The sequence below is a fragment of the Monodelphis domestica genome, chromosome 1, assembly GCF_027887165.1.
Source record: "Monodelphis domestica isolate mMonDom1 chromosome 1, mMonDom1.pri, whole genome shotgun sequence".
In the NCBI taxonomy this organism is placed as follows: domain Eukaryota; kingdom Metazoa; phylum Chordata; class Mammalia; order Didelphimorphia; family Didelphidae; genus Monodelphis; species Monodelphis domestica.
In genome coordinates, this window is record NC_077227.1 from 594,705,801 (window position 1) to 594,777,889 (window position 72,089).

General features: G+C 38.5%; 1 protein-coding gene across 2 annotated transcripts; it reads left to right on the forward strand.

Moving 5' to 3' along the window:
- Positions 1-30,680: 30,680 nt before the first annotated feature.
- Positions 30,681-45,666, forward strand: CHMP7 (charged multivesicular body protein 7). 2 transcript variants are annotated; one of them, XM_001373457.5, is made up of 10 exons: positions 30,681-31,580; positions 35,262-35,433; positions 38,289-38,474; positions 38,575-38,708; positions 40,515-40,563; positions 41,461-41,580; positions 42,790-42,888; positions 43,169-43,229; positions 43,771-43,953; positions 44,211-45,666. In XM_001373457.5, exons 1-10 carry the CDS (start codon positions 31,282-31,284, stop codon positions 44,261-44,263), a joined length of 1,356 nt encoding a protein of 451 aa, XP_001373494.1. In that variant the 5' UTR covers positions 30,681-31,281; the 3' UTR covers positions 44,264-45,666. The 2 variants fall into 2 exon arrangements, with proteins under 2 accessions (XP_001373494.1, XP_016278465.1); XM_016422979.2 differs by having other exon boundaries at positions 30,739-30,910.
- The last annotated feature ends 26,423 nt before the right edge of the window (positions 45,667-72,089 follow it).

The window sequence follows — 72,089 nt, forward strand, 5'->3', positions numbered from 1 at the left end:
AAATGAGACCCCAGATTCCTTCCTGCCCCTCAGCACTCTTTCTCCTCAATCATGTCCATGCTATGTAGGGTTTCTAATCTCTAAATCTCTAATCTAATCTTCTAAACTTTAATCTGTGATTATGCGATTGATATTCTGTGCCTCTCCTCCACTTACCCACACTACCTGCCTCCTTCTACAACCCCATCTCTTATCTCCACAATATCTGCCTTTAGATCCTCCACCTTTCCCAGACTTGTCTCTGTACCTTCTGTGCCATTTACCCTCATGTCCTTTGTAGTTAGTAAAGCATGGTTGCAACTCCATTTTCTGCTGCCAATCATGGCCTTTCCCTGGGTGTAGTTCATGAAAAAGACATTCTTTTTTTTTAATTTAAAAAAAAACACCTTTATTTATTTATTTGTTTATTTATACCAATAACAATGTAATAAATTTCCACATAAGTTTTCCTAAGCTATATGATCAAACTTGTCTCCTTCCCTCCCTTCTCTTCCTCCTCCCAGGGCTGGCCGGTGATGTGATCTGGGTTATACATGTGTTATCATGCACAATATTTCTATGTTGTTCATTTTTAGGTGAATAATCATAAAACCAGAACTCAAAGACATAAACTCAAATAAATGAAAAATATGTTTTCATCTGCATACTGATTCCAATAATTCTTTCTCTGGAGGTGGATAGCATTTTTTGTCATGAGTCCTCCACTTCCTGACTACTTAGAGTATTCTTTATTTGCCATTGTGGTTTTGAAGTACATTCAGTTATGTTATGTCTGGGTTAATTGAACTTTGGATTTTTCCTTACTTGTAGCCAGTGAATTTTGTTTTTCTAAAATTTGAATTTAATTGCATTTGAAATCTGGTTTTAGTACTCCTAGGACTTTTTCTAGTAGATGTAAGGAACATAGAATCACAGAATTTGAGAGTTGGAAGGGACATCAGTAGTCATCAGTTCAATCTATATTTAAAAAGAAGTTCTAATATAACATAACTGACAAATGACTCCTCAGTCTGAGCTTTGAAGAGAGGAATATTACTGTTATTTGATGTAGCCCATTTTACTTTTGAGTAACTTTGATGATCACAGTGATCATAAATGCTTGAGAAATGTTTGCTATTTTACTTTGCCTGATTAATAGGAAGTTTTCTTTTCCTCTGACATCAAGCCTGAATTTACTTTTTTTTTGCTACTTCCAACCATTGTTCTTTTTTTCTGCCTACTAAAACCAAATCAGACAAGTATAATTTCTTTTTCATATAAGAATCTTTTATATAATTAAAGAAAGCTATAAAGCCTTCTCTGAATCTTTTCTTCAGGCTAAATTTACCCAGTTCCAGATCCTTTGACTAATCCTTATAAAACTTGAAATAAAGGTTTCTCACTGTCTTGATAGCCTGCATGTAGAACAACTCCTATCCAACCATGACTCTTCCCAAATTGGACTTGTGATATTGATTTATTAGTACTCAAGTATAAAACTATATTTATCCTTACTGAATTTTATTTTACTAGATTCAATTTAGTGTTCTAGTCTGTCAAGATCCTTCTTGATAATTTATGACCAAATGAGAGATAAAGAGCATTGAAGTATATAAAATTTATCATTTTGATTATATTAAATTAATGTTTTTTGCACAGACAAAATCAATGCAGTCAAGATTAGAAGGAAAGCAGAAAATAAGGGGAAACTGAATAGCAAGTTTCTCTGATAAAGGCTTCATTTCTCATATATGTAGAGAACTGAGTCAAGTATATAAGAATGTCATTCCTTAACTGATACATGGACAAAGGATATGAACACAGTTTTCAGAAGAAAAAAAATCAAAGTAATCTATAGTCATGTTAAAATCACTATTGAATGGAGAAATAGAAATTAAAACATTTCTGAGGTACTGCCTTATACCTAGAAGACTGGTTAACATGACAGAAAAGGAAATTGAAAAATGTTGGAGATGTGGAAAAATTGGACTCTGCTGGGGGAGTTGTGAACTGATTCTGGAGAACAATTTCAAACCTACCCCCAAAGGATTATAAAACTGTGCATATACTTTGATCCAAAATACCACCTTAAGAAATGTATCCCAAGGAGTTAAAAAAAAAAGGATGTCTTTGTACCAAAATATTTATAGTGGCTCTTTTTATGGTGGCAATGTAGCCTCTCACCAGCTAGAAGCCACAAGATAAGAAAGAGAGAAAAAGGGTAGTAGTTTAGGATTCCACAAGGGCAGTGATGGAGCCAAGTTCAAGATGTCAGAAATGAGTCAGAAACCAGGCTGTATTGATTCCCATGGAGCCACAGCCATACTCCAACCACTGAACTTCTAAAAAGGCTAAAACTGTCCAGTGATTCAGATTTAACACTACACCTGTCAGAGGATGATATAGCTTAGCTGAGAGAATAAACAGAGTATAATAGGATGAATTAGAGAGTGCTAGGTATTAGCAGTGGAAAAGAGAGAAACCTGGCCAAAAGCCAGGTTTCAGGTGAGAGATAGAGAGGAGAGAAAAAAAAAAGAGAGAAGAGATAGGGTTAGGCAATCCTGTGAGATCTCAGAGATCGAGATGGCTTCGAGCTCTCCTTTTAATCTCTTTGATATGCAAATGTACCCAATACATATTGATAAGTTACTTAGTGTATTGCTATTGGTTAATTGCAAATCATGACAAGGTGAAGGTGGGATTTTATCCCAGGTGGGTAGGACAAAGGGAAGTAAGCTTTCGTGCCCTAACCCTAGTCATGCTGGGAACAGAGTTCATTGCCATGTGCCGGAATGGCCATGTGTCCACACACAATCCTTGCATCTTAATTATACATGTGGCCTGGACTGCTACATCTCCCCCTTTTTGTTTGACATACAAATAAGTAGTACAATATCAAAATGTAACAAAACACACCTTAACAAATACAAACACACTGGTGCATAATCATAACATGATTCAAAGGTGAAAAACCAAACCAGATTATAAAACCTAAATATAAAAATCAAGTGTGATCCTCAGCATAAACTGATTCAGTGATAAATCTAACAAATTTAAAATTGAACTTCCTTTCTACCTATCTGCTTATTAAAATAAATGTAACAGTCTTAGTAAATATAAAAATGTTAAGAAAATAATTTCCATGCTACTGATCCTGGTTTAATGAGGTAGAAGTTCTATGGCTCACAGGATAGGTGCCTCAATTAATCATGTCACCCTTCACCAGTCAGGACCATGAGAAGCTGTCAGATCTCATTATCATTAGCAAAACTGACCATCTCTGGACACGAAGGATAAATGCTTTCCTTCTCTTGTACTGATTCTGCATCTTCGGGATCTATTCGTGCTCACTGCCAGATGCCTGCCACATAGGAAACTGGTTGGTAGTTCAATGCCAGGACATCCAGTGACTGAGGGCGTCAGTGCACCATGTCCCTGCATCCCCAACCTTAAATATCCATTTCATATGGAATATGCATCGGTGGGTGGCTAAGGCTGTCTGGTCCATAATGAAAGATTCATTATGATTCCCTTTTCATGCAATCAGACATCACTCTCCAGAATAGTCATCTGAAAATTAACAAATGCTGTCATGTTCTCATGGTTGCAGACTTTTGGGTGGCTGTAACCGCAAAATACTTGCACCTTTGTAATTCTGGATCAGAGCATCAACAGTACTTTCCCTGTACTTAAAATTCTGGCAATAATTGTACAAAAGAAAAATCAAGATTCATTAATCAAAAGTGACTCAAAAAGTGTTCTATAAAATAGAAATACTGATATTTATGTAAAAATACTGATCTCTTTAAGATTTTTCTTCCTTTTTTTTTTTGTTGGGAGATATCCCTCTAAAGTGAAAACTTCCTCTCTGAACAATTCAGGAGGGTCAAGCATGTGACACACCAACTATATATTAACCATCTCAGTATATAGTAAAGATTTCAATGAAAAATATCATTATACTCAGGTATTTCACATATTGGTTGTGTTCATCTCAAAATTCTCCCGTAACAATTGTCGTGAATGGTGAGACTGTGCCAATTCTGGCTGTATGCCTCGAATGTAAGCTATGTTTTTGCAGCTTCTACTGCAAAGTATAATCAAACCAATAGCCAATAGTATGAATAAAATAATAGTACCAATGCTGGTTAAGTTAGTTCTGCCAAACCAGTTCTTAGGATCCAGGGAAGATAAAGTTGCTTCCCAATTTGAAGCTATGTTTGCAGCTTCATTCTCATATACAATTTGCTCTAATTTATTGATCTGCTGTTGCAGTTTAATAATATCTAATGTGCTGTTATGACTTCCTCAAGCACCCTTGATGTGCTGAACGACCAGTTGCCATTCATATGACACATTATCATATGGCAACGGCGTAATACAATAACCCTTTTGATTGTAATGACAGGGATAAGTAATTCTCGTGTTTAAAGCTTCAACCTCTTTACCTAACCAAAATACAGCATCTTTTAAGCTGTCCAGTTCATCTCTATAAGCTAAGTCAATACTCTGCTGAGTGTGCCATAATTTAGAATTAGATACCACTTCCTGTATGAACTCATGATTCTGGATAGAAGAAGTCAATTGCATTGTTGCTGTGGTTAATGACGTAAATCTTCGGAGTTGCAAATGGCTCTTTTGTGTCATTCCCTTTAGAATTGTAGCCCGGAGCCTCTGGGGGCTCCCTAGACAATGCACAGCACTCCTCCTCCACCTCTACCTCAGCATTCATCTCAGGAGAACTAGGTTTGAAAGCCTGCCATTTTAATTCCTGAGTCTGCAAAATTTCCTTCTCCCCAGCACTAGCAGTTTGAAAAGATAAATCATCCAGGATTATTCTTACGATTGACCAGGTGTTAAATATTGTTTGCCTGACTCGGTTTCCCTCATTCTGATATTCTTTCAATCTTTGTCCAATCAGGTCCCACTGCTTAACCTCTAAAACTCCCATGGGCGGGAATTCTGGAAAAGCCTTTGGAATCACTTTTAACAAAGCTTTGAGTTTAGCTTTAGAGACCTTCTGTCCTCCCTTTTCAATCAACATCATTAAGAATCGAATGTAACAGGTTTGAGAGGAAATAGATTGCCCTATCTCTGGCAGAGAGAGTCTTTCCTTCACGGGCCAAGCGACAGGTAAACGCTCTCAGACTCCGTTGACGACCAGCCTTTTCTTTTGTTGTTTCCCTTGCGTGATGAATTGCATCTTGCCCCTGCTGTGTGAAATAAAGGGTTAAGAGCCATGTGGAGGTGCCAGGCACGTGGGTGCCAGGTGTAGCCTCTTGCCAGTGAGAAGCCACAAGATAAGAAAGAGAGAGAAAGAATAGTAGTTTAGGATTCCACAAGGGCAGTGATGGAGCCAAGTTCGAGATGTCAGAAATGAGTCAGAAACCAGGCTGTATTGATTCCCATGGAGCCACAGCCATACTCCAACCACTGAACTTCTAAAAAGGCTAAAACCGTCCAGTGATCCAGATTTAACACTACACCTGTCAGAGGATGATATAGCTTAGCTGAGAGAATAAATAGAGTATAATAGGATGAATTAGAGAGTGCTAGGTATTAGCAGTGGAAAAGAGAGAAACCTGGCCAAAAGCCAGGTTTCAGGTGAGAGATAGAGAGGAGAGAAAAAAAAAAGAGAAGAGATAGGGTTAGGCAATCCTGTGAGGTCTCAGAGATGGCTGCGAGCTCTCCTTTTAATCTCTTTGATATGCAAATGTACCCAATACATATTGATGAGTTACTTAGTGTATTGCCATTGGTTAATTGCAAATCATGACAAGGTGAAGGTGGGGTTTTATCCCAGGTGGGTAGGACAAAGGGAAGTAAGCTTTCGTGCCCTAACCCTAGCCATGCTGGGAACAGAGTTCATTGCCATGTGCCGGAATGGCCGTGTGTCCACACACAATCCTTGCATCTTAATTATACATGTGGCCTGGACTGCTACATGCAAAGAATTGGAAATTGAGGGGATGTCTCAAGTAGGGAATGGCTATACAAATTGTGTTATAAGTTGGTGATGGAATACTCTTGTGCTATAAAAAATGAGGAACTGATACAAAGTGAAGTGAGCAGAACCAGAATAAATTACTGTCACCCAAACTATTTAATGTATCTCCCAGCCTGGTGTTATATAAAATTTGATGAATACACTATCTATGACTATCCAAATCATTGATAAAAATGTTAAAGAAGGAAGGTACAGAAGGGATCTGTGAGGTACTCTACAGGAGACCTCCTGCCATGTTGCCATTGAACTCTTAACTAATCTTTGAGCCCAGTCGTCAAAACTACTCTGATCTTCTCCCCAAGGAAAAGATACAAAATTATCCAAAAAATTTATAAAAAATTTTGCTAACATCTAGGTAATTAGTATCCAAGATAAAGGGAGCACTAGTGCCTCTGGTGCAAGGCCTTATGGAACCCTTTTAGGCTGCTCATTCAGCCTTCTCTAAACTCTCAACTGTGGCTCCAAGAAGCTTTATTATGCACTGGGGCCACAAAGGCTAAATTAGATTGTGGGTAACTGATAGACGTCAAACACTTTGGTGAGTTAGTGGGGATGCCTACTCAAAGAATATGAGGACTTTCCCTGGCAGGATGGGCAAGTGAGAACAAGTTCAGCTGCCATGAAAGCAGTTAAATCAGGTGCTTTGGAGCACCCAGAGTTTCAGCAGATATTGAAGAAGTCAAGACCATCCACTATATACCAAGCCAGCACCAGTCATATTGACTTTTGTCTTGCCACTGGACTTTTAAAAAGTGAGGTCAATGACTTTATAAACATCATTTCAGTCATGTCTGTCTGTTAGTGATCTTATTTGGAGTTTTCTTAGCATAAATACTGGAATGTTCTCCCATTTCTTTCTTCAGCTCATTTTACAGATGAGGAAATGGAAACAAACAGGGTTAAGGCACTTTCCTAGGATCAAACAGCTAGGAAGTGACTGAGGCCAGAATTAAATTTAAGAAGATGAGTTTTCCTGACTTCAGACCCAGGCTCTATTCACTTTACCACTGAGGAAGCCTTGAGTTCAAATGCAGCTTCAGATACTTTCCAGCTCTGTGACCTTGGACAAGTCACTTAACACTGTTGAAGAAGAAGGAAGGAGGAGGGAAAGAAAAAAGGGAAGGGGAAGGGAAAGTGGAAGGAGAAGGACAAAAAGGGGAAGGAGAAGGAGAAGGAGGAGAAGGAGAAGAAGAAGAAGAATCATCTTTATTGCATGTTGGATCCCCCTTTCCTCTTGGGTTCCTTACCTTCCTACGAAGCGTACATCAGGAGGTCTCTTCTGGACCATCTGGTTGTTCATGCTTTTTATCTTTTGTTTAATTATTTTTTATAGATGTAGCAGAGGCCAACATCTTCCTCCCTGCCCCCTGCAGGACATGATCAGTTACCATTCCTGGTTCAGGACAACCAAACAGAAGCTTTGGCGGATCTGCTGACAGCTCAAAAGCTTGCACTATGAGGTGACAGAGTTCCCTTATTGACTGTGGAACCAGAGGAGCCTGTGACTCATTACTAAGTGCCTGTATAGAACAGGGAGTGGCTCAGCACCTCCAGTCCCTCGGGTGATCCAGCAATTGTACTTTAAGGTTAGATATACTTTGTATTTACATGTCATGTCATGTTATTTGTTATTTTACTCCAGGAGAATATACATTCTCCAGGGCAGAGACTTTTTCTTTATATTTTCCTAGTAAAGAACAATACAAAACAGGTGCTTAACATTTGAATTGTTGATTGGAATTAAATAATCAAGTATACTTGGCATGAATGTAGTTGAATGATGATAGTCTGATTTGGAGTACTGCTGTTTGCTGCCTCATTCAAACCCTTCTTTCTGCCCCAAAGGTCATCTTCTCTAAAGCCTGAACACACCTTTTCTGGCAGAGTTGAGTACAAATATCTAAGATACTAAGCATTGGTTCTAAGATTTGCCTGTGGTCACACAGCTAAAGAAGTGTCAGAGGACAGATTTGAATCTAGATATCCTTGACTGCAGACCTGGCTCTCTACCCCTGTGCTTCCTGACTGCCTTGCAAGGGCTAGCTTTGTGCCTTTCTTTGTATCTTCAAGTACTTAGTACCATGCCTGGTACTTTTGATTATTTTGATTAACAAAATCATTCCTTGACTGATTGATTTATCCTGAGAAAATCCCATAGTGCCTGAATTCTCTCAGGCAACTTCCTAAAACTATTATTTATAGCTGAATTCCTGTTCTACATTAGTAGATGATATATCCATGGTAGGAATTCCATACTGGTGATATCAGAGGTCTGTAAAAATTTTTTTATTAGTTCTTCTTGCTTTTTATTGATGTGTAACATTCCTGACTAATTTTGTGGGTCAATCTTAAAACCTGTTACTTGACAAATATCAGTTATTATCTCAATTAATTTTTGGCTGCCTGTCTTGTGTGTGTGTGTGTGTGTGTGTGTTTGTTTTTTTTTTTTTTTGCACATACATGCCTAAAGAGATATGTCAAATCCCATTTACCCAGTCTTATTTTTAGGAGGATGATTTGCAAATATGGTTCAGGTTCATAGTGAAATCTGCATGCGGAAGTATAGTTAGAATTGGCTGGTGCTTAAACCCCATTTTAGAAAATACTACTCCCTAACAATGATCTAGAGCAGTGATGGCGAACCTTTTAGAGGGGTGGGTGATGTGAGAAATGTCCTTTGGTGCCTGTGGAGAGGGGAAATGGAGCAGCCTGGCCTCGTGTCCCTCTAATTTTCTAGTAACAAATTCTGATGAACTCTGTGCTGGGCAATGGATCACAGGCCCACAGAAAGGGCTCTGAGTGTCCCTTCTGGCACATGTGCCTTAGGTTTGCCACCATAGCTCTAGGACTTGAGTTTCCTACAGGGCACAAAGAACAGTTCTTTCTTCTTATTGTGGCTACCATTGGTAGCCTCATGTCCTTATGTTGCAAAGAAAAAGACTCTAGGCATTAAAAGGATGGGATCAGCTACAGATATTTATTATATGTAATATAAAATATGGGAAATATATTCTATAAGAGAAAAAACAATTAAACAGAATTAAACATACATAAGCAAAAGTATGGCAAGGGTAGAATAGGGATGGTGATAAAGAACACAGTCATATGTTGCTGGCATGAGAATTACTGTCACTTTCCCCTTCTTTAGTTTTCTTTTTTTTTTTTTTTGGTTTCTGATACCATTTGGAATTTCTTAACAAAGCTCCTAGTGCTTTGCCGTTTCCTTCTCTAGTTCATGTTACACATGAGAAAACTGAGGCAAACAGTGTTAAGTGACTTACTTAGGGTCACAAGTATCTGAGCCTAGATTTAAACTCATGTCTTTCTGACTCCAGAGTAGGAGCTCTATCTACCATACCAACCTAGCTAGAGTCCTCTCTTCTACAATCTTCCAAAACTCCAACCATAGGATGAAGGTAAAAACCTTTGTCTTTCTGTCCAAAGGATGAGCTCTTATTTTTCTCTTTGCTTTCCAAACTTAGAAGAATCTCAGGGTTTTTGTAGCCAGACAGCCCTCAAGGGAGGTTTAGAGAAACCAGCATTCCCTATCTTGTCCCTGCATTTTTTTCTGCTTAATTTTAAAGATTCTAATAAAGAATATATTTGTCAGACTATTATTTTTCAAAAACATCTGTGGTCAAGCCTGTCCTCTTATTGCTAAGGCTCTTTTGTTTGTGGCAAAGTGTACAATGGGAGCCACAAAGGAGAGAGGAACCTTTATTAGTGCAGTGCTGGGACCTTAACCCCCAGCCCATCTCTGGAGATTTCACTCTTCTGTAATTGGAAATTACAATTCCAGGTAGAGAATTACTATGAATATGGGCCATATTTCATAACTCTGTCCACTAGACTCATGCCAGTGTTACAGATAAATAGATCAATACTTAATTTCTTCACTGCCAATTCTTATCCCATTGATTTAGTTATCATACCTTATTGTTAGAGCTACTTTTTCAGATGGAAGTGATAACAAGTGTCTGTAGTGGGAATGCCTTTAACATTTCCCAATCATATATGATATTACTCAATTATAAAAAACATATTTTTGTCATGTTAAGGAGGCTACTATTTATACTTTTAATTATTTGTTTAACATATTAATGCTGTTTTGTTTTTCTGTATCTCTTCTTAATATCATCAGCATAGTTGATTAAATAAAACATTATAAAAAACAAAAACAAATTTTAAAGATGATAATCATAGAAATACCACTCATCGCCCCACCCCCCACCCCATTTATAGCATGTAAGCTGAATACCTATATTAGGAGGAAAGCAAAAAAAAAAAAGAACTTAATGAATTAATCTGAATTTTAAAAAAATATAAAAGGAACCAAGCACTATACCAAAAGAAAAAGAAAAAGAGAAATATCCAAGATCAGAGTCTACACTTATAAAACCATGAATAAGGATACAACTGAAATAATAAAGAAATCGAAGAGTTTGTTTCTTAGAAAAAAGTAGCAAAATTGCATAGGACAATTAATAAAATATATATTTAAAACAGAGAATAAAACCACATTAACAAAATTAAAACTAAGAAAGGGAGAAAATAACAAATATAAGCAAAATCAAGACCATAATTTCCAGATAAGGGGCTGCTGTGTTTTCCACATTAATGAAATAATAAGTCTGGATAAAAAGAAAAAAAATTGAGGAAAATGGCATCAATTCACAGCCCTAGCAACAATAGAAACTGTGCTTGTGATCTACAATTCTACTAAAACTTAATATTATTTTTTTAATTATATTTTTAGTGACTAGATCACTTGATTTCTGGATACATTTTATTTGGATACAATAGACTTTTTCAGTTAACATTCAAGCAGTCTCCTACAAAGTAATAAACCAGAAAAAAGTTCAACAAAACTTCTTAATAACATAATTGCTAAGAGTGTTACTTTGGAATTTATTATTAGCAAAGAAGAAGGAAGTGTTCTCTAAGCTTGATAGTATTATGCTAACATTGTATTTGATTCTGTTTTTTTTGTCTTCTGTATTCTATTTACATCTTTGTAATCATTGAGTATAACATCCTTCTGTCTCTGCTTTCTTTACTTTCCATCTCATATATCTTCATGTGTTTCTCTGAATTGCTTATATTTGCCATTCCCCAATCTTCAGGCACTTATTTTGTTTTTATCTTTTTGTTGTCACAAATAAATGCTGCTATGAATATATAACAATTACTACTCTGGCCTCTACTCCTACAAGCTAGTTGTATTACATTTCCACTCTTTTCCCATGGTTCTCTGCTACCCTTAAGAGGCTAAAGAGTGTCAATTCTTGTGTTGGTGAACCTATGGCATACATGCCAGAGCATGCTGGAGGGGGCTGCTCCCCTCCCTCTTTACACACATACCTGAGGGCATTTCTCATAAGGACTGCCCCTCTGCCCAGCAGCCCAATGGGAGCTCTTCCTCCCTCCCCTGTCTGGGGTAAGGTGTGTGTGTGTGTGTGTGGGGGGGGTTACATGACACGTGAGGGTTGTAATTTGGGCAGTCGGTCTCTAAAAGGTTCACCATCTTAACATTTTAACAGCAGTTAACATTAACTTTATAGAACTATATTTACTAATAGTTATATATGTTATGTAACTATAACATTTACTTTTATAGAACTATACTTACTTCAACAGTATAGGAAGAAAAAAACATGTAAACATTTTCCCCTAAAACCTGGGGAGCATAATCTTTCTTTAAATCTTCTCAGCCTCTGGGAAGGGTAGAAGGATTAAGTTCAGTTCCTATATAATATAGTCCCAACAAGTTTCTGAGTACAAAGGTCCTCTGAGTTTGTTGAACTGTGTAAATCTTGAAATCTCTCAGACTTGTGAATGTTAAAATTTCCCCATCAGGGAATTCTTAATTGGAACAAATTCCCTACTGAGAAACATTCCCCATTTTGATGTGAGAACTCGCCAGGATCAGAAATGGGAGGACCTCTCCTCCAACCATACTTAAGACTGCTTTAGGGGAGAAAACTCCTTTCTATGGGAGGACCCCTACTCTACCTGTACTTAAGACTGCTTTAGGAGAGAAAACTCCTTGCTAAACAATGAAAGTACTTGGACCCATGCTTATAATAAGGCAAGGAGTTCTTTGAGCCAGGCCTGTTTTTAGATTTGATACAATGGGATGCTAGGTACCTAAAAGGGTCGGGCAAGTTTTCTCTTGATGAGATTAGTTGACTCAGCTATGTTTTCTCTAGTTCAGACTTACTGAGGAGATTGGTCGACACAGCAGCATTTTTTCTGATTCAGACTTACTGAGGAGATTGGTCGACTTAGCAGGAATTTAGATGGGCAGTCCTTTGGAAAGCATCTACAGTGATTGGTAGATGTAGGGACTTAGGGGAGGTGACATGGGAGAAAAACCCCTATATAAGAAAAAGCAGAATCTCTTGAGGAGATATCCTTTTGGAGAAATCCTTTTGGAGGATCTCTGATGAGGATCGCTTGGGAAGAATCTCTTGAGAGAGGCTCTGGAGAAGGGAAGCTCTTGGAGGACAATCTCTAAGGAGGTTTCGCTGGAGCTCTCTCTGGTGAAGTCAGCTGAGATGGAGCTGGCTTGGTGTCACTAGAATCCTTGTTTAGGCAGACCTTGTGGTGAGTGTTAAAAGACTGACTGACTGATCTCTCTCTCTTAAGACTCAGGTCTAGGCCATATTGGCTTGAGGCCCTTCATAATTATTCCTTTCCTACTCTTTCTCTCTTTCTCTAATTCCTCATTATATTATTAATTAAAAATCTCTATAAAACCCAGTTAACTTGGGTATTTGAATAATTGGGAATATTTCCCTGGTGACCACCTTATATTTGATTTAAAAACCAAGACACTGTAGTGAAACATATTTTCTGCGGTCAAATTTACTCACCCTCTTTTATATCTATCACAATTTATATCTTCCACTATTTTAATCACTACAGTTTAAGACCTCAACCATTTTAAATATCACAACTGACAGCAACATTAGACCTAGAATCTTGGCATTAAGGACTTGATTTTGCAGATCCAGGGACTCTACCATATACTAGAAAAAGATCATTCAAATAGACCAAAACCTCAAATTAGTTTTTGGACCTTCTCCTAACCCAGCTTAGTGCATAGTACCCATGCTGTGAGTGAATAACCCTTTCACACTTAGATACCACCAGAAAGAGAGAATGGCTACATATTTTTTATATAGATTTAAAGTGGCAGCACAATTTCAGCTACCCATGCAATAGAAAGAGACTATGCCCATTCATAAGATAGAGGAACACAGGATATCTTCTTCCAGAAGCAGGTTCTTGGAGTTTCTCTTGTGGGTTCCTCTATCTTGGCTAATCTAGACATTCATCAAGGCCCCTTATATCTAAGTCTTTTTATACACTCAATATAATGAGTTCTCTTGGTCAAAAAGTATGAAAATTTTAGTAACTTCTTTTGTATAATTCCAAAATGATTTCCAAAATGGTTGAAACAATTTATAGTTCTACCACTATTTGGTTAGCTGCCTGTCTTTCCATAGCCTTCCTTTTTCTCTTTCTTTTTTGTTTCTTTGTTTCTTCTTGCCCTCTGTCTTAGGATCAATACTACATATTGGTTCCAAGGCAGAAGAGCAGTAAGGGGTAGGCAAAAGGGGTTAAGTGATTTGTCCAGGGTCACACAGTTAGGAAGTGTCAGAGGTCAATTTTGAATCCAGGTCCTCTTGACACTGTCTCTCTATCCACTAAGCCACCTAACTATCCTTCTTCTCCCCAATCTTTCTTTTCTTTTCTTTAAGTTAATAACATTAGTGGCAGCTGTGTGGCTCAGTGGATAGAAAGCCAGGCTTGGAGGCAAGAGGAACTGGGTTCAAATTTTACCTCTCACACTTCCTATCTGTGTGATCCTGGTCAAGTCACTTAATCCCAATTGCCTAGCCCTTACTGTTCTTTTCTTTTGGAATCAATATTTATATTCTAGGTCTGAAGGTAAAGGTTGTTTTTTTTAAATTAATATTTATTTTTTGTTAACTGTACCATTAGATTATAAATTCCTTGAAGCTAGGGACAGTTTTTTGCCTCTTTTTGTATTCCTCAGCACTTAGCATAATGCATAGCACAAAGTAGGCACTTCATTGTTTTTTCAATGATTGACTGTCAGACACTTTATTAAGTTCTGGTAATACAAATAAAATCAGAAACAGTGAGTCTCTGCCCTCAAGGAATTTTTTTTTCAATTTTTTCCCCAGATTACATGTTGATACAATTTTTAATCATCATTTTCTAATCTTTTGAAATCTATGTTCTTTCTCTCCCTCCCCTTCTTTAAATAGTAGAGGGTTCTAAAGATTCTAATCAAACTGTAACTGAATTAACTGAAGCACGTGAGCAAACAACAGAATGGTCCAATGGAGAGGAAAATGCAATAACAGAGAACATTCAAATTAGCAGACCTCTTGGAGACAATGACACTGAAAGAAGGGATAGTATTATTAAAGAACATACCAATGACATAATAGAAAAGTCAATCTTAAATCCTTATGTCAAAGAATTCCAACCAAGAGCAACTGCACAAGAAAAAGCAAACACAAACATTATTACACCATCCTTAAGTCTCCATGATAATGCAATTCCGTTGCAAACTGATTATGGATTGTAAAATGAATGTTCAAAGCAACAAGAGAAGTCTGTAGCTGAAGAACAAAACTGGGATATGACAGCAGATCCACAAGAAAGAACAAACATACAAGAACCAAAATTTATCAACACATAACACAGAATTACAGCATACTACTGGGCAAGAGCTAGAAAAAGACTTGGGGAATATAGAAATCACCAAGCAAGAGTCAGAGCAAGACACAAATCACACAGAACCACTATATACAATGATATTTGACTCAGAAAGTAAGGAAGACCAAGAACCTTATGAATATATCAAACTTTACAGTCAAGATCACAAAGCTTTACAAGAGTGGGAGACATGATTACATTAACTCAAATCAAGAACAAATGATCCTGTCAGAAGAGTTAGTTCAGGGCATAGAATACACAAACTCATTAGAAAAAATGCTGGTGGCATTGGGAGTCAAGAATTATCAAGAACTTTATGAAAAGTTTGAGGTTGAGGAAGACACTGAATTAGGAGTAGAACAAAATATATACCTGATAGAAAACAGAGGAAGAAGCAAACAATGTAATGATCCTATCACACCTTCCTTTCTCTGACTTAGAACTTCTCACAAACTAGACTGTCAATTAACAAAATATATACAAGCTTTACAGACAAGAATAGCAGAATTGCATGAAATGGGCTTGATACAACAAATAGTACCCCTGGATTACAATTTGCACAACATCAAACCAGGAGACAAAGTATACTTAAAAAATTTCAATAGAAAATTGGCTACAGACATAAAATGGACTGGACCACACAAAGTATTGCTTACTACCCCAAAAGCTATAAAAATTTCAGGGAAAGATGGTTCTACTGTTCTCACATAAAACCAGAAAGATCCAACATCAATGTAACAGATATAAAAGAAGATAATTAGATAAAAGATAGTGCTGTGAAGTGAAAACAAGAAATGAAAACAAAAACTGATTAACATCAAAAAGTCCACCACAAAGAATCAATAGTGACACATAATGTTTGAGATAATGACATCCCAGCAGGCAAGCATACCCCAGTAATGAGAAGACAACTTTCCAGCTCAGAGGAAAAGCATCCCAGAGGAAAAGATTTTAAACCAGCCCAGAGGGAAAGCTTCAAGAAAAGCTGAAGAAACAAAGAGAAAAAGCTGAAATGGATAGCTAAGACTTTGAACTTTGTAAATTTGTTTAATAGCTATTAGAGAGAAAAAAAAAACAAAGAGAAAAAGCTGAAATGGGCAACTAAGACTTTGAACTTTGTAAATTTGTTTATATAAGAGGGCAGATGGAAAACAGGACTTATATGTAAGCTTGACTGTGGCAAAAGCATAAAACAAAATTAATTTCACATATTAGGGAAATAGCATGCAACACTACATAACTTGGAAGAAAGACAAGATCCATCAGTCAACATGAGAAGTGGAAATCTGAAGAAGCTTGATAAGTATTAATTCAACACAACACTATTAGACACAAAACACAAAATCACAAACTCACATATATTGTGAGATATTGTGTAAATAGACAAGTGTCTGAAATTATATTTATGCGAAATGTAAATATGTATATAGTTAGTTCCATAAGGTCTTAGGCAAAAAGAAAGACCAATAGATATTTCTATTTGACTGACATCAAGATTAGGGAACTATGTATATTTTTGTATTATATGTAAATAATCTCTATAAATAATGCATATACTATAATTAGGTTAGTAACAGTGATAGAGTCTGTAAATACTTAGCATAGCATGTATATATGTTGTACATAAAATTAGGTTATAGATTAGACTAGGGATTTAGAAAATAGTTATAATAAGTAGGGAATAGATTAGGAGTAAGTTAAGTTAAACATAGCTTAGACAGTTAATTATTCTTAGAAATAGACTTAAGCTGCATTTGCAGATAGTAAACTTTTAATTGTTTATTGTAAAGCTGATGCTGAAATTGTGTTTAATTGAAATATATAGAGATAAAAGTTTGTAAATAATTATAGATATATAAAATAGGAAAATATTTGTATTAGTTTAATTTAGCAAGAGTAAGTAGTATTAGTATTAAGATTCAAATTTCTTTGCAATGGTTTTGTTGAAACATTTATTGTACTGAATTTATTGTAAAACCTTAAAACTACCCTTATTCAAACTTTCCTGCATAGAATTCCTTAGAGTAGATAACGTTAGCATAGAATAGTGATAGAGTAATTGAGGGAAGTTTATTATTTTGGGAGGAATAGTTAGAAGTTAGATTTAGTAGCTTGGCAAGTATATTAAAAATAAGTGACCTTGGGAAGGTCACAACAAAAAAAGGGAACGATTGTGGAAAGGAAAACTGAAGCAAGTTTTGGACTTTCTGCCACTCAGGTGGAACAAACAACATTTGGAATGTTAGAGAGAAGATATTGACAAGAATGACAGTTGGTGGGGGGTGGGGCAACTTGGAGAGACAATTGGTCCTGGGTCTCTCTTCCTGGCCCTTGGACTGGAAGGAGTGTTCCCTCCCTATCTCTGGATAGAAGTACCTCTATTCCTGGATTGTTCCCAACTATGTGCTCTACCTGAATTCCTGTGATCATGTCATCAAACAAAAGGATTTAAGGGGAGTTGTTTGAACTGTAAGGCCAGTCTTTAGGGGCGTCAGTCCGAAGAGACAAGCCCAACCAGCTCTGAAGGTCAGAACCGTTTCTTCTTCTTGCTGTCTACTGCTAAAGACTTTGAACTTAAGAAAACTAGCACAGATTAGCATAGACAGGACTAAGAGAAACCCTCCACCAGACTGCAAGGCCTGGCCTCAGCTCAAAAGCTGAGAGAGACTCAAACCCAATCTAGGGAAATTCCAATTCCCTCTTCCCTGATACCTCCCAATCCAAACTTGTTATTAAAATTCATCTTTATTTAAATAATCACAGTCAGATAAGAGGACTATCATTTCAGGGGAACATAGAGGGAGCAGAACCCAAGGACAGTCATTCAACCATAGATGGTCCTTATTGGACCCCTGCTGGGCAAACTTGGTCCTAGGAGAGGCTTGTCCCTCAGGGGGGTTCATGCTTACCTGCTCTGGGGTATCTTCAACAATAATCAATAGAGAAGATACCCCCTCAGGCTATCATAGGTGGCCCATTTCTCGGGAACCCTAATTTCAAAGATAGCCTCTCATCAGGAGTATCTCCTTTTGCCCCACCAGCAGCCATATACCCTCTCTCCCTTCAACCCCTCCATTCCCTGTTATAAAACCTTCCTTATCCCCTGTATCCTCTATAATCCCTTTAATTAGTACACATGTTGATACAATTTCTAATTGTCATTTTTCTAATCTTTTGAAATCTATGCTCTTTCTCTCCCTCCCCTTCTTTCCCCTTTCCAAGACAGCCAGGTAAAATAATATAGGTTGTATATGTGTTATCATATAATACATATTTGTATGTTTATCATATTGTGAAAGAAATCACATATCACTTACATTAGAGAAAAGTTCATGAAGGAAATCAAATGAAGAATGGTATACTTCAACCTGCATTCAGACTCCCTCAGTTCCTTCTATGGTGATGGATAGCCTTTTTCAGTAGGAGTCTCAGGGGGCAGCTGGGTGACTCAGTGGATTAAGAGTCAGGCCTAGTCAAATCTAACCTCAGATACTTCCCTGGGCAAGTCACTTGACCCCCATTGCTTAGCCCTTACCACTCTTCTGCCTTGGAACCAATACACAGTATTGATTCTAAGATGGAAAGTGAGGGTTTAAAAAAGAAAAAAAAAGAGTCTCTAAAAGTTGTCCTAAATCCCTGCATTGCTGATAATAGTTAAGTCATTCACAGTTGATCATTTTATATTTCCTGATTTATTTTGATGGATATGAAATGAGATTTCAGTATTATTTTAATTTTAATTTTTCAAATTATTAGTCATTATGAAAACTTTTTCACATGAATTTGAGATTATATTTCTTATTTTGAAAACATATCCATTGACTAATTTTGTTTTGGAGAATGACTTAATTTTATAGGCTTAAATAAATTCCCTATACATTCTGGATGCTGTCTTTTTTTATCAGAGATGTTTATTTAAAAAAAAAAAAGGTCCAATCTAAGTTTTTTCTTATTCTAATTATATTGATATAAAGACTTAATTTTTTTAATGATAAATATGATCTATTTTGCCTTATCTAGTCTCTTTAATAGAGCTAAAAATCAAAAGCAGCTAGAAGTCAGAAGCCATCTGCTTCAATCCTCTCATTTTAAAGATGAAGAAATAGGGGATATAGACAGTAAGTGACTTGCTGAAGGTCATATAGGTCATAAATTTCTGGGTCCTCTAACTTCAAATCCATTGCTCTTTCTATGATACCATGCTAGCTGACCTCAGCATCAAGACCTGGGTTCAAGTCCTGCCTTTTCTACATATCAACTGTGTGACCCTGCTCAAATAACAACCTCTGAGTGCTGCCAGGCAACCCACTAAGATCATAAACTGCAGAGAGGGAATAAATCTATATAAATAGAGGAAATTTTTCACTGAGAATTCCCTATTCTAATGAAATCATAAGTCCAGGCAGAAGAAAGGGGAAAAAAAACCTCTTCCCACCTGTGTCTTATTATATACTTTCTCCTTATCTATAGTTATGAAAGAAATTACATTCAGTTGTAATTTTTAATATGTTACTTTTTACATTTATGTGAAGCTTACAGGGTCATAGCTGCCTCTACTATTCCTTCTCTTAAAAGGAGGAAAAAATAAACACAAAGAGACAGAGAACATGGTTTTGTGTTCATGGGTTATGTTAGACTAGATGGAGAGAACTTGAGACCTCTCTTCCTCAAGAAGCATTTAGTCTATCTTTCTCAATGAAATGTGGTCATGGAGGAAAGTACTGTAAACCTTAAAATTTCTCAGACTTATGAATGTTGGAAATTTCCCCATTGGGGAATCTTCTACTTAAAAAAAATTCCCTAGCAGATGGTGAGAACTCTACTTGAGTGTGGGGCTCCTAGCTATGGGAGTGTCCCTGCTCCACCCTACTTAAGACTGCTTTAGGACAGAAAACGGCTTGCTAAACAATGAAAGTACTTTGATCCATGCTTATGGAAGGGACAGGAAGTTCTTTGAGTCATGACGTTTTAGAATTGATACAATGGGATACTAAGTACCTATAAAGGTGGGGCAACTTGTAAACTACTTAAACCTAAAAGGGTGATAACTTATTCAGAGGTTTTTTCTTAATGAAATTTGTTGACACAGCAGCATTTTTTTCTGACTTACTAAAGAGATTAAAACTACTCAGCTGTGAATTCAAAATGGGAGGTCCTTTAGAAACATCTACAGTGATTGGTAGATGTAAGGACTTAGGGGAGGTGACAGAGGAAATTTTGCCCTTAAAAATAAGAGCTTGGATCTCATTCAGGGATCTGGATTTCTGACTCTCATTCTGAAGGAGAGCTCCTTGAGGAGCTCCTCTGAGGGGCTCTGTCCCTCTGGGGTAGGAGCTCTGGAGGCTTTTGAGAGAGGCCCTTTGAAACAATCTCTGGCTGGAAGACTCTTTGAGGAAGGATGCTGGCCTGGTGTCACTAGTATCCTTGTTTAGTCAGAACTTGTGGTGAGTGTTAAAAAACTGACTGATTTCTCTTTTAAGACTCATGTCTAGGCCATATTGGCTTGAGGCCCTTCATACTTATTCCTTTCTTACTCTCTCTCTCTTTCTTTGATTACTCATTGTATTGTTAATTAAAATCTCTATAAAACCCAATTGACTTGGGTATTTGAATAATTGGGAATATTTCCCTGGAGACCACCTTATATTTGATTTAAAAACCCAAGACACTATAGTGAAACATATTTCTGCGGTCAAATTTACTCACCCCTTCTTATATCTATCACAATTTATATCTTTCACTATTTTAATCACTACAGTTTAAGACCTCAACCATTTTAAATCTCACAGTACGAAGCTTGCATTGGGCTTTTTAAATGTAACTCAGTTCCAGTTCAGCAGTCAATTGAAGAACCATTTGGAGAATGTCTACACATGCTTTAAAGTCATTTGGAGATTTTATTACCTACATGGCTTATGCATGCTCAAAAGGACTGGTCCTGACCATCCCTCTGCTACAAAAGTGATGATGCGTTACCTGTTGGTCAAGCTGGTGATGAAGAACTGCTCTACACTTAGCTAGGCTGGTCCTTGGACAATAGGTACAATCTCTTGCTGGGATTCTACTCATTGCCTTTTTGGCATTTGTGGTTCTATGGCATAGCTTTCAAGAATCTAGGTTCATGCTATCCACAACCAAAGAAGGAACTGTTAGAATCTGAGTGCAGATGGAAAGATTTTCTTCATGAGATTTCCATCGTGTATGTGACATGTGCCTCTACCATGACATTAGCAATCTGGAAATATGTATTTAATGAAAGAACTAGTAGACCTATATCAGAATATTCACTACCTTAGGGAGGGGGAAAGGGAGAAAAATCTAAATTTTAAAATGTCAAAAAACAATTGTCAAAAAATGTACTTTTACTTATAACTGAAAAAAAAAGAATCTAGATTTATTTCTCTATCTTAAGGCAAATCATGCATGACCCTATAAAGAAGTGATGATAACAATAATAATAATAGCTTTGTTAACAGTCATTTATATGTTGTTGTTAGTTCTTTTTCTAAGTGGGTCAGTCACATCACCAGAGGGGTGTCATGACTTGTGTATAAGTTGGATTTAAAGTAGCCAGATTTGTTCAAGTCTTTGGCCTTATTCTTTCTTCCAGAATCACCAAGGTTCAGTGGCAAGACAAAAGTCAGGACAACTGATGATGGTCCCGGAATGCAGTGGATAACTGGCTTTTTCAATATCTGACCAACCTCTCAGTGCTTCATAACTGCCTTCATGGCCAGTGGTTCTCATTGGCCCCATTCCACCAGGGGGAGACTTCACATGCTTGGGAGAGACATCTCACTAACTCACCTATGGGTCTGAAGCAGTTGTTACTGTCAACTTTGCTTAGTTTGTCTACTCATATAATTTTACCAGGGTGATGGCCACAGGTGAGAATTGGGGCAGAGATAGATACAAAAAGTGTTTGAGCAGTCCTGAAAAGGGCTTGGCAAGCCCTTAACCCTATACTTCCTCATTTTAGGTGGTTAAGTGGATAAAGCACTGGACTTAGAATTAGGAAGACTCATTTTCCTGAGTTCAAATCCAATCTCAGACATTTACTGGCTGTGTAAACTTGAGCAAGACACTTAATCCTGTTTTCCTCAATTTCCTCATCTGTCAAATGAACTGAAGAAGCAAATGGCAAACCACTCTAGTGTCTTTGCCAAGAAAACCTCAAAATGGGGTCAGGTAGAATTGGACACAACTGAACCAGAAAAATCCAGTTCCTTAAGAAAAGGAATTTATATGTAAACATGAACAGACAGCTATTTGCTGTTTTGTATCTAAACCACTGACCGGATTTATGCATGAAATCATTTCATCTGTGGCACTTGGATTAGTGAGATAGTGATAGATATAGAGATATAGTAAGATAGCAAAATATATAGAGAGATATAATCTACCTTATCCCTGGTATTACTAGAGTGCTAAAAATCTTCATTAATCTACAATAGGCCTTAATAAATGTTTATCAAATACAAATAAATACTTGGATTATATTTAAATAAATGAGTATATTCTGCTCACATGTTATATTTTGCCTTTATGAATCAGTTTGGAACTTCCCTTTAATAGACTTTATTGTAATGTGCTTTTGGGTATGACTTAACAGAAACATTTAGCCAGGTATTTCATGCCTTTGAGCCGAGGAATGAGTGAACATTTGTTCAGGATGTTGTAGGTAGTATTCTTTTTTAGATACATCTTAGATTAATAGACCTGTGGATCCTTTCCAATCCTTAGATTCTATGAGTCTAAGGACTGACTGCTCTTGAGTATTTCTGGACAATTTAATTATGGATTCATAAATCTAGATCTCAAAGGCTTCAACTACTTTCATTTTATAAGTGAAAAATCTTAGGCTATGAGGTTAAGTAGCTTGCCTAAAATCATATGCATAGTGAGTGCCAGAGGTGAAATTTGAATCTAGGAACTCATTCAAAAAAATAGTGCTTTTTTGCTATGCAATATTGCCTCTCAGAGCATGATGAGGGTGGGATCAATTAAGAAAAAATTATTAAATGCCTTCTATGTGAGAAGTGGTGAAGGTACAAAGAGAAATCTAAATAATTCCCTAATCTCAAACATCTAGTTTAAGGGAGAAAACATTTACCTACCTAAATATATGTAAAATAAAGAGTTTTTAAAAATTTGAGGGGGGAAAAAGCACTAGCTGCTAAATAGATCCCAAAAAACTTCATGAAGAAGGTTGTGCTTGAGTGATTTTAAAGGAAAGAAGGAATTCTAAGAGGCAGTGGCAAAGAGGACTTAGGCAGTGTAATGACACTGAGGCAGGAAATAGTACTATTATTGCTGCATATATAATAATAAGGATTATGGTTTTTGGTTGGTGGGGAGAGTGCATGAAGGGGAAAGGTAGATTGGAGCTCATTTGTTTTTGTTTTTTTTAACTCTTACCTTTACATTTTTTGTATTTGTTCTATGTGTAATTCAGTATTGTTGTTGTTGATTTTTTTTTGGCCTTGCTTCTGCTTCATAGATTCTTCAAGTTAAAGTGTTAGACATAAGTATTTAAATAGAAATAGAAATAGAAATAAAAAGGAATTTAGTTTAGGGATTTAGATAGGTAAAAAGGAATTTAGTTTAGGGATTTAGATAGGTATAAAATTACTTAATTTTGGTTTCAGTGGTTACACGCTTGCACAATAGATTTGCTATTGATAATATGAAACAAGAAGTCTGGTTTCCTGAGATATATTGTGACAAACCCTCCTCTCTGGTTTCTTCAGAGAAATCATACTTTTTTCATTTTAATATTTTTATTTTTTACCAATTATACTTGATATTAATTTTCCACACAAGTTTTTCTAAGTTATATCATTGGCGTTATTTCCCTTTCCCCTCCCAGTGCTGGTAGGAGATTCGATCTGGGTTATAAATGTATTATCATGCAAAATATCTATCTATATTTGTTTTTTGTAAATGAGTAGTCTTACAACCCCCCCCCCCAAATAAATCCAAAATGTGAAAATGGTATGCTTTGATCTGTATTCTGACTTTAACGGTTCTTTCTTTGGAGGTGGATGGCATTCTTTATCATAAGTTCCTCAGAATTGTCCCAGATCACTGTATTGCTGATAGTAGCTAAGTCTATTAGAGTTGATTATTACACAATATTGCTGTTATTGAGCACAATGCTTTCCTAGTTTTGCTTATTTCCCTTTGCATCAGTCCATGAAAGTCTTTCCAGCTTTTTCTGAAATCATCCTGTTCATCATTCCTTATAGCACAATAGTATTCCATCATTATCATATACCACAATTTGTTCAGCCATTCCCCAATTGATGGGCATTTCTTTAATTTTCAATTCTTTGCCACCATGAAAAGCAGCCATAAATACGTTTGTCCAAGTAGGTCCAGAAAGGACACTTTTAAAAGACTTGTGTAGGATAATTGTCAGCCAGGAAAAGATCTCACACAGGCAAAGTATTGGTGTCTCAGAGCAAGAATTGTCAAAATTGCTCCTTTTTTTCTGTTAAGTGAAGGGATTGGGGAAAACTGCCTCAACAGGGACTTGTTTAAAACTAACAAGGAGGAATAACTTCTCTTCCGGATGTTTTGTCTGAACATTGCTTAAATATCTGTAGAAGCAGGTTGGACCCAGCCCACTCACATCTGTTAATTTGTCTTTCAATTTATATATATATATATATATATATATATATATATATATATATATATATATATATGTAGTTTGATCTCAAAAGAAGTTTGTAACATTTTACACTTTTACATTAACTAGCTAATCAGTTAGAGAAGTGAGTATAGTCAAACAATAGATCTGTAGGGACTACATTTAAGAATTTTGTATCCATCCACTATTAATATCTTCAAAAGGATTAGCCTAACTTAAAGAAAAGGTTAGAGGTAGAGACTTGGATTTTTGATATGATAGAATTTAAAGTTCAAATTTCATACATATATATGTATGAAAATAGCCTTCAAATAAAAAAATAAATATCAGTCTTCTGGTTCAGATCTAATGTAAATAAATTGTATACAAAACAATAAATATGTGTTTTTATAAATAGATATCTCATAGGATAGGAAGGAAGTAGAAGAGAGACTTGGGCTACTCTACTGAAAGACTTACAATAACAGCATAAGAGAAGATATAATTATATCAGCCAAAACTTCACTAAAGCAGCTGCAGGAAGGAGAGCCAACTGACAGAATCCATATTAACAGAAGAGCTAGTTTGTAGCAAAGAAACATAATCCTTTAAATGGTCTTGTTATAGAAAAGTAAGAAATGTCTGATTTGGCACTATTGTGATAAAAAATATATAGCATGAAGATTTCTTAAGAAAAGAATGATATCTCTTTAATTTGGGGGGGGGGGGAGTCCAGACCTGTGATTTTATAATGGTAAAGAGACTCCATCTACCAGTGAAGATCAGGAACTGTTCTGTAATTTATGGCCCTTAGAGAGTGACCTTGGGGCCCTGAGGAGTGATGCCCGAAGTCATACATTTTCACTGAAGTTTTAGAAAAAAAACAAGGTTCTCCTGGTTCTGCTCATTTCACTCTGCATCAATTCCTGGAGATCTTTCCAGTTCACATAGAAATCTTCCAGTTTGTCATTCCTTTCAGCACAATACTATTCCATCACCACAAGGTACCACAATTTGTTTAGCCATTCTCTAATTGAGGGATACCCCTCGATTTTTCCATTTTTTTTTTGCCACCTAGGGTATAAATATTTTTGTACAAGTATTTTTCATTTTTATCTCTTTGGGGTACAAACTCAGCAGTGTTATGGCTGGATCAAAGGTAAGGCAGTCTTTTAAACCCCTTTGGGCATAATTCCAAATTGCCCTCCAAAATGGTTGGATTAATTCACAACTCCACCAACAGTGAATGTGTCCCAGTTTTGCCACATCCCCTCCAACATTTTGTTTGATTATGCTCAAATCTAGGCAGTAATCTCACCCAGATACTTCTCCCCCAGTATTTCTCAGGATGTAGTGATGTTATACTGCCCTTGTGAATCTTCAATTTTCCATATAAGGCTTGAACTTCAGAATGGCTTTGACTTTTCACTGCCTTCTCTAAGACAGTTATTTTGCCCACATAGGCACATCTCCAACCATGCCTCTTTACTCTAGACCCTTATCAAGCCTACAACCACAGGCTCCAGATGACTCAAAAGTAGCAGAAGGTAACCTTAGCACCTCATTGACAGATTAAATGCAGAGTGGAGGAAACTGGGATAAAAATCCAACAGTATCCTCCTCTGCTACCTCCTGTTCCTTACCTTAGAAACTTTAGCAAATAGGAAGCTAATACTATAGCCCTAGAAAATCAGAAAGTCCTGGGAATGAATTGTGGAGAAGGGAAAAAGCACCAAATAGCCCAGCTTGAGCTGGAATGGGAGGGAAAAGAAATAATCCATCTTTGAGGCAATTGATTTAGCAGAGAAACAAATCTCAAGATGAATATCATCAATTCTCTACCAATACCACACTACTTGCCCTAAGAAGCTTTGGCACCTGCCTCTCTGATGAATAATATCTAGGAAGTCAGTTCTATAAACTGTACCAGCTGCTTTGGGAAAGAAAGTTCCTGGAGTTGGCTTCCAAAATTCAAAATACCTTGCTCTTTCATTTCCCCTCTGTTCCTCAGTTTCTTGCCTCTATAAAATATGTAGTCTGATTAGATGATCTCAGTGTTCTGTTCCAGGTCTAACATTTAATTATTTGTCTGTGGTTGCCTAGGTACTGCGAGGCCTTGTGACTGAAGGGAGTGTTATACATTAAGCTGGCTCTAGGAAGACTTCTGTTGATAAGTTTTTTTTTTTTTAATCTCACCTGGCTATATGAAAATATGTTTTGTAGGACTTCACATGTATAATCAATACTATAGTGCTTGGGGAAGGGAAATACAGGGAAAGAATTTGAAATTCAAAATTTTAAAAAATGAATGTTAAAAATTGTTAATGCTAATGGGACATGTTTAATGAATTTTTAAAAAAAAATTTGCTCTAGGAATTTCCTTGGTCACTGGCCAATTTTTGCTATACCACAGTAAGATAGCATGCTTTCAGGAAACAGAGAAAGTACTATTGAAACTTCTCCATGAATTGCTGGACTCCTTAGCCATATTCTGTTTATGAACAGAGAATAGAGGACAAAGGCCAACACTGCCCAAATGACTCAGCACTGAACTGAAAAGTTATTTTGATTTTCAGACTTTTCGAAGAGCAAGACTAAAGGATAGAGACCTTAAACCTCAGTATCTAAGGAACTTTCTTTCTAGTGAAATATCATGTTTTTATCTTTTCCTAATAATTTATTGTTTCTGTTTTCTTTTCCTTTCTCTAATTAGCAGTTTTGTGAAAACTTACAGAAGGAAACTTTGATTCTACAGTATCTGAACTTAACAAAACTATCCTGCCTCACTTAAAATTTTTTTGATATCTTTTGTATTTGTTATCTTACTTTTGAAGATATCTCTTCCCCGTTCAAGACATTCCTTGTTATGTTTAATAAGAGGAAAAGAAATCAATTCTACAAAACTAAAAAATACACCGTCAGACACTATATATAAATCATCTAACCCATACCTAATTTCCCATTTCTGCAAAGAGTACTTCTAATACTTTAAAACATTATTAATTAAAGATTAATTGTGTATGGAGGACATAACATAAATCATCTCTAAGGTCTCTTCTAATTCTATGACCCTAGTAAAATCATCCAAAATGGATAGAACTTTTTTTAACTGTAGTTTTTTTGATTTATAAAAAATAATTACAAATAATTATTTTTTTATTTGGAGGAATTTTTGACAAATTGAAATTCTTTAGGTGATAAAGTTTAATTAATAGATTGATAACATAATGTAAAATTTGAAAATAACATATTCTTGGTATATAAATGAGAGATTCTAAGCTTTATGAAATAGAAAAGCAGGTTAAAAATAAAACTTGAACATCTTGCTTATATTAGTAAATTGTTTATCTGGGAACTGTTAAATGGTACCTGGTATTGCTTTAATCTGGCTAAGTTCCAAGTATTATGGAATCATCAGGCAGGAACATTTATAATCAATTATTATTAATCAACAGGTAGTTATCAAGTCAAGCATTGTGCAAAACATTGGAAATATTACAAAGAATGTACAAAATCCCTGCTTGCAATGAGTTTATGTTCCAGTAAGAAAAATTCCCAGCATTAAAAAGTATAGAATATGTAAAGTTAAAATACAAAGTAGCTCAACACAAGGTAGTTTGAGAAGAAAGGTACTGGTAGTTTGGGGTTAGGGTTTAGGAAAGGTTTCATGCAGAAGATATTATCTGAGATTTATCTTAAGGGGAAGAGGTCTGTTAGGCAGAGGTGGAGAATATACATTCTATGCCTAAGGGACAGTCAATGTAAAAATACTTCCACACATAGAGAGAGAGACACCCACACATACATGTATAACATTTCTCTAATTGTGTAGGAAATGAGAGTGTCCTGTACAAGGAACAAAAGGGAGGATTAGTTGGCTCCATCACAGAGTATGGGAAAGAGAGCACATCCCCAAGCCCCTTTTCTAACTTGCAATATCTTTTTCTCATAATTGCCACTGTGAGGAGAAGATGGATTGGAGAGTGATAAGAATAGAACCAATCAATTCAATTAGTAAATTATTGCAATTGTCTAGGTGAGAGGTGATGAAGACCTGAACCCTGTTGGTTGTTGTGTGAGTGGTGAGAAAGGAACAGATCAGAGAGATGTGGAGATACAACCAGGACTATGAGGGGGCCAGCCTGAAAGGGATCTCAATAGATCTATTTGGTATAATTTCAGAGTAAGCATTTATAACTTGGAAAGTGGCAAATGCTACAAGTCAGTTCTTGGTTTGTTTGTTGATTGTCTAGACTTTTAAAAATGATGGAGAAAATGTTAATAATAATATAGATTAGAAAATGTTAATAATATAGACTAAACTTTAAAGTTTCTTTTTAAAGTGAATACTTTTTTAGGGGGAGAGCTTATTCTTTAATATTTACCAGTACACCCCTGGGAGGAAGCAACAAGACTTGGCTACCAAATGGATATTGGAGAAGGTCAGGGTAAAGAAATTGCCAACTTGGGTAACTGAAAATGATGGTAACTCATGTGAAAAGTTTGGAGGAGGGGCAGGTTTAGGAGTGGGAGATAATGAATTCTTTTTTGGACATATTGAGTGTGGGATGTTCATGACACACCCAGAATATATCCAGCAGGCAACTAGTTGATAATTAGTAGGGGAGAATTTAAGGCTAGATAATACACAATATTTAAAATTTCCGTTATTTTTCAGTTTTCTTTTTAAAAAGTGGATATTTTTGTATTAGCAAGATAGTGACAAAAATGGTTACTTATTTTCATGTCCTATTCTAAGATCCTTTATGTATTTTTCCACATCTTGTTGTGGCTAATATTATTTATAGTTACAGTCAATGACCTGTAGTTATTCTGATTCTTATTAATTTGCTTTACCTCAATTCCTCTTCCTGAATGTTTTCCTCCCCCCTACAGTATTTACCTTTGGTCTTAGTACTGGTTCTAAGACAGAAGACTGGTAAAGGCTAAGCAACTGAGGTTAAATGATTTGCCCAGGATCATATAGCTAGGAAATATCTAAGGTTAGATTTGAATGAAGGATTTCTTGTCTCCAGGCCTGGCTCTCTATCCATTGAGCCACCTTGCTAATCCTTCCTGTATTTCTTTGTAGCATTCATACTTGCCATTTCTTAAGGCAAAAAAAATCCCATTATATTCATATACCACGCAGTTCCCCAATTGCTGTGCACTATTTGTTTCTGAATCTTGCTTAAGAGAAAAATGAATACTACAACTAGGAATATTTTTCCAAATAAAGATTTCTACTTTCAGTTGTTAACATCTCTGGAATATAGTCTTAGAACTAGAGATCACTAGGGCAAGGGATATTTAATATTTTTTTTTTAGGTCTAATGACTAATTGCTTAAAAAAAAATAAAACACTCAATTTAGCTTTCCAGCAGGGTCATCAGTGCCTGTTTCTCCACAGCATTGATAACATTCACTTTTATAATTTTCAATGTCTTTGCCATACCTTAGTTGTTTTAATTTGCATTTCTCTTATTTTTCGAATTTGGGCCATTTTGATCATTGAAAACGTTTTCCTGGTCCCCACACCTATCAGGGCTCTTAGTATCCTGTATTTACACTGAATGTATTTTATATTTACTTATGTCCCTCTCACTCTTTAAGATAGGGGCTAGGTGGCACGGTGGAGTCCTGAAGATGTGAGTTCAAATCAATTCTCAGACACCGTGTGATTCTGGGCAAGTCTCTTTACCCAGTTTCCTCCAGTTTCCTCCAGTTTCCTTCTCTGTAAAATGAGGTGGAGGAAAAGGCAAGCCAATCCGGTATCTTTGCCAAGAAAACCACAAGCAGGGTCACGAGTCAGACGCGACTGAACAACAACTAGTTCCTTTAGAAGGTAAGTTCCCTGGGCACCAAGAGCTCTATGTTTGGTACAGTGCCTGCAATATATTAAGATTAAATAAATGCTTGTTGATTGATTTCTAGAACCAATATCATTTCATATCGTTTGATCACCAATCTCTGAGGAATAGGACCTTAAAAGAAAAATAAACCCCTGCCAAATGCGGCAATTCCAAATAGGATGTCGAACTTTTAGCGGTGCTATTAGTGATCATGTTAGCTATCTTTTACAGCCAATGAACCAGCATTCTCGGTACCCCTTCTTGTGGGTGGTGAACGGGTTTTGCCCTGCCCTTAGGAAGTTTACATTCTCCAAAGGAAAAGAGAAAGAGAATAACTAAGCCTAGAGGGCCTAGCGGGTAGCCGGGCTCTGACTTCGCGCCCTCCTCAGATGCCCCTAGAGGGCGCTCGAGGGGCAGAAGCTGCCGGCACGCCCACGTCGTGACGTGAGGCCAGGTCTAGGTGCTATCCCGCTATACGTCTGGGGCGCGCAGGACTGGGAAGGCTTCGTGTGACGTCACCGGGGCGGGAAGACGAGGAAATCTAATGGGAATTAGGACTGGTCTGAAAGGGCAATGGTGGGGGGCTTGATAGGGGATCAGGATAGCTGGAAGGCATGATTTTGGGAGCCCTTTCTTCGGCATGCCCTGGTTCCTCTTGCTGTAAAGAGAGTTTGCGTGTGGGTAGGTGACGTAGCGGTTTGCCGCTCTATGGCTCTTCTAGAGGCTATATGGTTACAACAATGCTTTGCGATCTCCCTCCACCGCGCATGCATTAGGTTTTTTTCCTCCACAAAAAATCACAGGAAGTGGCGCAGGCGCCCTGTGAGTTCCCGAGACTTTTTTTTTTTTTAATGACGCTTGTGCAGGGTTGTAAAAGGAGAGTTTGGATTCTGCGCAGTGAAGCCGTCTGGGACCTATTTCATCCGGGGCGGTGGCGGCGGCGATGACGGAAGAGGAGGTGGCGGTGAAAGAACGGAAGCCGGGAGGGGACTAGGGCGGAAGGGGATTAGGGCCAGGGCTGTGTCCGGAGACTCGGTGGGGCAGGGGTTCCGATGTGGTCCCCGGGGCAGGAGTCCGAGGCCCCAGCCGGGGGAGAACCGGCGGGGCTACTGCCCCCCGAGTGGGAGGAAGATGAAGAACGGATGTCCTTCTTGTTCTCCGCCTTCAAGAGGAGTCGGGAGGTGAACAGCACCGACTGGGATAGCAAGATGGGCTTCTGGGCACCGCTAGTGCTGAGCCACAGTCGCCGCCAGGGGGCGGTGCGTTTGCGCCTGCGCGACCTTCAGGAGGCCTTCCAGCGCAAGGGGAGCGTCCCGCTCGGGTTGGCCACAGTGCTTCAGGATCTGCTCCGGTGAGGGGTGGGGGCGGGGCCTTCCCTAGTTGGGGGCGGGGCGAAGACAGGTGGCATTTCTCCCCCTCCCCTGCGCTGAAGGGAAGGGCCCGTTAGGAGCAGATTGGTGTTACCCCTTCGCACCCATTTTACAGATGAGGAAACTGAGGCCCAGAGAGGTAAAGAGACTTGCCTAAGGTTACGAGAGTGTCGGAGTTGAGATTTGAATCCACATCTTCTGATTCCGAATGCAACAGTTCATTCTGACTTGGAATATCTAGGATGGAGAAAGGAGGTTCTCTTGAATTGCTATTGTCATTTGATGGGGTCTTATCTTAAATGCCACCTCTTTTAGGAAACCTTCCCTAACTTCCCACACCCCAAACCTCATGGCGTTTTTTGCAACTAGGCTTTTAAGACCCATACTATATAAAATTGGGTTGTTATAAGGAGTAAGTGAGACTTTTGGGTGTATAATCCTGACTTTTCTACAGTTCCTTCTCATCTCTAGCGTAACTGCTGTTCTTTATAACACATTTTTCAACTCCATACCTATGCCCTGGGAATGGTCTCCTCACTTTCATATATTAGTGTCCCTGTTTCCTTTGAGACTTCATTCTGAGGCCTTTTGCTGAAACCTCTCCATGTCTTCTCAGCTGGTCTCTTTCCCCCCCTTCCTCTGTCTTGCATGTGTCTAGTTCTTTTCATATAATCTTCATCATTAGAGTGGTAATTTGAGGGCAAGAGATCTGATTTTGCTTTTCTTTGTATACTCAGCATTTAGCATGCCTGGCACATAGTTAAATGCTTAATAAATGTTTGTTAACCAGCTGTCATGCTTTGCAAGACTGTAGGCTTTATAAAAGAAGATAGATATGTGTTTTATGTGAACCCCATATCTTTGATGGCTAGGACTTTCTGGAGAAAGAAAGAACGGGTAGGGAAATCGAGGCCTGTGAGAGGCAAGTAAAAGGAGTTCTGGGCTCAGTGGATTATGAAAACACCTTAACAACCCCTATCCTTCTCTACTAGGCATAATCAATATGATTATTTAAGGTATTCCCTTTGCAGAATTTTACTTGAGGCCTCCGAATTTGAAATCATCTGGAGAAGGTCTCCTGCTTGCAAGTTTGAGAGGGCTTTGAGTTCATTCATTTATTAATTGAAACGTTTTTCAGGATTCTGCACTAAGTAAGCACTGAAGTAAATAAAAAGATAAATGAATCCTAGGCTCTGCTATCAAGTAATCTATAATGTAGTAAGAATGCTCAGACATTAAGATTAAAGTATAATTGCATAAGAGGAGTATAAAGTGCTGTGAGATGAGAGAAAGGTAGAACTCATTTTGGAAAGCTACGGGGAGCAGGTAGAATTTGAATTAGGCCTTGAGAGATCATTTGGAATTCATTAGTTGGGGACCTGGGGAAGAGAGATTGGTTAAGACTGGATTACTGTAGTTGAGGTGAACTTTAAAGGGAATAGAACTGAGGTGGTGGCAATGGGATTAGAGAGAACTTTTGAAGTAAGGAGATTCTGATTCAGGGGACATAAATTTGGTCCTTGCCCTGGGAGACAGCACCCTTGGGGAAAGGAATGTAGGTATCCTTCTATAGGAATAGAGTCCCCCTCATCTTGGGAGGTAACATACCAGAATGGATAGGGCTCTGGATTTGGAATCCGGAAGACCTGGAGTCAAATTCTGCCTTAGATACTTAGTACTTGTATGATGCTGAGCAAGTCATTTAATCTGTCTGACCCTCAGTTCCCTCAGCTGTAAAGTGAAAGGGCTAGCCTCAGTGACCTTAAAGACCCATTCCACATATAAATCTGTGGTTCTATGGCTTTGACCATAGCAAGACAAATATAAACCAGTGTGCATAACCAGACCATTGGCCCACCATGTCACCTATTTAATAGTTTCTATTCAGTTTTCCCCAAGCTACAGAAAGGCTTCATTCTTTCCATTTGTGTGCATTCATATTCTAGTTTCTTTGTTTCTTTAAAAAAAAAAAAGCCCTTACCTTCTGTCTTAGAATTGATACTAAGTATTGGCTCCCAGGTAGAAGAGTAATAAGGGTTAGGCAATTGGGTTAAGTGACTGAGTTAAGCTCAGGGTCACCCAGCTAGAATGTGTCTGAGGTCACATTTGAACCCAGGTCCTTCTAACTCCAGGTCTGGATCTTAATCCACTGAGATACCTCACTGCGTCACATTTTACTTTCTTAACATGACAGAAGTTGTCTGTAGTACCAGATAGAGGCAGGAATAGGGACTACCCTGGGGACTCTGGTTTGTTAGCCACCAGTGCATCTGCTGTAGATTGGGGTTGGTTTCCTTCCTTGCTTAAAGCTAGGAAGAAGAAAGGAAAAGGCAGGATGAAGGAGGAGCCTCTGGCCACCAATGCTTTTTTTCCCCTTTAATATCCTCTAGGAAGTTCCTTGGCCATTGTATTTGACTTTCCAGAAGACAATGGATGAATCTCATTTGGGTTTCATCTGAGTTTGAGTCTTGTGTGTAAACTTTCTCTTTCATTCTCCCCACCCCACCCCCACCCCTTAAAAACTGGTTTAGATCCTAAATTTGGGACTGACTCTCAGATCCAAAGCATATTTGCCAAATCCTAATGATTCCTTTGTTGAGAAGTCTTGTGATCTTTGAAGTGGCACCAGTCATCTGTGTGTGCTGGAAGCAGTACTTGGGGGCTTTTATGTGGAGGTTAAATGTCAATGTCAGGGAAACTATGATGGGTTTCCTGAGGAGAACTGATGGGATGGACATACCTGCTCTTTGGCAGTTGTACCCCATACTCCAAGATTGTCACTTATCTCCATAAGTCTTTCTGTACTTTCCCCTGTTTTGTTGTGGAGTTTGCTTTACTCCACAGAGCTTCTGAGATGGTTAAAAGCCACCATTAGTAAGCTTGATGATTTGAGTTAGTCAGCACAGTAGAATCAGGTAAGCAACCACTGGTCACCTTTGATCTCAAGATCCTTTAAGCCTCCATACCGTCTCTCCAGTAGTCTGTGAATTCTCTTCACTGTTTGGCTTTGTCTGTAGCTGCTTAAGGTATTGCTTCAGAGTAAATGCCATGGAATGTTTTCTGATCAGAGATGTTAGACTCATTGCCTGCAAAATTTGAGAGCAAGCCTAAACCAGATTAATAATTTGGAAATATATATATTTTTTAACCCTTACCTTCTATCTTAGCATCAGTACTATCTGTTCCAAGGCAACTTGCACAGGATCACACAGCTAGGAAGTGTCTGAGGTGAGATTTGCACTGAGGTGTTCCTTATTCCAGCCTTGGCAATCTATCCACTGTGCTACTTAGTAGCTCCAGTTGGGAAATACTTAGCAGAATAAAAACATGATATGAGGTAGATAATGTTAACATGTGGTTAAGTCAATATGCTGCCCACTGGGATTTGCTTTATTTGAATTTGCTATCACTGGCTGAGACAATCTGAACTTCATGACTGTGTCTTGGCATTTTATTTCCCATAGATAGCACTTTTCACTTAGTGATGCTCAGTAAATATTTATTGATTCTTTTTATTTGGCACATAAGAGGAAACCATAGCATGAGCTCCATAGCTCTTCTTTTCTTTGTTTTTGACTGGTGGATGTCTATTATCTGGAGACACTGGCTGAAATCATCCAATACACTCCTACTGACATGACTTTTTCCTTTTCTTCTTGGAGCCGAGGGGAGCTACAACGGGAGTCTGATTTCATGGCCAGTGTGGACAGCAGCTGGATTTCATGGGGTGTAGGTGTCTTCCTTTTGAAGCCTCTCAAATGGACTCTTTCTAATGTGCTAGGGGACAACAAAGTCCCTGCTGAAGAAGTGCTGGTGGCTGTGGAGCTGCTTAAGGTAGGTACAGAGACACATTTTCCTTTTGGAAGAAAGACTTTGCCATTTGATCCAGAGACAAAAGTTAAGTGCTGTCTACATTATTTTTTGCATATTCCCAGTCTCCTACAGACTATCAAAAGTAAGGGAGAAGCAGGGATTCTTCTCGTGGAGTATTATAACGTTTGATTGGTACTTGGACTTTCTCCTGTGCTTTAAGGAAAACCCTTTGCCTGAGGTCTAAATCAAGGACACACTATAGAGTTTGTGAAGGGTTTCAGTTATAACAAATAAAGAAGGTATTAAAGAGGTATTCAAAAGCTGACTCCAGCAAAGTGTTCATGGACCAGACTTATGGATCTGTTTCTAATATTTCACATGATTGATTTCTGTGTCCTTAAATTTGTATTTAATTTTGGTTTAAATTTTGTTCATCTTAAAAGCCAAACCTCTGCTGTTATCTCTTGTATGTAAGCAGGCAGACAAGTTTTAGGGTCCTTTGGAATATCAAAGATTCACACTTGCATTCCTAAGATAAGTCTGGTGCCAGTGTCCTGGAAAGGAGAAGGGTCCTATCCTGGATACCTGGCGGATCTATTGTGTTATCATCCACTCTGACTTTGTCATTAACCTGTTAAAACTTCTGATGTACCAACTGGGTGATTGACACTCTGCCCAACTCCCTTGTGCAACTATCTTTAATAAACAGATCAGCTCCCTCATGCTCTCTCTCTCTCTGACCATTTTTGGAGGAGCTGACAGGCTGACATGACTCTGATTCCTTTGTCTCTTTGTGTGTCCTTCCTCTCCATGTCTTTTCTTCCTTAATCTTTAACCCTTCTACTCATATTCTCACAGCCCTAGGCTTCCCTTTTAGGTACTCAGACCCATGCAAGATCATGGAGCAGCTGCTTCAGTTTGTTTTCTGGAATTCGAAGGGACAAAAAAATGAACTAATGTTTAGGAAATTCTTATGGTCTCAAATTTGTTGAAAAAATACATACCTAGGTTATCTGGGAACCAAGAAAATCATTATCCTCTCTAGGAGAAAAAATGGCATGACTTCTTAAGAGTTGTAGTTATAGTTCCCCATTTCATTATATGACAATTTCATTTACTTGTACCTTTATTTTTTGGGAATGTTTTTATTTTATTTTTTCTCAATTATATGTAAAAGCAATTAACATTCATTTTTTATAATTTTTGATTTCCAAATTCCCTCCCTTTCTTCTTGTTCCTCCTGCCTCCTTGAAGAAGGCAAACTTTGACATAGATTATGCATGTGCAATCAGGCAAAACATATTTCCAAATTAGCCATGCTGAAAAAGAGAAAACAGACCAAAAAAAGAGGGAAAAAACCCCCAAAGTAATTTTATTATGCATTGAGACTCTATTGGAGTTTTTTCTCTAGAAGTGGATAACTTTTTTTTTTATGATAAATCCTTCAGAATTGTCTTGTATCATTGTATTGCAAAGAATAGCTAAGTCATTAGATCATTGTGTAGTATTGCTGTTACTATATATAATGATCTCCTGGCTCTACTCACTTTACTTTGCATCAATTCATATAAATCTCCCCAGGTTTTTCTGAAACCATCCTGCTTATTGTTTCTTTTAGCACAATAGTATTCCACCACATCCACATACCACAAGTTGTTCAGTCATTCTCCAGTTGCTAGGCATCCCTTCAATTTCCAGTTCTTTGCCACCACAAAAAGAACTGCTATAAATATTTTTTTACACGTCTAGAACTTTTCCTCTTTCTTTGATCTCTTTGGGATATGGACCTTGTAGTGATACTTCTGGGTCAAAGGATAGGCACAGTTTTATCTTTGGGTGTAGTTCTAAATTGTTTTCCAAAATGGTTGGATCATTTCCTAACTCCAGCAAGAATGCATTAATGTCCCAATTTTTCCACATCCCCTCCCAACATTTGTTGTTTTCCTTTTTCATCATATTAGCCAATCTGAGAGGTATAAAGTTAGATACCTCAGTTGTTTTTAATATGCATTTCTCTAAATCACTGAGTTAGAGCATTTTTCTCATGACTACAGATAGCTTTGTTTTTTTTTCTTCTGAAAGCTGCCTGTTCATGTCCTTTGACCATTTATCAGTTGGGGAATGACTTATATTTTTATACATTTGACTTAGTTTTATATATATTTGAGAAATAAGACTTTTATAAGAGAACTTGCTGTAAATTCCCCTCCCCTCCCAGTTTCTATTTTCCTTCTAATCTTGACTGCATTGGTTTTGTTTTTGCAAAAATGTCTAAGTTTCTTGTACTTTTATTATAAAACAATTGAAGTTCTTTCTAGCCCTAGTAATCAGGTTGTATATAAAATTCTTTGATAGAAGAGGAATAGGGTTAATCATTTTAATTTTCATAGCATTTTTGAGCTGACTAGGACTTGATTATTACAAAGTCAACTAGAGACAGGGAGATGTGAATTAACCAAGGCCATGCAGCTTATTAGTGGCACAACCAGGATTAACACCCAGATATCCTAATTCCAGCCCATTGTATAAAACTGCTTCATTTTTACCAATAGCGGAAACAATAGTGGAGTCAAAAGACTTGTTTGAATTAGTGATAAGCGGAAGACAGGCATATACTGTACATACTCAGTTAAACTGGATATATATGGAGGCCTGATTTTAGTTTATTAGAGTAGGCTACATCAGTATAGACATTTTAGTTCAATTTTCTTAACTTTTTAAAAGCAAAACTTAAAGGAAAAATAAATCCCACTTTAAGTGAAGAAATTGGCTTGGTTTGAGCCTTTATGGTACTAATTTTTTAAAAGAAAAGTCAGAGTTCTTTGGTTTCTACACCTAGACACAGAGAGAGTACAAACTCCTTTCTTCTCCTATAGGAAAAAGCAGAGGATGTATATCGTCTGTATCAGAACTCTCCAATCTCCTCTCATCCTGTGGTGGCCCTGTCAGAGTTGAGCACCCTCTGTGCTAGTTCCTGCCCAGATGAGCGAACCTTCTATTTGGTATTGTTACAGCTGCAGAAAGAGAAGAGAGTCACTGTTTTAGAACAGAATGGTGAGAAGGTATTGAATGATGGAATCTATTAAATATCTAGTAATCTTGCCATCAGTTTTTCTGGGTGAAATTTTTTCAGAGCAGGAGTAATTTGTTCCTCTCCTGCAGATTGTGAAGTTTGCCCGAGGGCTACATGCCAAGGTCTCCCCAGTAAATGATGTAGATGTCGGGGTGTACCAGTTGATGCAGAGTGAACGGCTGCTCTCACGCAAGGTGGAGTCCCTGTCCCAGGAATCAGAGAGGTAACTGCTATCCCAAGGCTTTAACTGAGCCCTCCTTGCCCTGAGTAGTTCTCACAGCTCTCAGAGCACTTAGGGGCATGATGTTTTCTTTTTACATTCTCCCTCTTTTTCACTCATTTTTTTTTCTATAGATAAATGGGTTACCCCTGGTGAAGTGATAGCAATAGCCCTTCTGCTTTGCTGAGTTGCTATAGGCATAGTTTTAGAAAGATTATTCTGTCCATTTTACTGAGGGGAGAAGACTCCACCAGAGAGAGGAAGGGTTTTTATGCCCAATGGCACCAGTAGTTGTGGGAGTTAAATCTGGATCTTTTGACTTCTCTAAGGTGGGGGAAGAGGGCGACAATAAGGACAAGATTCTTTATCCCCAAGAGCTAGCGAAAACAGCATTCAAAAAATGTACATAGTATTTTATTTTAGTGTTTAGTTGCAGGCCAGAATACACCACAAAAAATGGAATTCAGGGTTCAAGAAAGTGGGGTCCATTAGGTATGAATAGTACCAGACCTGATGCTCTACACAGATCAAGTTAAAATAGTATGGTTTTGCCTTGCTAATGTCCTTCAGGAGAAATTAATTGGGGGGGGTGTGGCAAAAAGGAAGATTGGAAATAGCCTTTTGGACTGACCAAACAATTGGTGGATATCCTTCTGGGGTTCTCTCAAGTTGAGAACATGGCCTGAATTTGTTAAGATCTATTCTATTTTCTTTAGTCTTCTTTTGGTCCCTTGAAATAAATGGAATATTTTCAGGGTTGAATGGGGCTTTGTGCTTGGTGGTGAGAAGGGAGTTCCTGGTTTCATTATCAATCAGTTGTTTTGTAGATAGTGCATACAAATATGAATTGGTGACAATTTGGAGGTAGAGAAGTTCCCTGTAGCACTTACACTTTTCAGGCCAAGACTTTGTTTTTCGCCCTACCCATATTGAGTGTTCTGAAATATCATATAATTGTTAAGAGACTAGTACATTACTGTATAACACTTGGTGTAATGGTTTGTTATTCTTTTTTTTTTTAACCCTTACTTTCTGACTTAGAATCAATACAAAGTATTGGATGTAAGGTGGAAGAGTGATAAGGGCCAGGCAATTGGAGTTAAGTAAGTTGCCTAGGGTCACACAGTTAGGAAATGTGTCCACCTAGCTGCTCCAAATTACTATTTTTACCAGTGACATCTGTCAGAGGAAAAGTTATTTTATTTATTTATTTTTAAATTTTAAACCCTTACTTTCTGTCCCAGTAACAACTCTAAGAAGGTCAAGGGCTAGGCAGATGGGGTTGTGACTTGCCCTGGGTCGGACAGCCAGGAAGTATCTGAATCCAGATTTGAACCCAGGTCTTCCTGATTACCCACTATGCCACCAGCTGCCCTATTATTCCTTTGAATCAGTAGACAGAATGGGATTTGGGCTCAAGATCCCTCGACACTTACCCCCCTTCTTGACTTGTTGTTCAGTTGCTTTTTAGTCATTCTGACTTTATGACTTCATTTGGGTTTTTCTTGGCCAAAATACTGGAGTGGTTTGACATTTCCTTCTCTAGCTCATTTTATAGATGAGGAAACTGAGGCACACAGGATGAAGTGACTTGCCCAGAGTCACACAGCTTTATGTCTGAGGCCAGATTTGACCTCAGGAAGATGAATCTTCCTGATTTCAGGGTGAACACTATCTACTGCGCCACCTAGCTGCCCTCTTGACTGACTCTCACTTACAGATTTCTTAGGGGTCTTCCTTTTCCTGTGTACTAGAACCCCTCTTCCCAATCCAAATCAGATATCCTTGGTCTTTCCTTCTGTTTCACAGATGTAAAGAAGATGCCCGACAAGCATGCCGAGCTGGAAAGAAGCAACTGGTGAGTGTCCTTTTTTCTCCCTACTAACTCTGTACTGTCATATTTAGCAGCCAGGAAGGAAGTCAGATGGCTTTAGTACCACCACATACCTTAGGAGTGAGAGTATAGGTATACAATTGGGGATAGTCTTAGCCCCCATTAGTGATTCTGATGAGGAAGTGGCAAAATTAGGGTCTCACCTTCTTATCTAAAGAATTTGGCAGCTCTGGCTGACTCCATGATGAGGGAACAAGCTTTATTATGAGAGAATATAATAATAGAGTGACCACAGATAGTTAGCTAGTTATTATAGTGAGATAGTTTAGCTAGTAAGGAAGGAAGGTAGATAAAGTAAGTGAGGAAGGAAGGGAGGGGTTTTTAAGAATGCTTTTAACTTTGATTAGTTACTAAGGAAGGGGCCATTTGTTTGGGTGTTTGTTACCCTGCCATTCCCAAGGCTTATGTCACTTTACCCATGGTTCACTCTGCCTACCATGGGATGAAAATTGCAGTGTAAATGGGATGCTAATAAAATGTTCAACAACCCACTTTCAGTCAGATTTTGTTCTTTCTGTGCAGGTTGTAAGAAAGGCAATGATTGTGGAAACTGAGCGTTGTTTAAACCTAGTCCTGTGTGACTGGGAAACTGAACCCCCTTAACCAAGGACTTAAGTTATGTCTAAAGATTGATGTGAGTTTTCTCATAATTGTAAATCTAAGCAACCCATATGTCTTATCTGAAAAGTGGCCCTATACTAATCAACTAGTTATTGTTTCCATGTTCTTTTGATTGTTTAGCTCCTTGGCAGGTTTAGTGGGATACTTCAGCCCATATCAGTACTGCTACTCTCTTGCCTCCCCGCCCAGTATCATGGATTATGGTTTGAGATTCTGACCACATTTCCCCTGCTCTTCTAGGCACTAAGGCATCTTAAGTCTAAGCAGAGGACAGAGAAGCGCATTGAAGCACTACATGCCAAGCTGGACACAGTACAAGGCATTCTTGATCGGATCTATGCTTCCCAAACAGATCAGATGGTAATCTACTTGTACCAAGGATAACAAAAACAAAGTTTGATCTCATAGTTACTATTTGTCTTTGCTAGTGTTTTTCTGCTCTGTAATTTTCCTCTCCTACATTGGGCTTACTCTGATTATCCTATACAAAATGTGATGAGCTCTTTTTCTTGTTGAAGGTCCAAGGGATGTTCTTCATTGCTGCAATACTCATTCTCAATTCTGCTTTTCCAACCTGAAGTTTCCTTTTGGTTTTTAGAGGTCTATTGATCCAACCTTCTTATTTTATTTCATTTATTTATTTTTAAAATTTTATTTTAAAAAATGTTAATAATAAATTTCCACATAAGTTTTCTGAAGTTATATGATCCAAACTGTCTTCCTCTCTCCTTTCCCCCCTCCTGGAGCTGACAAAAAATTCAGTCTGTGTTATACATGTAGTATTATGCAAAACATTTCCATATTCATTTTTGTAAGTGAATAATCTTATAAAACCAAATAAATAAGTGAAAAATGGTATGTTTTGATCTGTATTCTGACTTCTAACAGTTCTTTCTAAGTCCATCAGAATCTATTACTTGTATTACCAATAGAAGCTAAATCTGTCAGAGCTGATCATTCCACAATATTGCTATTACTGTGTACAATGTTTTCCTGGTTTTTCTTATTTCACTCTGCATCACTTCATGTAGGTCTTTCCAGCTCTTTCTGAAGTTGTCCTGTTCATCATTCCTTATAGCACAATAGTATTTCATCACCATCATATACCATAATTTGTTCAGCTGTTCCCCAATTGAGGAACATCCTTTTAATTTCTAATTCTTTTCTACCACAAAAAGAGCAGTTATAAATATTTTTGTATAAGCAAATCCTTTCCCATTTAAAAAAATCTCTTTGGAATATAGTAGTGGTATTACTGGATCAAAGAGTATGCATTGTTTTATAGCCCTTTGGGCATAATTCCAAATTGCCCTCCAGAATGGTTGGATCAGTTCACGGTTTCACCAGCAATGCATTAGTCTGTAGCTCCTTTTTTGCTACCAATTATTCACCCTTTCCTGTATCTGCTTAATCAGGTTCTTTCTTTGTAGCTGTCCTCTAAGTCTTTCCTTATTAGCAGTTCTGAAAGGCCAAGTTCATGTGAGGATATAGAAATTTCAAGAAGCTAAAAACAAAGTGTTTTTACAACTATTCTTCATTTGCACCAATGCCGCTCTGCTTTCCTTTTAGGTTTTTAATGCCTATCAGGCTGGTGTAGGGGCCCTCAAACTTTCCATGAAGGACATCACAGTGGAGAAAGCAGAGAGTCTGGTGGACCAGATTCAAGAGGTAGAGAATGGACCTGGGGACGTGGATGTTAGGAAGTTGCTGGGCATGCCGCCTTTCTAGGCTGTCATATGTTACTGTGTATGGACAGTCGAAAGGAGAGGAAACCTCCTTCCGTTTGAACTTGTGTGCAGAAACTTATTTGACCTTGTTGTTTCTCTATTGGAGTCTTACCTAGATTTTATCTGTTTCTGTTTCTGAGTATTTGCCATTTCTTCCTCCCCCCTCCCCCTTTATATTATTTAGAAACATTGACTCAGGATCTCACCTATTTCTCTTATAGCTCTGTGATACCCAGGATGAAGTTTCTCAGACTCTGGCTGGGATGGGGATGAATGGCTTAGGTGAGTCATCAAAAAGATGTCCCCATAGCTCGAGAGGAATTTGCTTTCTTCATCTGGCTATGTTTTTCTTGCATCTGGCAGCAGAGAGGGCTTTATCCAGAATTCTTCCCCTACCCATCACTTTGACATGCAGCTCCAGGGAATCCCTTCATGTCCCCACTCCCATTCCAAGTTAAGACACCTTTTCTATCTCAACCAACTCCTTGGATCTGAGGCTGTCATAAGGGGTTTTGTTTTTCATTGGGGAACTGCACCCCTTTAAATGGCATAAAAGGTCAGGGATATTCCCCAGTGTTAGGAGAGAGACCTTGCCACTTTTAATACATTTTCTGTGGGGACAGAGGAGGAAGTTTCTTTGGAGAGTGCCCCTTTTCTCAAGTGATTTCTTAAAAAATAGCTGTTCCACTTTCAGTTGCAATGTATTCCCAACTTAAAAGACTTAGTCATTGTTTGCTTCTTAATTTTTATCTGTCATTCTTGAGTCTTGATTGTTTTTCCTCTATGGGGATTTACATTTTTCTTTGCCTTTTTTTCTGTCCAGATAGTGACAGTGAGGAGCTGGAGAAAGAACTGGATATCCTTCTCCAGGACACCACCACCAAAGAACCTCTGGATCTGCCCGATACTCCCCACAAGCCATTCTTCTCCACCAATGTGCCTAATCCCAGCATTTCAGATGCTGAGCTTGAAGCTGAGCTGGAGAAACTATCCCTATCAGAAGGAGGTATGGGCATATATGAATAAAGGGTTTCTGCTGGGATTTTGGTATGATAGCCAGAAATGTGGCCACAGAGTTGGTGGATCCCAGGTCTGGTACTCAGCTTACTTAGGATCTGGAGGCACTGAGGTAGTCAAAAATATATAGTTCAGTTATCTGGATCACATGTTCTCTGGAGACCAGGGTTCAGTTTCTGGGTTCTCTATCTTAGATATTTTATCATGTCTATCTTGTGTTATTCAACCATTTTCTATTCTCTGCAGGTTTGCTTCCAAGCTATGAATCCTCCAAAAGACAGCTGGAACCCACTCTCTAATGCTATCCCAGGACTTCCATATTAAGGAGAGATCAGGCGTGTGTGTTTGTACATAGTTATTTAATTGAAAAAAAAACAAACAAACTCAGAATTTGATGGGATGGGGAAGAAGGACTACTCCATTTAGCTGGATACTACCAGTTGCTACAGGACAGAAGTTATTTATGGAAGTTATGCTCCAAAAGCTTGCTCCCAGCTGGTGTCATGGACCTGTCTGTCTTCTCATCTTTATAGTGCCACAATCTATGCTGTCCTGTGTTTGACCTATTGTTCCATATAGCCTGCAGTCCTTGACTTTGGTCCAGTTATGTTTGTCTTCACCCACCAACTCCCACTAGAATTTTGTTCCAGCCAACAAGGTGAGAGATTGCAGATCAGTTTTTCTCCCGTTGGTTAGAGGGACTTGTCATCTTTACCTGTAGGTGTTTATAAGTTTACTTAAACAACTTATTCCTACCCATTTCCATTTTCACTGGTGAGGAGAATCAGACAAGTTTTATTCAAGGGGACTTTGCTGCTTCTTCAAGGAGAAAACACAGATTGCAAAAGTTTTTGCTCTTAATTATCATTGCATCAAGCTTTTTAGGCTCAGAAAAATTGTCACCCTTGAGTAATTTAGGGTGGTGACACCTTTGGCTCTCACTGACTCCCATTTCCTTTTGTGCAGAGAGGAAGAAAATTCTTCTTGGCCTTTGAACTTGGGGTGGTGAGACCTAGGTGATTGTGGAGCCATCCTGTGTGAATTGTGGATGGCCAGGTCCCATCTCTTTTAATGCAAGTGGCTGCCCCTTTGCTCTGCCTTTGTTGGGGTATGGTCAGAAGACCCTGAACAAACTACACAGCAAAAACGCCCTTCCATGAGGCTATAAAACAAGAGTGAATTGTTTGCTCAAGTTTCAGAAGAATTTCCTTTTGCTGATAGACCATTGCTGAAGGTAGGGAATCTGAGCCAATTTGTGCAATAGAAGCAGAAGGGTTTGCCCTTCTGCTGTACTGGTATATGCCTCCCACATTCTACTTATTTGTGAGAACATACACTACCTACTGTTGCCTCTTGAGGCTGCCAAATTCCTGCTTCTGTCTCTGCCCTTTGGTGAACTGGGGACAGGGTTCGAGCTGAGTGAAACAGTAGTCTGGAGAGGAGAAGATGGCGGCTACATTGCCACTATGGCTGCTGAAGCACAAATATTTCTGCCTAAGCTATTTGCTCTTGCCCCTGAAATGATGTGGAGCAGAGGGAAAGAAGAAACTCCAAGGCAGGAGCAAGACTCATGGTCAACAAATTTCTCTCCCATTCTACCTTGATAAACAAAAGTGTTGGGGGTGAAGAGAAACAATCACTATTTTTTCCCCTTTTCTATCTGGTACATAATTAAAAGAAAAAACAAATCATGGTCATTGTCCACTCTGACTCTGTCTTTCCTTTGTGTTACCATGCCATCTGGCCTGTTCTGTATTTAACTTAAGGTCTTTGAGGCTACTTCTCTGGACAGTGATGGGCAAATCTAAAAGATGAGGACATCTAAAATACTCTGAAATTAAGCCCCAGAAGTAGCCTAGCACCATAGCAGCAAACATCAACCACTTGTGGTGTATAGCATACTTTGCTGAGTGCTTTCATGATACAAAGATTAGATTTTAAAAAGTCCCTACCCCTGAGGAGCTTACAAGTGTCACAGGGGACCTAAGTATAAACAGCCAACATAGATTGCTGCGCTCCACAGAATCATGTGATAAGCATAGTGAAAAGAACTTGAAAAGATCTAATGAAACGGCATTCAGGAATTTCAGAGCAACTGGTGGACTTGGCTGAACATAGGGTTTGGTATTAAAAAAAGGTCGAAAGGTCAGAGATGATGCAGAAGGCTCGTGCTCATAAGTCAAATACATTCAAAAGCTGTAAAACAACATTCTATGTGAGGTCTCAAGGAAAAGGCAGTTAAGCAAGGGTTCAGGAAGAACTTCTTGGAGGAGGTGATGTTTGAGCTCATAACACACCCTTTGGAGGGAAGAGAGGTGTTTCATGTCAGCCTGAACAAAGGCCAGATGCTGAATGTGGTCAACACCAAGACTTGTAGAAAGATGGGTAGGGGTGTAATATTGAAAAAGGACTAATGTGAGACAGCTGAAAACGTGGGGTGTGGTCAATGGAGGACCTTGACAACTAGACTGAGTAACTTGAAACTTTTGAGAAGCAGTAGGGAGCCAATAAGATTTCTGATGAGTGACATAACCAACAGAGGTAAGGGAAGATAGTGGGAGTATTAGGGGCTTTTTAATGTGGTGTGTTAAGAAGGCTAATGCGATCAACCAAATGAATTATAGAACTGACATTTCCTCAAGGGAGGAATCTTCTTTCTCTGAATTGTCTCCTGAATTTTGGGGAGGTTGTTGCCTTCAGTGACAATTATTCTTTTCCATTGTCAGCTACTGTTTAAAATTTCCTCTTTTGCCTTTGAGTCACCATAGCATAGTTTAAATGCTTATAGCAAGTTACAGCACTTATTGAATGAACGATTTGCATTCGTTTCACTTGGTGAGAATCCAATGTATGTCCATACCTACTAGGGACTGTGAACACACAGGAGTCTATAACAGAAGCCTTGCCTTGTTGAAATTCAGCAGAGTTGAATTCATCAGGCACAAACAAAGGCTAAGTTAGAGAAGATTATGTTTATAAAGCACAAGAAAGATCACAAGCCAGTATATGATCCATTGTTAACTGAGTCAAATAGCCCCTGAGAATCCGAGTTCAGAGGAGGGAAATGGTCCTTGTGGACTGGGGATCCATCAAGTGCCAACACTGGTAGGTATTGGAGATGACTGCCAGAAATAAAATTGCCTCTGCCACTAAGGGCTTTCATCCTATCAGGAGGCCACTGGTACACAGATGATTAAGTGCAAAACAACATGATTTAGTAGTCCAGTGGGAGTATCTAGAAGAGCCTTATTTAGGAAGAGGTACTTAATGCTTTGAAGAAAGCAAGGATTTTATGAGATGGAAATGATAGGATGCATTCCAGACTTGAAATTCAGTGTCACAAGGAAGAACAAGGATAATTTGACTAGAAGAAACAGTGTTTGAAGTATGTATCTGGAAAAGCATGTTGGAGCTAGATTGTGAAGGATTTTGCATGCCAGGCACAGGAGTTTGACTTTTATCCTAGAAGCTATATTGACCCATAAAAGGTTTTTGAATGAGAGTGGCTGATGGGCTTCAGAGATATCACTGACAGTTGTGTAGAGGAGGGATTAGAGAAGAAGGAAGAGATTTGAGGAATGGAGACCAGTTAGCCAGCCATGTGAGCAGTCTACATGTCAGCCCAAACTCTTCTTGGAGGTGTCTGGGTGAAGGTAGAGAAGGGGGCACCTGTGACAGATGTTGAAAAGGCAGAAATCAACAAGACTTAGAGTAAAATAGATCTTATTGTTTCCCCAGTCCAGGGGCTTTTAGCTTTTTCTGGTGTTCCTACTTCTTTTTCAGTCAATTTGGTGAAGCTTTTGGACTTATCCGAATCATGTCTGTAAATGCATAAAAGACATAGAATTAAAGGAAACCAATTATATTAACACATCATTAACAAAATATTTAAACAATCATGGATTCTTAGCTAAGAACTCTTCCCTGATAAGAGTCAGTCTCCTCTACTAATGAAGAAACAGACCCAGAGAGGAAAGGACTTGCCCAAGTCAAACTTTTTGTCTTTTGGTACAAAGAAACAGTAGTTGAAATCTGGGTAATAGCCCTGACTTTCCCATGAATTAGTTGTTATTTTGCCATATTTACTAAAGGAGAGTTAAAGTAGGATAGCAAATGGATGAGAATGGTGGGGTAGGCAGGGAGAGGGAACTTTGCCAAGGCACACAGGGGAATGGGTCTACTTGGGTGAGCATTTAGATGCAGTTTCTAGTTAGTAGCAATATTTACTTTGTCTAATTCTTGCCTTCTCATTTCCCATCTCCCAGTAATAGCTCATAGATAAGGCAGATGAGCTTTGGAACTTGTTCATCAATTCCTTGCAAGGTGCATATAGATGCTTGATAAGTAGTTGTTGAGAATTTGCTTTGAATTCCTTTGGGAAAGAACAAAGCATTAAAAAGATATGAAGAAATGTGTTGCCTGTCCAGAGTTGGAGAATCTCTCCCCTTTTCCCTGTTTCTCTGGAAGAGGTCTTTGGAAGAGGTCTTGGGGCCCATGTTGCCATTCTTAGTGTTAGTCCTTTTCACAAGGGAAAAGAACATATCATAAAAAACTACATTTGCCATGTTCTGTCATAAGTATCTTGTGATCTGGTTGTGAGACCTTGTCAGGGGTAAAATATATCTGAGGAAAAAAGTCATCTTTTTTTTTCAGCCCATCAAAGATATTAAAGAAGACAAAACCAAAACCAAGGCTGAGGATCTAAGGGGACTCAGAATTTGTACTCTGGGACTTGAGGAAGGAGGGTTTAGGAATACTTTTCCTTGTGAAAGAGGCAATTATATCAATGTGAATGTGTGATTACTCATGGTAGAGGTCCTCTTGGGAGGAATGTGGTTTTCCCCCCAGCAACTGCATGACAGTGGTTGTGATTGCTGTAAATTATTCAGCCTGAGAAAATATTTCTAGATAAAGAGATGATCATCATTTAGTAGGCTTGAACTAGGATAAGTAGAAGAAACCTGTGCTTTTTTTTTCTTTTTAGTTTTTAAAACATTTTATTTGGTCATTTTTATACATTATTAATTGGAAACAGAGATCATTTTCTTTTCCTCCCCACCCTTCCCTTTATCACCCCTCCCCTAGCCGACATGCTATTCCTCTGGGTATCACATGTGTCCTTGCTCCAAACCCAATTCCTTGTTGTTGGAATTTGCATTAGAGTGTTCATTTAGCGTCTCTTCTCAATCATGTCCCCTCAACCTCTGTAATCAAGCAGTTGCTTTTCCTCGGTGTTTTTACTCCCTCAGTTTGTCCTCTGCTTGTGGATAGTTTTTTTTTTTCATAGATCCCTGCAGATTGTTCAGGGACATTGTAAAGCCATTAATGGAGAAGTCCATTATGTTCGATTGTACCACAGTGTATCAGTCTCTGTGTACAACGTTTTCCTGGTTCTGCTCCTTTTGCTCTGTATCACTTCCTGGAGGTTGTTCCAGTCTCCATGGAATTCCTCAAGTTTATTATTCCTTTGAGCACAATAGTATTGTATCACCAACATGTACCACAATTTGTTCAGCCATTCCTCAATCGATGGGCATCCCCTCATTTTCCAATTTTTGGCCACCACAAAGAGTGCAGCTATGAATATTCTTGTACAAGTCTTTTTCCTTATTATCTCTTTGGGGTACAAACCCAGCAGTGCTATGGCTGGATCAAAGGGCAGACAGTCTTTTATTGCCCTTTGGGCATAGTTCCAAATTGCCCTCCAGAATGGTTGGATCAATTCACAATTCCACTAGCAATGAATTAATGTCCCTACTTTGCCACATCCCCTCCAGCATTCATTACTTTCCTTTGCTGTCATGTTGAACAATCGGCTAGGTGTGAGGTGATACCTCAGAGTTGTTTTGATTGCATCTCTCTGATTATAAGAGATTTAGAACACTTTTTCATGTGCTTATTAATAGTTTTTATTTCTTTAACTGAAAATTGCCTATTCATGTCCCTTGCCCATTTTTCAATTGGAGAATGGCTTGATTTTTTGTACAACTGGTTTAACTCTTTATAAATTTGAGTAATTAGACCTTTGTCAGAGGTTTTTGTTATGAAGATTGTTTCCCAATTTGTTGCTTTCCTTATAATTTTATTTACATTGGTTTTGTTTGTATAAAACCTTTTTAATTTGATGTAGTCAAAATTATTTATTTTGCATTTTGTGACTCTTTCTAAGTCTTGCTTGGTTTTAAAAATCTTTCCCTTCCCAAAGGTCTGACATGTATACTATTCTGTGTTCACCTAATTTACTTATAGTTTCCTTCTTTATATTCAAGTCATTCACTCATTCTGAGTTTATCTTGGTGTAGGGTGTGAGGTGTTGATCCAAACCTGCCACACTGTCTTCCAATTTTCCCAGCAGTTTTTATCAAATAGTGGATTTTTGTCCCAAAATCTGGGATCTTTGGGCTTGTCATAGATTGCCTTGCTGAGTTCACTTACCCTATGTCTATTCCACTGATCCTCCCTTCTGTCTCTTAGCCAGTACCAGATTGTTTTGATGTCCACTGCTTTTTAATATAGTTTGAGATCTGGGACTGCAAGGCCACCTTCCTTTATATTTTTTTCATTATTTCCCTGGATATCCTTGATCCTTTGTTTTTTCAAATAAACTTTGTTATGGTTTTCTCTAATTCAGTAAAAAAGTTTTTTGGTAGTTCAATGGGTATGGCACTAAATAGATAGATAAGTTTGGGTAGGATGGTCATTTTTATTATGTTAGCTCGTCCCACCCATGAGCAATCAATGTTTTCCCAATTGTTTTGATCTAGTTTTAATTGTGTGGAGAGTGTTTTGTAGTTGTGTTCATATAGTTCCTGTGTTTGTCTCGGCAGATAGATTCCTAAGTATTTTATATTGTCTCGGGTGACTTTAAATGGAATTTCTCTTTCTAATTCTTACTGCTGAACTGGGTTGGAGATATATAGAAATGCTGATGACTTATGGGGGTTTATTTTATATCCTGCAATTTTGCTAAAGTTGTTGATTATTTCGACTAGCTTATTGGTTGATTCCCTAGGATTCTTTAAGTAAATCATCATATGATCCGCAAATATTGACAGCTTGGTCTCCTCATTGACAAATTTAATACCTTCAATTTCTTTTTCTTCTCTAATTGCTACTGCTAGTGTTTCTATTCTAGTACAATTTTGTATTTAATATTGTAAAGGTGATAATGCACATCCTTGTTTGACTCCTGATCTTATTGGGAAGGCTTAGAGTTTATCCCCATTGCAGATGATGTTTGCTGATGGTTTTAGATATATACTGTTTATTATTTTTAGGAAAGGCCCTTCTATTCCTATACTTTCTAGTGTTTTCAATAGGAATGGGTGTTGTATTTTGTCAAAGGCTTTTTCTGCATCTATTGAGATAATCATGTGATTTTTGTTGGTTTGCTTGTTAGTATGGTCAATTATGTGGATGTTTTTCCTAATATTGAGCCATCCTTGCATTCCTGGTATGAACCCTACCTGATCATAGTGGATAACCCTTGTGATGACTTGCTGGAGTTTTTTTAGTATCCTATTTAAGATTTTTGCATCTATATTCATTAGGGAGATTGGCCTATAGTTTTCTTTCTGTTTTTAATTTGCCTGGCTTTGGGATTAGTACCGTGTTTGTGTCATAAAAAGAATTTGGTAGAACCCCTTCTTGGCTTATTCTGTCAAATAGTTTGTATAATATTGGGATTAGCTGTTCTTTGAATGTTTGATAGAATTCATTTGTGAATCCTTCTGGAGCTGGGGGTTTTTTCTTAGGGAGTTCTTTGATGGCTTGTTCAATTTCTTTTTCTGATATGGGGTTGTTTAGGTAATTTATTTCTTCTTCTTTTAGTCTAGGCAATTTATATTTTTGTAAGTATTCATCCATATCACTTAGATTGCCATATTTGTTGCCATATAATTGGGCATAGTAGTTTTTAATGATTGCCTTGATTTCCTCTTCATTAGAGGTGAGTGAGGTCTTCCTTTTCATCTTGGATACTGTCAATTTGATTTTTTTCTTTCCTTTTTTTAATTAGACTGAATAGAACTTTGTCTGTTTTATTTGTTTTTTCAAAGTACCAGCTTCTAGTCTTATTTATTAAATCAATAGTTCTTTGACTTTCAGTTTTATTGATTTCTACTTTGATTTTTAGGATCTCTAATTTAGTCTTCATCTGAGGATTTTTAATTTGTTCACTTTCTAGTTTTTTAATTTGCATTCCCAATTCATTGACCTCTGCCCTTCTTAATTTGTTTATATATGAACTCAAGGATATAAATTTCCCCCTGAGTACTGCTTTGGCTGCATCCTATAGATTTTGAAAGGATGTCTCACCATTGTCCTTTTCTTCAATGAAGTTATTGTTTCTATGATTTGTTCTTTAACTAGCCGGTTTTGGACAATCATATTTTTTAATTTCCAATTAACTTTTGATTTATCTCTCCATGTACCCTTACTAATTATTATTTTTATTGCATTGTGGTCTGAGAAGGTTGCATTTATTATTTCTGCCCTTTTGCACTTGTTTGCAATGATTTTGTGCCCTAATACATGGTCAATTTTTGTGAATGTACCATATGCTGCTGAAAAGGTGGTGTATTCCTTTTTGTCCCTATTTATTTTTCTCCACATGTCTACAAACTCTAATTTTTCTAAGATTTCATTTGCTTCTCTCACCTCTTTCTTACTTATTTTTTGGTTTGATTTATCTAGTTTGGTTAGAGGAAGGTTCAGATCTCCCACTAGTATAGTTTTTCTGTCTATTTCATCCTTGAGCTCCTCTAGTTTCTTTAGAAATTTAGATGCTCTGCCATTTGGTGCATACATATTGAGTACAGATATTTCCTCATTGTCTATACTGCCTTTTATCAGGATGTAGTTACCTTCCCTATCTCTTTTAAACTATATTTATTTTTACTTTGGCTTTGTCAAATATCATGATTGCGACTCCTGCCTTCTTTTTTTTTTTGTTTTTAAACCCTTACCTTCTGTCTTGGAGTCAATACTGTGTATTGGCTCCAAGGCAGAAGAGTGGTAAGGGCTAGGCAATGGGGGTCAAGTGACTTGCCCAGGGTCACACAGCTAGGAAGTGGCTGAGGCCGGATTTGAACCTAGGACCTCCCGTCTCTAGGCCTGGTTCTCAATCCACTGAGCTACCCAGCTGCCCTCTCCTGCCTTCTTTTTATCAGTTGATGCTCAATAGATTTGGCTCCATTCTCTTACTTTCACCCTAGGCGTATCTACCTTCCTCATGTGTGTTTCTTGCAGAGACACATGGTAGGGTTTTGGATTCTAATCCATTCTGCTATTCGCTTGGGTTTTATGGGTGAATTCATTCCATTCACATTCAGAGTTATGATTACTAGCTGTGTATTTCCCAGCATTTTGATTTCTACTCCTGGTCCTGCCTTTTCTTCTTTCATTATTTCCTTCTACACCAATGCTTGTTTATAGTCAGTCCCCCCATCTCCCCCCCCCCTTATTTTACTTGCCTTTCTTCTCCCCTCCCTTCTTATTCCCTCCCTTATTTTCCCCTGTAGTCTTTTTAAAATTGCCCCCCCCCACCCTGTCCTTCCTTTGTACTGCTTCCTTCCCCACCAGTCCATTTTTTACCCTTCTACTCCCCCATAGGGCGCAAATCTGTTCTCTTCCCCAATGGATTGGGTTGTTATTCTCTCTTTGGGTCAGTTTCAAAGTACGTAAGAGTTGAGTATTTCCTATTTGCAACCTCTTTACCCTTCCAGTGTATCGATGTTCTCCCCCCTCCCACCATGAGCTTCTTTGTGACATATAAATTTACCCCCATTTGTTTCTTTCCCCATTTCTTTTAGTATTAACCTCTTTTTTTTTTAGCTCTGGTTTTATATATATATATATAAATATAAATATATACACACACACACACACACACACACACGTATATGTATTTATGCATGCATATATCTATATACCTATTTATGTCTTGTCATTTCATCCTATACAGTTTGCCACTGTTCCCTCTAAGTGTAATTCTTCTAGCTGCCCAGGTGATAGCTACAGTTTTTAAGCATTGCCAATGACCTATTTTCTTATAGGGATACATATTTTAACTTATTGAGTCGCTTAAATTTTTTTTGTTGTTGTTTTGTTTTGTTTTGTTTCCCCCCCTCTTTTTTAATTACCTTTTGATGATCCTCTTGAGTTCTGTGCTTGGACATCAAATTTCCTGTTCAGGTCTGGTCTTTTCTTTACGAATGCTTGGAATTCTTCTATTGTGTTGAATGACCATACTTTCCCCTGTAAGAATATAGTCAGTTTTGATGGGTATTTTATTCTTGGTTGTAGACCTAGTTCCCTTGCTTTCCGGAATATCATATTCCATGCCCTTTGGTCCTTCAGTGTGGATGCAGCCAGATCCTGTGTTATCCTCACCGTGTTTCCATGGTATCTGAATGGCTTCTTCTTGGCAGATCGTAATATCTTTTCTTTGGTCTGATAGTTTTTGAATTTGGCTATAACATTCGTGGGTGTTGTCAGTTGGGGATTAAATACAGGGGTGATCTGTGGATTCTTTCAATCTCCACTTTCCCCTCTTGTTCTAGGATGTCGGGACAGTTTTCCTGAATAATTTCCTGTAGTATTATGTCCAGGCTTTTTCTTTTGTCATGGTCTTCTGGTAGACTATGATTCTTAAATTGTCTCTTCTTGAATGATTTTCTAAATCGTCTGTTATGTGAATGAGATGCTTCACATTTTCCTCAATTTTTTCATTCTTTTCATTTTGTTTTATAGTGTCCTATTGCCTTGTGAAGTCACTTAATTCCAGTTGTTGTATTCTGGTTCTTAAGGATTGAATTTCATCTCTGGGTTTTTGGTCATCCTTTTTCTTCTGGTCTGATTTTCTTTGAAGATCGTCTTTCATCCTCTTTACCTTGTCTTTCATCTCCTTTGCCTCATTTTCCAGCTGGTTGATTTTGGCTTTCAAGACACTATTTTCTCATTTTAGTTCAAGTGCCTCTATTTCCAGATGACTTATCTTAATTTTAAAGTTCTTTTCCTAATTGTCTTCAGCCTCTCTTAGTTGTGTTTTGAGTTCTTCCACAGCCCATATCCAATTTGCTGGGATTTCTGATTTATCGTTTACTGATCTCTCCCCCTCTGTTCCATTTGCTGAGTAGAAGCTGTCTATTGTAGTTTCTTTCTTCTTTTTCTGTTGTTTGTTCAAATTCATCCCTTCTTTACTTCCCGTATTTGTCTGTGCTCTTGCTCCTCTCATTTTTTTTTTTTTGGTTTGGGGGCTTCTGTCATTCTCCCCTCTTAGAGCTTTAACAGAGGATCTCTTGGTGTAGTCTCTGGTGGAGGGTTATTGGGGTTTGAGCTTTCCTGTCCTCTGGAGGCTTTTGATTGGCTTAAAGTCCAGCAGTCAATGTGGATGGGTAGGGAGCCTGGGCTTCCCTGAGTTCTGGAGACTTTTGATGGGATTAAGTTCAGCTTAGTTGTGCTGAGTGTGCTCTGAGTCCTAAACTTCCTGGAAGGCTAGAGCAAATATGGAGGATCTCCAAAGCTCTGGCCAGGCTGCCAGGTCTATGGTCCCTCTCTAGCTCCTGACCCACTGTCTGTGTTGGATGCTCTGAACTTGGCCAGCCTTGCTCTCAAGCTTTGCCCTTCAGACCAGCACCTTTGCCCACCCAGAAGTTCCCGCTGCTGCTGGAATCTTAGTGCTCTGGGTGGGAGGGGAGATGGGTCCTGGGACCTTCCTTCTGTCTTCCCCTTAAACCCGAGTGTTCTCGGATTCCACCTTTGCAGGGGTGTACCTTTTGAATTAACTCCAGCAGGAGGGTTCCTTGGTTCTGTCTTTTTGTTAAGTTTGGTTTTCAGTCCCCTAGGAGCATTCAGTTTGTAATCGGTAAGGAAGGGTTTTCTGAGGTCTGAACTTTTGCTCCTTCTAGACCGCCATCTTGACTCCGCCTCTGTGCTTTTTTTTTAAGATGTCATCTTTATTTTTTTATATTTTCTCCCAAGTTTATTTTTTTAAATTAATTTGGAAATTAATTAATTTAGAATATTTTTCCATGGTTACAAGACTCATGTTCTTTCCCTCCCCTCCCTCTAACCTCCTTCCTGTAGCTGAGGAGCAATTCAGCTGGGTTTTACATGTGTCGTTGATCAAGACCTATTTCCATATTATTGATATTTGCACTAGCGTGATTGTTTAGAGTCTACATCCTCAATCATATCCCCATCAACCCATGTGATCAAGCAGTTGTTTTTCTTCTATAAAACATGTACTTCTTGAACTTTTCTATTTGAGAATCCAGTATATGAGAATCCAGAAACCCAGAGTTTCTAGAATCACAGATTTAGAGCTACTCCAGACCTTAGATGTCATCAAATCCAACCCCCTCATATTCACAGTGAGTGAGGCAGGATCTTTTTGACTTTTAAGTTTGTTGCTCTATTTCTTATGCTATGTTTATCTCTATTTCCAGTCAGTTAAGCAAGCATTTATTCAATACCTACTCTGTTCTGGTCACTATGTTAAGCAGTAAGAATTCAAAGAGATGAAATAGGGAAGACAGGAGGTGGTGATGAGGAGAGTATTCCAGGCATGGGAGACAGCAAGTGAAAATGCCCAGAGGTGGGAGATGTAATATCTAGTTGGAGGATCAGCAAAGAGATCAGTGTCACCAGATTGTAGAGTATGTAGAGGGAGTGTAAGGACTAAGAAGGCTAGGAAGATAGAAGCGACACAGTTATGGAGGGCTGTAAGAGCCAGACCATTTCATATTTGATCCTGGAGGCAGTTGTAGACACTAGGTTTAATTAAATTGGATGCTGACATGGTCAAACATGCAATTTGACAGCTATGTGGAAGATGGAATAGAGCAGGAAGAGAATTGAGTCAGGAAGTCCAACCAGAAGCCCATTGCAATAGGCCAAGGGTGAGTGATAGTGTCAGAGGGAGAAGAGGATGGATCCAAGTAATGCTGTGAAGGTGGAATGGACAGGACTTAGCAACTTATTAGCTATAGGGGCAATGGGCAGAAGGGTGTGTGAGGTGAATTGATAAGGAGTCACAGATGACACAGGTGACAAGCCTAGGTGACTGCAAGGATAGTGGTACCCTTAACAGTAATAAGGAGCTTAGAAAGAAGAGAGGGTGTGGGGGGAAGATAATGAGTTTAGTTTTTGATATGCTAAATTTGAAATATCTAATAGGCATTGGAGATATGAAACTGAAAGTCAATAGAGGAGTTAGAGCTAGACAAATAAATCTGACAATTATTTGTATAGAGATGAAGTTGAAATCATGGGAGATGATAAAATCACCAAATGAAATAGCCTAGAGGGAAAATGACAGTCTAGGACAGATCACCAGGATCAGATAAAGATCAAGCAAAAAGATAGAGAAGGAACAGTCAGAAAGGAGTACCAGGAGAGAGCAAGTGTCAGTTATGTGCCTGGCATGGTGCTAAGTACTGGGGATGCAAATGAGAGAAAAGACAATCTCTTGCCCTTGAGGAGCTCAGTCTAATGGGAGAGACTACAAGCAAGAAAATTAGGACAAACAAGCTCTATACAGTGTAGCTAAGAAATAATTAAAAGAAGAAAGGCACTAGAATGAAGAGGACTTGGGAAAAACTTCCTATAAAAGATAGGTTTTCATTTGGGACTTAAAGGAAGTCAGTAGGCCAGAATTGAAGAGGGAGAACCTTCCAGGCATAGGAGACAGCCAGAGAAGACCCCTGGAGCTGAGAGATTAGTGTCTTGTTTGGAGCTTTGAGCATCAACCGGAGCATTTTGTATTTGATCCTGGAGGTAATAGGGAGCCAGGGGAATATATTGAGTAGAGGAGCAACATGGGCAGACCCTTGCTTTAGGAAGATCACTTTCACAACTGAATGGAGAAGGGAGTAGAATGGGGAAAGTCCTAGAGCAGGCAATAGACCAGGTGTGAGGTAAGGAGCACCAGAGTGGGAATAGTGTCAAAGGGGAGAAGGGATGTTGTGAAGATGAAACCAACAGGCCTTGGCAATGCATTGGCTATGGGGTGGGGGGAGTGTGAGAGAATGAAGAATCCAGAATCTTAGGTTGTGGGACTTGAGGGACTGGGAAGATGGTGTTACCTTCAATAGTAATAGGGAAATTTAGTGAGGAAAAGAATGATTCCAGTTTTGGTCCTGTTTTTAAGATGCCTACTGGATATCCAGTGTGAGATGTCTAATAGGCAGTTGGAGATGTGAAATTGGATATGGTGAAAATTAAATCCATGGTTGCTGATGAGATGGACCATCATGTGAAGTAGTATATCGGGCAAGGAGAAAGAAAGATCATGGACTGAATCCTATGGTTAGAGGTGATCTAGAGGAAGTTCCAGTAAAGAAGACTGAGAAGGAGCAGTCAGAGAAGTAGGAGGAGAGCCAAGAAAAAAGTGGTGTCTCTAAATCCTAGAGAGAAGAAAGTATCAAGGAGGAGAGTAATCAACTCCAAAGACTGCAGAGAAATTGAGAATGAGGATTAAGAAAAGAAACATTGAATGGACAATAATAAGATCATTGATAATGACAGAGAGCCATTTTTTTTAAACCTTTACCTTCTGTCTTGGAATCAATACTCTATTGGTTCTAAGGCAGAAGAGGGTAAGGGCTAGGCAATGGAGGTTAAGTGACTTGCTCAGGGTCACATAGCTGGGAAGTGTCTGAGATCAGATTTGAACCTAGGACCCCCATCTCTAGGCCTGGCTTTCAATCCACTGAGCTACCCAGCTGTCCCCTAGAGAGCCATTTTGTTGGAATGATAAAATCAATTTGGGTCGTCAGGGCTTAAGAAGAAAATGAGAGGAGACAAAATGGAAGAAGCCCTTTTTGTTCATGACTTTCTCAAGGTGTTTTGCCATAAATGATGAGAAGAGATCTAGGACAATAGTTAGCAGAGTTGGAAGGATCAAGTGAGAGTTTTTTTGAGAATGGGAAAGAAACAAGCATCTTTGTAGGCAGTAGAGAAGGAACCAGTAGATATTAAAAATAAGCAGAAGAGTGGGGATGACAGAGAGGACAATCTATTAGAGGAAAAGGGTTGGAAAGGGAATTCTTGGGCAGGGAATAGGGTTAAATTTGGTAAGGTTATTTCATCATGTGAGACAAGTGAAGGAGGAGAGAATGGTAGAAGGCCTCTCAATGACAGGATATGAAAAAGAGGGGAGAAGAGGAAACTCATGGCAAATGGTCTCATTTTTTTCCATAAGAGATGAGGCAAAGTTGTCAGCTGAGAGGGATGGGGCAAAGAGAGTCAAGAGAACTTTGAGGAGGAATTAAAAGGTTTGGAAGAACCCCTGTGGGTAGTGAGTTGATGGAGGTATAGTAGGATTGCCTAGTAGCAGTGAGGGTCCAGTTGAGTTCATATAACCTAAAATTGTAGTGGACCCAGTCAGAAAGTTACATGATTTTCTCCACCTTCATTCTTCAGCAGGTGGGTAAGAGTGAAGCCAGTAAATGGTGGGGTATTTCAAGGCTACGGCTTATCAGAATAAAATTGTCAATATGATAAGGTATTGAAGATTCAAGAGAATAGGACAGTGTAGAGTTTAACTGGTTCCTCAAGGGTTAGGATGCTGAAGTACAGGGGTGATGGCTTGGAATAGAACTGAAGGGTTGAGGGATTAAAGGTCACAGTGTGGATGAAGAGCAGGATTTGGTAGGGGAAGACAAAAGGAGGGTGTTTGTGTTAGGGTCCAGGTTGTCGCCCACCACCACGGAAGACCCTAACATCTGGAGGAGAATCAATAGGGGAATGAGTCAAGATGCATCCAGAACTGAAAAGTGTGACCAGGGAGGCTGCTGTGGGAGGAACCAGGGCTTAGTGGTAGCTAGCAAATAAAAGAACTGGGAGAGGAAAAAGATTAAGGACAGAAGGAAGTTTGTTGCCTACAGAAAAGGCATTCTAGAAAGCACAGGGGAAGGGGTGGCTTGGTGTTTGGTTGGAACTTTGGGGTGATGAGTTATGGGGGATGCAAATAGGAATGAGTGGAGAGAGATGAGGATTTGGGTTTGGATGATGACCTACAAGAGCTTTCAAATCACTGGGAGCTGTAAGGGTCTGAACAGATGTGAGAATGTTCATCATTGAAGGGAAGGAAGGCACCACTCCTCAGAGCTTGAGAAAAGTGGAGTTACAGGTCAAGATTGCATGCCCCATTTAACTACCCTCTGAAGGCTGGAAATTAGGCAGGAAACTGCACAACAGGAGATGGCTTTCCTCCTCTTCTGTCAAGGGATAGGTGCATCAGGAGATAGAAAGTGAGATCAAAAGAAAGGTTGCTTCTTTTTGCATAGAATCCACTTCTTAATTGGGAGATTGGGCTATAAGCAACAAGTGGGAGTTACCCTGAGCTGATACAGATGGAAGTCACCTCATCAGTCTCTAGCAGCCTTCCCTCAGGGGCCATACACAGCAGGAGGATACAATTCCAGAAGTCAAGAAAAATCTCACATGAGGCTGTAGTTCAGGGGCAAAACAGGACTTGGGAGTCTCCTGGGGCAGGGAGAATTCATTTGGAGGCAGAAGAAAATTGCCCAGCCCAACCCATCTCCTTGTTGCCTTTTTTCATGTAGCAAGAGTTGTGATCTGTGGTCAGAAGAAAAATATTGCTCCTACTCTGACATGAAAACCTAGAAAGAATATCAAGAAGGAGATGGTGATTGACAAGTGTCAAAGGTTGCAGAGACATTAAGTAAGTAAAAGGCATGTCCTCAGAGAGATTAGACTCAAATTGAATGAGAACTCCATGACTGTCACTGTATGAAAATTCTGCACTTTGTTAGCTGGGTCAGTGAATGGTGTGCTCAGTTGGAGTTGTCAGGCCTCCATTTCTATTTCAGCTCACTCAAGGCAATTTTCTCCTCCCTTCATAGCCAAGGCTATATTTTCCATAATTATACACATAGGGATAATTATATTTCTTGAAAAAATTTAAAAAGAGCTGTAATTCTGGTATCACATCTGATTGAGTCCATTTCTGGGAAGCTTGAGTTAAAACCTCTCCCAGTTCCATTTTGGTTTCTTACAGCTGAATGTTGGTTTTAGTATGAATTTCATAGGAATGAAATGCTACTTCTCTATAAGAAACCATGATGAATAGAGATGAAAAGGTCTCAGGGATCTGGAATGGATGAACTCCTCATTGATACAGCACAGTGAGATCAAGCCAATCCAAAACAATTTCCTAGCAATAGCACTACATAACAGTAGACAATAGCCCACTTACTAGTCAATGATGGACAGGCTGAAGGTCAGTTTCTCCCCATTTCAATGCCTTTGGCTGTCACGATTCAGTTGGTTTGCCAGGATTATCAGAGTTGAAGACTAGCACAACTGCATCTTTTCCTTAATCTCTTCCCTACCTGCCACTCTCCCCCCCACCAAGAAAAAAAAAGTTATAGAATCTTCCTTTTCATTCTCTCCATAGATCTAGATGGATGAGTGGGGAGGGAGGTTTCCTAGGAGGGCAGAAGTGACACTTTGCAGAAGGGAGAGAGTCTGGGGCTCCAGCTGTGGTCTCTCAGCCAAGGAGAAAGTGAAACTGGGTGGAGAGGAGGGCATATTCTGCAGACTCTGAGGTAGGCTGATGCCATCCAAGTGCTTTCCCAACTGGACAGGATTTTTTCTCAGAGTTCCTAATCTTTACCTTTCTTCTTTTCTAAACTTCTAGGGTTTTTTTCCTATTAATTGTGGCTTACTATGTAAGGGAAGGACAGACCCACAATCTGTCTCAAATCATTCACTTGATCAGTTTAGTTGGTGGTTTATAGGACCTTCCTTCCAAAGAGGAGAGGGCCAAGAGATATTATCAGACTAGAAGGGATCTTAGAAATCATCTAGTCTAAAGATGTCACATACATGGCTGCACTGTGGTCCACAATCAGTGCTTCCATGTTATGGAACCAGATTAAGATGTAGTTGGAAAATGTTTAACAAAATAAATAAAAATCCAATAAAACATAGCTAATACTGCATTGAAAAACTAAGTCAATATATGTGTGGCCTCTAGGGATTAATGGTCCCTATTTCTATTTGAGTTGACACCATTGATCTAGCCCAACCCCCTCATTTTAAAGATAGGTAAATTGAGGACAAGGGAGGGGTGATGGTTTGCCCAGTCACATAGGTATTATGAAGCAGAAACTAGATTCCCCTGCCCCCCCCCCCAACAAATTCCATATTCTTTCTGGCTGGTACCTCCTTTCACACCACCCTCTCTTTTTATATCTTCCCAATGAAAATAAACACAGAATATAATAAGATTTTCCAGAGGAAACCATCCTCTCCTCTAAAAGCAGGTTCTGACCAAAGGCTTTTGCCTTTCAACTTTCCAGGAATGGAAGGTATTGTTGGCCTATGCTGAGAAGAAGGAGCAATGATTCCTGATTTGGGGGAGGCTCTGAGTTTCAGGGTTCTTTACCCCTACCTCCTAACCCTGTTTTGGTGGCTGCTTACTGTCTAAGGGTGCATCCTTCAGGGAAAGGTAGTGTAGAGGAAAATTAGATAAACTTCTTATAGGAAATCATGGGAAATATAAAAACACTAAAAATATGGTTTCCATTAATTAGATTCTTTATTAGTTAATTACCAATTCTTTGAGGTCAAGTCTTTCATATCTGGTCTTTTAAACTCCCTCACCTATAGGTTCCTTGTCTGTAAAATGAAAACTCATCTAGGTGGTATTTGAAGTTCCTTCCTTCTATATCTATGGTCCTGTGAGATGTTATTTGATAAGGCAACAGCCAGTAGCAAGTTGTCCAAGTGAGGGAGAAGGAGGAGGTGAAAGGGGACCCCTTGAGACTGGCTGTAGGTGCCCTCTCCTTGTTCATGGCTCTCCTTGCAGGACCATCCCCAGGCATACATTGCTGAATTATTTTGCCTATGTTACCAACATCTCTGTCTCCTTGCTGCTTGTCTTATTTAGATCTGTGTCTGGACCAGCTGAAGTTCCCCTGGTGAATGGTGACCCAGGCAGGTGGCTACTGCCACTCTGTGATATCTGGATGACCTTCATTCCCTCAGGTCACAGCATCCCTCCTGCACCTCTGATGCATTTTGCTATTGGTCCTTCACCAGCTTCTTCATGGCATCCAGGATATTCCTTATTCATTTCCTTTGTCTCTTTCTGGTCATACTAACAAAAGGTGGATGAATATCGGACAGTTTGAACCAAATCCATACAGTATCCTTGATGACGAGGCTTTTCATCTGTAGAATCAAGATGGTGCTGACCAAGTTACACAGACTCAACTGCACAGATTTGGGCTGTGAATCAGGTTGATGAGCCTAGGCAGATAGCTGATCCTAAGGTGCTCTGACGGCAGGTCATTAGCTCTTCTCAGAATTCCTCCTTCTTAAAAAACAAACAAACCCAGCAACCTTACTTTCTGCCTTAAAAGAAAGTGGGGGTTCTATTGAATTTCCAATTGTCTTTATTCCTTAACTTTCTGATATCCCCTCCCATAGAAAAAACTGTCTACTTATCTGTGAGAAACCAGCTTCAGTATCTATGGTGTATTCGAGCTGACAGCCTACATACCTGGGACATAAGTCTTTCTGAACTAGAAGTGTTAGGTGGGAAGCATCTGGTAAAAGAGGGTAATTCACTTGAAGGGTCTTGTGTAATCAGGTCTTGGCTCTTCTAATCTGGTTGGAAATCTCAATAATGGGGCCCTATTTGAAAGAAGTGAGAGTGAAAGAGTGAGAGGAGCTGGAGAGATAGCAAAGAGCTAGCTTGTGCTCCTTTGGATGTCAGCGCTAGGAAGGAAGTTAGATGATGTAGACTCAAGTCTACCCCTTAGCCTTCTTCATAGCACGAGACTGGGTTTATGAGGTATTCAGAGAGGATGCACCTCTGGTAGTACTAGAAGACTTGCCAAGCCCTTTTCAGGGTTGATGATCCATTTTTGGCGTCTACCTTTCACCCAGCTCTTACCTATGACTCCCAGAGGTATGTGTCACAGCCACATCTCAGTCAAACCATCTCGGCAGATGAACCAAACCAGGTTGAGGGTAACTGATGAGCTTCAAACCCATCAGTGACCCAGGTGGGATATTTTCTCCAAGCAAGAGAAGACTACCCCTGTGGAAGGGGAGGATGAGAACAATTTGTTCTAGCTGCCATGAAAGCAGCTAAAAGCAGGTATTGTGGGGCATTTAGAGCTTGGTCAGGCATGGAAGGTGCCAAGGCCATTCATTGCCTCTTAGGCCATTGCCAGTCATCCTGACTTTTGTCTTGCCACTGGAAGGGAGAGTGAGGCTGATGCCTTTGTACAACCCTGCCTCAATTCAATTCACAAGCAAGTCAAGACATCACCTGTGATGTCATTGGTCCACTTTGAAATGAAGAATAAACAACACAAGAGATTACAGGAACCCAAAGGAATTGGAGTCATTTACATAAAAAACCTTAGGCCTGGCACAAGAGAGATGCCACTTGTTGGACACAAGGCAAGATGATTTAATTCTAGAAGCACTAATGGTGCAATGGTTCTGTTGTTCAAGATCCAGGTTAAGTCTTACCTCTTCCTTAAAATCTTCTCTGACTGCTGATTGACAGCTCAGGAAGCCAGTGGCTATTGGAAAGAGATTTTTTCTCTATAATAATTTTTTCCCTCAAAGACTTTTAATTTTATTTTATTTAGTAAAATAAAAAAAAAAAAACCTTACCTTCTGACTTAGAATCAATACTAAGTTTTGGTTCCAATGCAGAAGAATGGCAAGTACTTTAGGAAAATGGAGTTGTGACTTGCCTAGGATCACAAATCTAGGAAGTATTTGAGGTCAGATTTGAATCCTGGATATCCTGGCTTCAGGCCTGGCTCTCTATCCAATTGAGTCACCTAGGCCCCCCCCCCCCCCTCCCTTCTATCTCCCCCTGGGATCTTTTTGGAGAAGATAAATGACTTTATCATGGACAAATTTTTATTTAAATGAAACAAATTAAATGATGGTAGGATTGTGGAAAAAGTAATCACTGTATTATAGCCTATTGCTGGTAGAGACAGGAATTGGTACAATATTTTTGGAAAGCAATATGGCAATGTATATACCAAGAGCCAAGAAACTTTATATCTTTTGAAGTAGTGATCCCTTGACTAGGACTGCAACATTATCCTCATTTTTCTCATTTGTAAAAGACAGTTGATACACTTGGTGTTACTTCAAGAGCAATAATTGGCTACTTCCCTCCTTTTACAAACCCTACAAAAATTAATTTAATTAATTAACTAGTGAGGAAGTATAGTGTATAATCTGACCATCAAGTGAGGACACCCTCAGGCTACCACCCAAATAGCTTCCACAGAGAATATTCAATATTCATTCTCTGACTTTCCCAAACACATCTCCACCATTAAATGGAGCATATTCAGCCTACAAATTCTTCTCCTCCCTCTCCTGAATTCCCACTGCTTTTGCCCAGTGAGTGCTGGGTCTTGTTTCAATATGGATCTAGGATGATAGTGTAAATTATCATTCAAAACAAAATCCAGGCATAACAAGTAACATGATCATACTTTGTTACACAGATGACTACAATGGGTGGGATGGGCAATCATAGTCTTCTGAAACAGTTCATAGGAAACTTTTCTTAATATTTTATTTTCCCAGTTACACATAATAACAATTTTTAACATAGGTTTTCTGAAATGATAAAATCCAAATTGTCTTCCTCCTCTTTCCTCTTCTTGAGATGTTAGGCAATTTGAATTGTTTAAAAAAAAACCCATTATTTTATTTGGTCATTTTCATACATTATGCATTAGAAACATAGATCATTTTCTTTTCTTCCCCCCTCCCCCTCCCACAACCCCTCCCCTGGCCAACCCCCGATTCCACTGGGTATCACATGAGTCCTTGCTCCAAACCCATTTCCTTGTTGTTGGTATTTGCATTAGAGTGTTCATTTAGCATCTCTCCTCAATCATATCCCCTCCACCCCTGTAGTCAAACAGTTGCTTTTCCTCAGTGTTTTTACTCCCACAGTTTGTCCTCTGCTTGAGGATAGTTTTTTTTTTTCTTCTCATAGATCCCTGCAGATTGTTCAGGGACATTATAAAGCCATTAATGGAGAAGTCCATTACATTCGATTGAACCAGAGTGCTTCAGTCTCTGTCTACAATGTTCTCCTGATTCTGCTCCTTTCACTCTGCATCACTTCCTGGAGGTAGTTCCAGTCTCCATGGAATTCCTCCACTTTATTATTCCTTTTAGCGCAATAGTATTCCATCACCAACATATACCACAATTTGTTCAGCCATTCCCCAATTGAAGGGCATCCCCTCATTTTCCAATTTTTGGCCACCACAAAGAGTGCAGCTATGAATATTCTTGTACAAGTCTTTTTCCTTATTATCTCTTTGGGGTACAAACCCAGCAGTGCTATGGCTGGATCAAAGGGCAGACAGTCTTTTATTGCCCTTTGGGCATAGTTCCAAATTGCCCTCCAGAATGGTTGGATCAATTCACAACTCCATCAGCAATGAATTAGTGTTCCCACTTTGCCACATCCCCTCCAGCATTCATTACCTTCCTTTGCTGTCATGTTGGCCAATCGGCTAGGTGTGAGGTGATACCTCAGAGTTGTTTTGATTTGCATCTCTCTGATTATAAGAGATTTAGAACACTTTTCATGTGTTTATTAATAGTTTTGATTTCTTTAACTGAAAACTGCTTATTCATGTCCCTTGCCCATTTTTCAATTGGAGAATGGCTTGATTTTTTGTACAACTGGTTTAACTCTTTATAAATTTGAGTAATTAGACCTTTGTTAGAGGTTTTTGTTATGAAGATTTTTTCCCAATTTGTTGCTTCCCTTATAATTTTATTTACATTGGTTTTGTTTGTTTACATTGTTTGTTTGTTTTTAATTTGATGTAGTCAAAATTATTTATTTTAAATTTTGTGACTCTTTCTAAGTCTTGCTTGGTTTTAAAATCTTTCCCTTCCCAAAGGTCTGACATGTATACTATTCTGTATTCACCTAATTTACTTATAGTTTCCTTCTTTATGTTCAGGTCATTCACCCATTCTGAGTTTATCTTGGTGTAGGGTGTGAGGTGTTGATCCAAACCTAATCTCTCCCACATTGTCTTTCAATTTTCCCAGCAGTTTTTATCAAATAGTGGATTTTTGTCCTAAAATCTGGGGTCTTTGGGTTTGTCATAGACTGTCTTACAGAGGTAATTTACCCCAAATCTATTCTACTGATCCTCCCTTCTGTCTCTTAGCCAGTACCAGATTGTTTTGATGTCCACTGCTTTTTAATATAGTTTGAGATCTGGGACTGCAAGGCCACCTTCCTTTGTATTTTTTTTTTTTATTATTTCCCTGGATATCCTTGATCCTTTGTTCTTCCAAATGAACTTTGTTATGGTTTTCTCTAATTCAGTAAAAAAGTTTTTTTTGGTAGTTCAATGGGTATGGCACTAAATAGATAGATAAGTTTGGGTAGGTTGGTCATTTTTATTATGTTAGCTCGTCCCACCCATGAGCAATCAATGTTTTTCCAATTGTTTTGATCTAGTTTTAATTGTGTGGAGAGTGTTTTGTAGTTGTGTTCATATAGTTCCTCTGTTTGTCTTGGCAGATAGATTTCTAAGTATTTTAAATTGTCTCGGGTGACTTTAAGTGGAATTTCTCTTTCTAATTCTTGCTGCTGAACTGGGTTGGAGATATATAGAAATGCTGATGACTTATGCGGGTACTAGCTTATTGGTTGATTCTCTAGGATTCTTTAAGTAAATCATCATATCATCTGCAAAGAGTGACAGCTTGGTTTCCTCATTGACAAATTTAATACCTTCAATTTCTTTTTCTTCTCTAATTGCTACTGCTAGTGTTTCTATTCTAGTACAATGTTGTATTTAATATTGTAAAGGTGATAATGCGCATCATTGTTTGACTCCTGATCTTATTGGGAAGGCTTAGAGTTTATCCCCATTGCAGATAATGTTTGCTGATGGTTTTAGATATATACTGTTTATTATTTTTAGGAAAGGCCCTTCTATTCCTATACTTTCTAGTGTTTTCAATAGGAATGGGTGTTGTATTTTGTCAAAGGCTTTTTCTGCATCTATTGAGATAATCATGTGATTTTTGTTGGTTTGCTTGTTAGTATGGTCAATTATGTGGATGTTTTTCCTAATATTGAGCCATCCTTGCATTCCTGGTATGAACCCTACCTGATCATAGTGGATAACCCTTGTGATGACTTGCTGGAGTTTTTTTAGTATCCTATTTAAGATTTTTGCATCTATATTCATTAGGGAGATTGGCCTATAGTTTTCTTTCTCTGTTTTTAATTTGCCTGGCTTTGGGATTAGTACCGTGTTTGTGTCATAAAAAGAATTTGGTAGAACCCCTTCTTGGCTTATTCTGTCAAATAGTTTGTATAATATTGGGATTAGCTGTTCTTTGAATGTTTGATAGAATTCATTTGTGAATCCTTCTGGAGCTGGGGGTTTTTTCTTAGGGAGTTCTTTGATGGCTTGTTCAATTTCTTTTTCTGATATGGGGTTGTTTAGGTAATTTATTTCTTCTTCTTTTAGTCTAGGCAATTTATATTTTTGTAAGTATTCATCCATATCACTTAGATTGCCATATTTGTTGCCATATAATAAGGCATAGTAGTTTTTGATGATTGCCTTGATTTCCTCTTCATTAGAGGTGAGGTCTCCCTTTTCATCTTGGATACTGTCAATTTGGTTTTTTTCTTTCCTTTTTTTAATTAGACTGACTAGTACTTTGTTTATTTTATTTGTTTTTTTCAAAGTACCAGCTTCTAGTCTTATTTATTAAATCAATAGTTCTTTGACTTTCAGTTTTATTGATTTCTACTTTGATTTTTAGGATCTCTAATTTAGTCTTCATCTGAGGATTTTTAATTTGTTCACTTTCTAGTTTTTTAATTTGCATTCCCAATTCATTGACCTCTGCCCTTCTTAATTTGTTTATATATGAACTCAAGGATATAAATTTCCCCCTGAGTACTGCTTTGGCTGCATCCTATAGATTTTGAAAGGATGTCTCACCATTGTCCTTTTCTTCAATGAAGTTATTGTTTCTATGATTTGTTCTTTAACTAGCCGGTTTTGGAGAATCATATTGTTTAATTTCCAATTAATTTTTGATTTATCTCTCCATGTACCCTTACTAATTATTATTTTCATTGCATTGTGATCTGAGAAGGTTGCATTTATTATTTCTGCCCTTTTGCACTTGTTTGCAATGTTTTTGTGCCCTAATACATGGTCAATTTTTGTGAATGTATCATGTGCTGCTGAAAAGGTGGTGTATTCCTTTTTGTCCCTATTTATTTTTCTCCACATGTCTACAAATTCTAATTTTTCTAAGATTTCATTTGCTTCTCTCACCTCTTTCCTATTTATTTTTTGATTTGATTTATCTAGTTTGGTTAGAGGAAGGTTCAGATCTCCCACTAGTATAGTTTTTCTGTCTATTTCATCCTTGAGCTCCTCTAGTTTCTCCTTTAGAAATTTGGATGCTCTGCCATTTGGTGCATACATATTGAGCACAGATATTTCCTCGTTGTATATACTGCTTTTTATCAGGATGTAGTTACCTTCCCTATCTCTTTTAACTACATTTATTTTTACTTTGGCTTTGTCAGATATCATGATTGCGACTCCTGCCTTCTTTTTATCAGTTGATGCTCAATAATTTGGCTCCATCCTTTTACTTTCACCCTAGGCGTATCTACCTTCCTCATGTGTGTTTCTTGCAGAGACACATGGTAGGGTTTTGGATTCTAATCCATTCTGCTATTCGCTTGTGTTTTATGGGTGAATTCATTCCATTCATATTCAGAGTTATGATTACTAGCTGTGTATTTCCCAGCATTTTGATTTCTACTCCTGGTCCTGCCTTTTCTTCTTTCGCTCTTTCCTTCTATACTAGTATTTGTTTATAATCAGTCCCCCTAGTTCCCACCCTTATTTTACTTCCCTTTATAACCCCCTCCCTTCTTATTCCCCCTCTTATTTTTCCCTGTAGTCTTTTTAAAGTCCCCCCACTCTCTCCCTCCTTTGTACTGCTTCCCTCCCCACCAGTTTGTTTTTTACCCTTCTACTCCCCTATAGGGTGCAAATCTATTCTCTGTCCCAATGGATTGGATTGTTTTTCCCTGTTTGGGTCAGTTTCAAAGCACGTGAGAGTTAAGTATTTCCTATCTCCAACCTCTACCCTTCCAGTGTATCAATGTTCTCCCCCCTCTCGCCATGAGCTACTTTGTGACGTATCAATTTACCCCCATTTGTTTCTTTTCCCATTTCTTTTAGTATTAACCTCTTTTTTTTTTAGTTCTGGTTGTGTATATATATATATATATATATATATATATATATATATGTACATATATGTGTTTATGCATGCATATATCTATATACCTATTTATGTCTTGTCGTTTCATCCTATACAGTTTGTCACTGTTCCTTCTAATTGTAATTCTTCTAACTTCCCAGGTGATAGCAACAGTTTTTAAGCATTGCCAATGATCTATTTTCTTATAGGGATACATATTTTAAATTATTGAGTCCGTTAAAAATTTTTTTTGTTGTTTTGTTTTGTTTTTCCTTTCCCCCTCTTTTAAAATTACCTTTTGATGATTCTCTTGAGTTCTGTGCTTGGACATCAAATTTCCTGTTCAGGTCTGGTCTTTTCTTTACGAATGCTTGGAATTCTTCTAATGTGTTGAATGACCATACTTTCCCCTTTAAGAATATAGTCAGTTTTGATGGGTATTTTATTCTTGGTTGTAGACCTAGTTCCCTTGCTTTCCGGAATATCATATTCCATGCCTTTCGGTCCTTCAGTGTGGAAGCAGCCAGATTGTGAGTTATCCTCACTGTGTTTTCGTGGTATCTGAATGGCTTCTTCTTGGCAGCTTGTAATATCTTTTCTTTGGTCTGATAGTTTTTGAGTTTTGGTATAACATTCCTGGGTGTTGTCAGTTGGGGATTAAATACAGGGGTTATCTGTGGATTCTTTCAATCTCCACTTTCCCCTCTTGTTCTAGGATGTCGGGACAGTTTTCCTGAATAATTTCCTGTAGTATTATGTCCAGGCTTTTTCTTTTGTCATGGTCTTCTGGTAGACCTATGATTCTTAAATTGTCTCTTCTTGAATGATTTTCTAAATCATCTGTTTTGTGAATGAGATGCTTCATATTTTCCTCAATTTTTTCATTCTTTTCATTTTGTTTTATAGTGTCCTGCTGCCTTGTGAGGTCACTTAATTCCAGTTGTTGTATTCTGGTTCTTAAAGACTGGATTTCATCCCTGCTTTTTTGGTCATCCCTCTCCTTCTGGTCTGATTTTCTTTGGAAGTCATCTTTCATCTTCTTTTCCTCGTCTTTCATCTCCCTTTTCTCATCTTTCATCTTCTTCACCTCATCTTTCATCTCCTTTGCTTCATTTTCCAGCTGGTTGATTTTGGCTTTCAAGACACTATTTTCTCATTTTAGTTCAAGTGCCTCTGTTTTCAGATGACTTATCTTAATTTTTAAGTTCTTTTCCCAATTGTCTTTAGCCTCTCTTAATTGTGTTTTGAGTTCTTCCACAGCCCATATCCAATTCGCTGGGACTTCTGATTTATTGTTTGCTGATCTCTCCCCCTCTGTTCCATTTGCTGAGTAGAAGCTGTCTATTGTAGTTTCTTTCTTCTTTTTCTGTTGTTTGCTCAAATTCACCCCTTCTTTACCTCCAGTATTTGTCTGTGCTCTTGCTCCTCTCATTTTTTTGGTTTGGGGGCTTCTGTCAGTCTCCCCTCTTGGAGCTTTAACAGGAGACCTCTTGGTGTAGTCTCTGGTGGAGGGTTGTTGGGGTTTGAGCTTCCCTGTCCTCTGGAGGCTTTTGATTGGATTAAAGTCCAGCAGTCAGTGATGATGTGTGGGGAGCCTGGGCTTTACTGAGTTCTGGAGACTTTTGATGGTATTAAGTTCAGCTTAGTTGTGCTGGGTGTGCTCTGAGTCCAAAACTTCCTGGAAGGCTAGAGCAAATATGGAGGATCTCCACAGCTTTGGCCAGGCTGTCAGGTCTATGCTCCATTGCTAGCTCCTTCCCCGCTGTCTGTGTTGGAGACTCTGAACTTATCACAGCCCTGGTTGAA

Coding starts and splice junctions, on each gene's coding strand:
- CHMP7 (XM_001373457.5), top strand. CDS start 31,282: ATGTGGTCCCCGGGGCAGGAGTCCGAGGCCCCAGCCGGGGGAGAACCG. Junction 38,709..40,514: donor CTGTCCCAGGAATCAGAGAG/GTAACTGCTATC, acceptor TCTGTTTCACAG/ATGTAAAGAAGATGCCCGAC. Junction 41,581..42,789: donor CTTCCCAAACAGATCAGATG/GTAATCTACTTG, acceptor CTTTCCTTTTAG/GTTTTTAATGCCTATCAGGC.